The 72089-nt window shown below is 39.9% G+C and overlaps 1 protein-coding gene across 1 annotated transcript; it reads right to left on the bottom strand.

The window, feature by feature from the left end:
- Positions 1–13960: 13960 nt before the first annotated feature.
- CBLN4 (cerebellin 4 precursor) lies at positions 13961–42866 on the bottom strand (the record flags this gene model as incomplete). The annotated part of the gene is made up of 3 exons (XM_083357451.1): positions 13961–14158; positions 34033–34149; positions 42576–42866. 3 exons carry the CDS (start codon positions 42864–42866, stop codon positions 13961–13963), a joined length of 606 nt encoding a protein of 201 aa, XP_083213577.1.
- Positions 42867–72089: the final 29223 nt, after the last annotated feature.

Genomic DNA, 72089 nt, shown 5'->3' with positions numbered 1-72089 from the left:
GCAATCTCTTTTCCCCACAGTGGGAAACCTACATGTCTACTCACCACAGAGTTCACATTGTAAGTACTGACTTAAAGATCTGATCTCTTCTTCGGTTCTATATTTTCAGTGCAAACTTGGACTAGGCAGTTTTTCAAAACCTAAATGTCTTCAGATAAAGGATTGTATTCTACTTACCCTTCAAAAAATCTCTGCTCTCTATAAAACAGCATACTTAATCACTAAATCCATGTTCTCATTCAGTGGCCTCTCTTTTGGCATTTTAACTATGTGATCCCAAGCATTTGCAGTAGGAAGCATTGCTTTCAGTTTATTTATTTATTTATTTATTTATTTATTTATTTATTTATTTATTTATTTATTTATTTATTTATTTATTTATTTATATTTAAATTTAAATTTATATACCGCCCTATTCCTGTAGGACTCAGGGCGGTTTACAGGGAAAATTAAAAGTTAAAATACATCATATACAATTAAAAACGATTAAAACTAAGATTAAATTAATCCCTGAACTTAACTAAAACCCAATTAATTAAAAATTAAAACCCCTCAGTCTGGGCCAGACAACTCAAAAAACCAAATTTTCAAGTCCCTATGAAATGAGCGAAGGTCGGGGGCGGTACTAAGCTACGTGGGAAGCTGGTTCCAAAGGGCCAGCGCACCCACAGAGAATGCACTTCCCCTGGGGATAACCCGCCGGCATTCCCTAACCGGCGGTACCCTAAGAAGGCCCTCCCTGTGGGAGCGCACAGGACGATGGGAAGTTAAAGAAAAGTGGCCACATTCATGAAATTAGTCTTGGCACTTTTAAATTCACAGGAAGCTTCCAAATTCTTTGTGAATGATCCAAAAAGTTATAAAGCACTAGAGGGAAAAAGTGGTAGAAACAAGGAAAGTAACATTATTTAAAAAATCAATAAATCGTGACACTTATTACAAAGGATTTGGGGGAAATATCTCTAATCCATAAATAGGTACAGTATTTATCTGCAACTTGGATGTCAAAACTGCAGAATATTTTGTGCAGCTTAAAGAAAATGCAAGAATTAGCCTGCACTTCAATTCCAAACAATCAATATATTTATTTTGACACATTTTCCTACAACAGGCTAGACATTTTTCAGCTTGAATTGTTTTACTTACAAACCTATTTGGAATTGTGATATCTAAGAATCTAAATTCTTTAGAATCAAAGGAAGGAAATATATATATTTAGATGTACTTCTTCATAAGTGATTGAAATGTGAAGTAAATGAAATGAGTTTCTCATTTGTAGATTTAAACTTTGCACAAGGTATGGTTTTCCATCCAATTCCTTTCACCTGTATAATAAAGCCCACTTTTTTTTAATTTGGGATGTTATATTCTATAAACCTATTCTTATAACAATAAAAAATGACATGTGTCATATTTCACTAATTTATCCTGCTTTACTTATTGTATAACCTTATGGAACTTGGTAATAAAATATGATTAGGTATAATTACAAATGTGTCATTACTATATTATAATTGGTGCTATTATTATTTTCAGAAATATGTCAATCCCTTTAAATTCAATTAGCATTATCTTTCTATGCACTAAATTTTCTAGGAAAAAATGATTGATTTCCCCAAATTTATATCTGAGATTATTCCTATTCAGAGTTCAAATATCACAAAAAAGTCACCTTGATATATTTTTCTCTTTGGCTGCCATTTTGAATAAAATGTGCAGAACTTAAATACTAGAGCAGGGTTTCCCAACACCTGAGTCATGGACCGGTATTGGTCCAAGACTTGTTAGGAACTGGGCCACGCAAGTTCTTCTGCATGTGCATGGGATCTTGGTAGCATGTGAAACCAGTGGTGGGATTCAAATATGTGAACAACTGGTTCTCTGTGTAGATGCCTCTTCCGGAAGTCCATTCTTGGTCGGGCAACAAAAAATTAGCTACCGGTTCTGCCAAAGTAGTGTGAACCAGCTGAATCCCACCACGATGTGAAACCATGGAAAGGCCCATAGGTCCATGGAAAAATTGTCTTCCACGAAACCAGTCCTGGTGCCAGAAAGATTGGGGACTGCAGTACTAGAGGTTTTGTATGATAAACAACACTCAGCCTACAAGATCAGACAGTTAAATGAATGTTAGAGGAATGAAGTATAAGAACAAAAAAGTAGCATAATGTTGACATGTTGTTTTAGGATCTTCTTTCTTTGTTATGGTCAAGTCCAAAATCAGTATGTATTATCAACAAGTACCTGCCAAAGTTTTAGTGCCATCTCAAAACTTACTGCTTTCTAACCAGCACTTTTTTCCCCAGTGTTCAAGGAACAAATAATGTATTAAATCAAGGATTAAAAGTGAAATGATGGTTCCCAACAACTCTGTGATGCTTCTGACCAATATTCCTCTGTGCTATCATCAGTAAGAACACATAAAGTTAGAAGAAATCCTTCCAGAAGGCATTTTGTTGATAGAACCCAAAGCTGACTACTAGAGTCATCTTACCAACTTATGTTATGTAAAACATTGTAATACAAACATACATTCAGTAATTTGAATGGCAAATTAAACTTGTTTCTGGATTCTTCCCCTTCATATTTTAAGAAGTCTGCCAATCAGTTCTACTTTTTCCCCAAGCACAACATATTTGTTTTTCTTGAAAACAATAGCAACACATAGATGGCTTCAAAAGAGATGTAAAATCCTGTGGTTAGAGGGAGGCAATATCCCATATATTAGCCAAGCTGCAAAATAAGACCCATACTAGGAAAGAAAAATATGTGCATGGCTGAAATATAATAAGAGTCTATAGTTGTCGGACAAGATATTTATCTAAATTACTACTAGACAGAATCATACCATGTCATTTCTTAGAAATGCTATCTGTGTTTTCCTCCAGAAATAGCAATAGCACTTAGATTTGAATACCACTCCATAGTGCTTTACAGCCCTCTCTAAGTGATTTACAGAGTCAGCATATTACCCAGAACAATCTGGGTCCTCATTTTACCCACTTCAGAAGGATGGAAGGCTGAGTCAACCTTGAGCCAGTCAGGATCGAACTCCTGGCAGTTAACAGAGTTAGCCTGCAATGCTGCATTCTAACCACTGTGCCACCATGGCTCTTAAGTCTATTGTACAAAGGTACTACCACCATAATGCCTCCCAAATGGTGATTCAGGGTTATAACCAGTATTTGCATAATCATCTTTTAGATATCAACTATTTTCATGCCCAACACCATTTACAGGTAGTCTTCAACTTACAACAGTTTGTTTAGTTGTTTGTTTGAAGTTACAATAGCACTGAAAGAAATGACAACCCTAAAATTCAAAAATCAGTTAAAAAGGTAAGAACAGGTAATATTGTCCTTTTCCTTCATGGGTACCTCATCTGGTAGACAGCAGTATTCTATTCTCATATTGAATTGTGGCTTTCCTGAATTCTCTATATAGGTATTTTTTATTTTTTTTTTATTTTAATTCCATTTATATCCCGCCCTTCTCCGAAGACTCAGGGCGGCTTACAAGCTTAGCAGTAGCCTTCATTCTATGTATATGCCTGCTTATTAGGGCTTTCACACACACCCCAAGCGGCATTATTACAAAGTCAGCTTATTGCCCCCAACAATCTGGGCCCTCATTTTACCTACCTCAGAAGGATGGAAGGCTGAGTCAACCTTGAGCCTGGTGGGATGCGAACCTGCACTAATTGCAGGCAGCTGGTGTTACTTAAGGAGGCATTAGCCCACTGCTCCACCAAGGTAGTCCTCGATTTACGACCACAATTGAGCCCAAAATTTCTGTTGCTAAGCAAGACAGTTATTGAGTTTTGCCCTATTTTATGACCTTTCTTACTACAGTTGTTAAGTGAATCACTGCCGTTGTTAAGTTGGTAACATGATTGTTAAGTGAATCTGGCTTCCCCATTGACTTTGAACATTAGAAGGTCACAAAAGGTGATCCCATGACCCCTGGACACTGCAACTATCATAAATACATGCCAGTTGCCAAGCATCCAAAATTTGATGGCGTGACGACAGGGATGCTGCAATGGTTGTGTGAAAAATGGTCAAGTCTGTTGTGCTATTGTAAATTCAAATGGTCACTAAAGGAATTGTTCTCAGTCAAGGATGACCTATAATAGAAAAACAAACTAGAATTAAAAAAATGAATAAAATAATAAGCAAACCAATCTAAATTGTAGAATAGAATAGAACTGGAAGGGATCTTGGAGGTCTTCTAGTCCAGCCTCCTGATCAAGTAGGAGAACCTATCCAGGGGTAGGCAACCTTGGCTCTTTTATGACTCGTGCTGCCTCAAGAATTCTGGGAGTTGAAGTCCACAAGTCATAAAAGAGCCAAGGTTGCCTACCCCGACCTATACCATTTCAGACAAGTGACTGTCCAGCCTCTTCTTAAAAATCTCCAGTGATGGAGCACCCACGATTTCTGGAGGCAAGCTGTTCCACTGGTTAATTGTCCTCACTGTTAGGAACTTTCTCCTTAATTCCAGGTTGCTTCTGTCTTTGGTCAGTTTCCAACCATTTTTTCTTGTCCTGCCCTCTGGTGCTTTGGAGAATAGTTAGTTGCCCTCTTCTTTGTGGCAGCCCCTCAAATACTGGAATACTGCTATTATGTCACCCGTTTCTTCTTTTCTTTAGACTAAAGGTAAAGGTAAAGGTAAAGGTTCCCCCACACATGCGTGCTAGTCGTTTCCAACTCTAGGGGCCGGTGCTCATCTCCGTTTCAAAGCCGAAGAGCCAACGCTTGTCTGAGGACGTCTCTGTGGTCATGTGGCCGGCATGACTAGACGCCAAAGGCGCACAGAATGCTTTTACCTTCCCACCGTAGTGGTCCCTATTTTTCTACTTGCATTTTTACATGCTTTCGAACTGCTAGGTTGGCAGAATTCTTTAGACTAGCTTAATGTAAAGTAAATAGGGTCAATATGATTGTTTCTTGTGCCATTTAATAATCTTCCCATAATACTGAGTGGTGCTGTTTAATACCTATGTTTGGAGTAACCCCATCCAAGGCTTTGGGAAGTCGTTACTTGCTGACTCCTGCAGTTTAAGGAAAAAGCCAGAATAAACAGAAAGAGAGAAAATGAGAGGCAACTGCAATATACCTATTGTCAGCATTGATTTCAAACCAGGGAACATTTAATCAGGACTTTCCTTCCTACTTCTAGACCTACCATATTTGGCAGACATTTGGAAGGAACATCAGAATCCATTCCAAAGTTTCATGACCTTTTGTAACTATCTGCTTGCTACAAAAGGTAGAACAGCAGTACTCACGCTTTTTGAATTGTCTTTACAAAGACAGACGCGAGACCGTAGGCAAGGTTCAAAAGTTTATTCGGTTCAGCTCCCGGCAGCTGACTGTCAAAACACTCCGGGTTTATATAGGGAACTGTCAAACGACACAACCAATCAGGTAACAGTATTTCCCCGCCGTTCGGAGAACGGCCAATCAACAAACGGTACTTTGACAGCTCGGCGGCTGTCAGGGAATTCCTCTCAGCTGAGCGCTTAGCTCAGTTCAGAGGACTGAGTTGAAGACTGCGGATTTTACAGTTCCGGGAACTGTCAAATCTGGTGCGTGCGCGTGGGCCCCCGGCCGCCCTTTTGACAGCTGTCAACGGGAATGGCGGCCAGCCGGGCGGTGCGCGTGCGTCGTTGCTTCGGGCGGCCATTTGACAGCTGTCAACTGTCAAATGTCTGCCGGCCCGGCTTTTTCTTGCGGCTTGGAAAGTCCCGGTTTCCAGATATGGTTCACCCCCTTTCCCCCCCCCTGAACAGGTATGTTATGCCTAACAACATTTGAACATTTTAAAACAGTATGGTTAACAGATTTTTTGACAGATGGGGGGTTTCCCTTCCATTCAAAGTCTGCGAGGTATGCGGGGGGTCTTCTGGCTCGGCCGGACCGTCGGGGACAGAGGGTGCTTCCTTCGGGTTGCGTAGCTGGAGGAGTTGTTTCTTGGGTGGGCTCGGCTGGTGGTTGTGGGTCCTGGGGGAGGAAGAGTTCATCAGGTCCGGGGGTGTCGGCTGGCGAAGGCTCACCCAGAGTTGGTTGTAGAGGGGGGTTGGGAAGTGACCTAGGTCGGAGCTGGTCTGTGTGTCTGCGTTGCGTGAGTCCTGTCCCAGTGTCCACTGTGTAAGATAATGGTCCTGTTTGGTCCAGGATAACCCCCTGAACCCACTTATCCCTTCCCCCATAATCTCGGGACCAAACATTTTGTCCTTTGGAGAATGTTTTTGGCTGGGTGCTTGGTGTCATTTCGGCTGCCGGTCTGTCGGGGTGGAGTCTGTCGAGCCTTGTCACCAGGCGGCGGCCCCATCGTAGTTCGGCTGGGCTTTTGCCGGTGGAGGTGCAGGGGGTAGAATGGTGGGCTAAGAGAAATTGTGTCAAGCGACGGTGCCAGTTCCCCGTGATGATTCTTTTGAGGGCGACTTTGGTGGTCCTCACCATAACCTCCGCAAGGCTGTTAGACGATGGGTGGAAGGGAGCCGATGTCGAGTGCCTAATACAATTGCTCCTCGTGAAGATCTGAAAGTCATGAGAAGCGAATTGAGGGCCGTTGTCTGATATAATTACATCGGGGAGACCGTGTGTGGCGAAGATTCCCCTGAGGGCTTGGATGGTTGCGGCAGAGGTTGTGCTGTGAACCGGGAGAACCTCCAGCCACTTGGAATAACTGTCTACAACTATGAGGAAGACCTGCCCTTGGAAAGGTCCGGCATAATCAATGTGGATGCGAGACCAGGGGTTTTTTGTGAGTTCCCATTTGTGAATTGGGGCTCTGGGTTGGAGTGGGCGAGATTCTTGGCACAAATAGCAACCTGCGATGTGTTTTTCTATGTCTTGGTCTATTCCCGGCCACCAGACGTAGCTGCGGGCCAGGGCTTTTGTTTTTTCAATGCCTGGGTGGCCCTCATATAAAGTGTGCAATACTTTTGGTCTGTGTTTAAGTGGTACGATTACCCTGCACCCCCAGAGCAAACATCCCAAGTGTGACGTTAACTCATTTTGCCTAGAGAAATACGGCTGAAATTCTGTGCCTGGACAGGAGGTTTGCCAGCCAGTGTGTACCCATGCTAACACTCTGCTAAGTGTTTTGTCTTGGGAAGTTGCGGCAGCGATATCCTTCGCTGTCAGTGGGCATTCTTGGAGTTCTTGAATAGCTAGGATGTTGCTTGCTAGGGCCGGGTCTGGTTCTGTGTGGGGTAGGGGCAACCTGCTGAGGCCATCAGCGTGACACATTTGGTGTCCTGGCTTGTATATTAGCTGGTAGGAATATGCTGTGAGGAATGTTGTCCAGCACAACATCCTGGGCGATAAGATTTGGGGGGTTTGACGGTCCCAGGTGAATAGTCCTAACAGAGGCTTGTGATCTGTGTAGATCACAAAGGGGCGGCCATAAAGGTAATCGTGAAATTTTTTTATTCCTGCCACAATTGCCAGGGCTTCCTTATCTATCTGGGCATAATTTCTTTCCGTTTTGGAAAGAGTTCTGGAATAATATGCCACTGGGGCTTGGGTGCCGTTGCTGTCTAAATGGCTTAAAACTGCTCCAATCCCGTATGGGGATGCGTCGCAGGCTAGGCAGAGGGGTTTGTCTTCTTTATAGTGGGAAATAGTGGCGTTGCTGGAAAGCATTTGTTTGAGTGTTTTAAAACTGTTTTCATGGGCTGTTGTCCACTGCCAGGCTGCCCCTTTATCGAGCAGCCTGTGGAGGGGTTCTGTGATCGTTGCCTTCCCTGGCAGGAAGGCATGGTAAAAATTTAACAGTCCAAGGAAAGCTTGGAGCTCGGTTTTATTTTTTGGGGTAGGGGCGGCTTTGATAGCAAGGATTTTTGAGTTCGTGGGGTGGATTCCCTGCGAGTCAATTTTGTAGCCTAAGAAATCTGCAGATGGGACGCCTATAGAACATTTTTCACGTTTGAGTTTTAGCCCCGCTTTCCTAAATCTCAATAATACTTCTTGTAGCCTGTCTGCTAAGTTGTTTTCTGATTCCCCTGCGATGAGTATGTCATCGAAATAGGGGCATACACCTGGGATTCCTTTTAATGTTTTTTCCATGACTTCCTGGAAGATGCCAGGAGCCACTGAGATGCCGAATTGGAGGTGGTTTACTTTGAAAGCGCCGCGGTGTGTGACAATGGTTTGTGCTTCAGCTGTCTCCCGGGTGACAGGTAGCTGAAGGAAGGCATGCGCTAGGTCGAGTTTGGCGAATATTGAGCCGGACCCTATTTCTGACAGCACGTCCCTGACAGCAGGCACTGGGTATGCATGGGGATTTAATGCGCGGTTTAGAGTCGCCTTATAGTCCGCGCATATTTTCACGTCCCCATTTGGTTTCACTGGTGTGACTATGGGAGTTTCCCAGGTTCCCCCGTCTGTTGGTTCCAGGACCCCAAGGCTGACTAAACGGTCTAATTCGGCCTCGATTTTTTGTTTCAGCGCAAAGGGGACCCTTCTTGCTTTGATGCGGATGGGGCCTACCTCAGGTTTTAATTTGAGGTCTATAGGGGTGCCTGTGTATTTGCCAAGCGTTCCATCGAAAACGTCCGCGAACGCCTGGCAAACCTGTTCTAATGTTCGGGATTGTATGCGGTTGGTGCCCTCTAGGTGGATGCCCAGAGCCTCGAACCAGTCTAACCCAATGAGGGTGGACCTGGGTGCCTCAGTGATCTGGATCGTTAAATGCCCAAGGAATTTTTTGTATTCTACTTTTACTTGTGCCTGCCCCTTTAATTGAATAGCGGCTCCCTGGAAATCTGCGAGGAGTATTTTGGAGGGCTGCAGGGGAATACGGCGTCTATTTTTAAACCCAATTTTTCTGAGAGTGTCCCAAGACATTATTGAAACTGAGGAACCGGAGTCGACCTCCATTTCGCAGGGCACCCCTTGAATTTTAACCCAAATTTTAATTTTGGGTTGTAACTGATGGATGGGCGAGATTTTTGTTTTGGCTCGAATGGACAAGACTGAGGGCTGGGGAATTTCTTTGGCGGGGGAAGGGACCTTGGTCCTACCTGCCGGAATTTCCTCATGCTCGTGGAGGGTTTCCCGGTTCAAACTGCGGCACGCTGAGCGAATGTGCCCGGTCTTCCCGCATCCGTGGCATTTGGCATTTCTGAAACGGCATGTGGCTCTGGCGTGAGCCCCGCCACAGCTGGCACACTTTGGTTTTGGCCCTGTGGCGGTGGGTCTTGGACCCGGACCGGCTGGCCTGGATGGCCTGCGGTTCTTTCCGTGGTCGGCGCTCATTTTGCTGAAGCGGGACATGATGTCGTCGACGCCGGTGTAGGTCTCTGGTTGCTCGTCGTCCGGTTCCCTGGCATGGTGGACGGAACCGGCTGGGCTGCTTCTGTACACCGGAGAGCCCTCACGGTGGCTGTCTTCGTAGGCCATGATCTCTAACGTGAGTTGAGCGAGGTCCATCGTGGGTCTGGCTACCAGCTTCCGCTGGAGCCGCTCGTTAGAGAGACCGACGATAACCTGGTCTCTGATGCGGTCTTCCAGGTCGGGAAATTGGCACCTGCGGGCGGCGTGACGTACCCCAGCGATGAAGGCTGTGGTAGTTTCGCCCGGTTGCTGGCGGCGGCGGGCAAAATGGAGGCGCCAGTACAGCTCGGACCGACGGGGCATGAAGTGCTTGCTGAGGCGGTCGGTCAGCACGGCGTACGGGACGGTCGCGATGGGGTCAGGGCTGCAAAGCCCTACGGCGATGTCATAGACGGCGGGCCCACTGAGACAGAGGAGGGCTGCAGCTTTGTGGCGGTCCTCTGTTATCTTGTTGACAACGAGGTAGCCTTCAATTTGTCCCCAGTGCGACTCCCATCCCTCGGGATGGCGGACGTCGAATTCTCTGACGTGACCTAAATTTGCCATGGTCTGGGTCCACAGTACTGTTCAAGCTGCTGAAATGGGTTCCTTTGCCCTCCAAGTGGCTTCAGCAGTGACTTGTCAGCGGGAGGGATCGGAACTCCTTTGCGGTGTGACTCGGCTCAGTAGGCAGCTCTATAGTACCGGGATCCCATCCTCGTCGCCAGGTGAATTGTCTTTACAAAGACAGACGCGAGACCGTAGGCAAGGTTCAAAAGTTTATTCGGTTCACCTCCCGGCAGCTGACTGTCAAAACACTCCGGGTTTATATAGGGAACTGTCAAACGACACAACCAATCAGGTAACAGCATTTCCCCGCCGTTCGGAGAACGGCCAATCAACAAACGGTACTTTGACAGCTCGGCGGCTGTCAGGGAATTCCTCTCAGCTGAGCGCTTAGCTCAGTTCGGAGGACTGAGTTGAAGACTGCGGATTTTACAGTTCCGGGAACTGTCAAATCTGGCGCGTGCGCGTGGGCCCCCGGCCGCCCTTTTGACAGCTGTCAACGGGAATGGCGGCCAGCCGGGCGGTGCGCATGCGTCGTTGCTTCGGGCGGCCATTTGACAGCTGTCAACTGTCAAATGTCTGCCGGCCCGGCTTTTTCTTGCGGCTTGGAAACTCCCGGTTTCCAGATATGGTTCACTTTTCAAGGTAACTTTAGAGATTACCATAACTATCCAATTCATGAAAGATGCAATTTATAGCAGCAGATCCTTTATAAGCTTGAAAAAGGCAGGGTTGAGCAGATCAATTAAAAAATATTCATTTTTATTGTCTGTGTTTGTTCTGGTCCATTGGATTTATGATTATTAATATTAATGTATTAAATATATAAGCTGCCCATATTAAATTTCTATGCTGGCCAACTTCCAGTCACTCTATTTTAGCTTGTTTAAAGCATTAAAAAAGGAACGATACAAAATAGACAAAACTCATACAGATCAAAGGTCCAGAGATGACAAAGAAAACAAACGTGGACTGGAAAAAAGGAAAGGACGAAAAGGGGTGTCGCTCATCCTTACCAAAGACCTAGGCAAAGAGCCATATCTTCAAGACCTTATGAAAGAGTAGAGTGGGGGCTGTTCACATCTTAAGAGGTACTTCATTGCAGAGGGCACTGCTATAGTGAAGGCACGTGGCTGGGGTCCCAATGGGTGGCAGTGTTTAATTGATGCAATCTGGAGCATGCCCACCTTGCCAGATCAACTACATAGACAGATAATATGGAAAAGTGGGGGTCTGTCAAGTAATCAGGACTTATGCCATGTAGGGCTTCATAAGTGGTGACCAGCACCTTAAATCTTACCTGGAAGCAAACTGGCACCAGTGCAACTCTCAAAGCAGAGGTGTTTCATGGACACACTGAGGCACATTCATCACTGCTCTGCATTCTGGACCAGCTGAAGTCTGATGACTAGGGTGTGAATGATATCTGAAGGGAACCCCAATCTAGGAAAGGGTACATCTGGGGTACAGATGAAGCCGTGTAAAGGCCTTCCGGTCCACAGCTACCTCCTACTCATTGAGCAGGAGTTATAAATAAAAAAGACCATCCCCCCAACTGTGCACCACACTTGAATGAGGAAATGCCAAGTGGTGGGGAACAGTGGCAGAAGGGCAGCAGGGTGGGGTAGCAGGGTGATGGGGGGGTCCTCAGGCACTGGCAAGGAGTGGGGTGCCAGCAGCCCTTTACAACAGTCCCAGTTTCTCATGTGGCCACTTGGAAAAATTAATCACCCACCCTTGATATAAAGGATATAGCAAATTACCCATACTGTAAAAGGAGAGGGGGTTTTCTTATCTTTTAAAATTAAAACATTGTCTGCTTTTCTTGAGGTACATAGTGTTTTCACCTCTCAATTGTTTCCCAGTCCCCCCCCCCCCAAGTAGCTGCCATATACTTCAGGAACTATAAAGCAATTACTATTTCTTTGACTCCAAGTCTGCCATATCAGCAAAAGATAAAATCAAGCCCCCAAAGGTTTTTCATTTCTCCTAATAAGTCTTCAAAACCTCTGCATCCATCACTTGAAACATTAAACACTTGGGGACATTTCTATGATTAACACAAAGACAATTCCACAACCAACAACATTTAAAAGGGAAGAGGTGGAGAAAGTCGTTAAGCCAGACTTTCTGGAAAAGTTTATCTCCTCCGAAGAAGCTATAATGGCTGGAAGCTAACTTCAGCATGGTCAACCTGTGAAAAAAATATCATGGCCATTTGTAGATAAGAAAAAGAGATATGGACACCAATAGTCTAGAAAATACACATATAAGTTCCACTTTTTTGTTTAGAGTTATTGTTCAGTTTTGGCTAAATCACAGCCATTCAGTTTCATTCCCTAATCTGTATAATGGAAATCAGAGTAACTTAATTTACAGGATTGCTGTGCATGAAGGTATAATTAGATGGATGTAAACCACTTCACAGTCTAAAGTTGCTTTGTGAATTGAAATTGGTCATTTATTTGACTTCATGCTGATTGCTTTCTGAATCTTTTTCAGTCATTGAGAACCTATGTAGACTACCTTTTACAGGGATTGTTGTTGTTGTTCTAAAGGTTTGCATAAAATAATGCTTATTAATACCTAATTTTTAAACATGTTATCATCCAGAAGCCCAGAGGTAAAACAAAATACAGTAACATAGATTGACTTTTATTATGTAACAGCAACATAATAAATAAATTTATGAAGTCATATGGCCTTTACAAAAAGACAGAAGATATTGCACCAAGCTTAGGTACTGGCTATTTGGACTGAATATTTGCTAAAGAAAAGACGGGGCACTGCACCCAGAGTTAAGCATATTTAAGTCCCTCTAATTTCAGTAGAAAAAAAATAACCTGAAGTTTGAATCTTTCTCCTTGAAATCAATGGGACATTAAGGCTGCAATCCTTTACACATATACCTGGGAGTTTCTCCCACTGAATTCAGCAGACATACTTCTGAGTATATATGCCTAGGATTACATTGGGCAGGGCTTAACTTTGCCTAGACAATGCCCCTGAGAGTTATCATCATTATATACATTTACGGAGTTAAGGCAAAACCAGATAACACTTGGAAAAGGACGGAAGGCTTGAGAAACAGATATTATTTAAAAATAAGAGGGAAGGATTTCCATCTCCACCTGATAAATTTAGCTGTATCTAAGGAATGCATTCGACTGATTTTCTTTAAGATATAGCTACTATCAATAATTGAACTAAAAGTAAGACTATGTGGTTTGAGTTTCTGTTTTTGTTTTGTTTGTTTTTTTGTTTTTAAAGGAACAAGGTTGTTTTGCAGAGGTTTGCCTAAATGATTCTGTTTAACTCTGGTAAGCAATTTTTGTTAGCATGATAAACTCTTCCTGTAACAGAAAATCCTTTCCATAGTATACAAATTCCTTTAGTATTCAGAGAACATCCAACCCTGACCAACAGATTTTCAGAGAGCTGTCCTCTTTGAGTTTAACTATTTGAAGGAAAACATATGTGCGACTCTTCCAGAAACAGAGTACACGAAAATTAATGAAGTCAAATGCTTATCAGTAACTCTTTTTTGCAACCGAACAGCATGAATTTGTGTTAATTTTTAGCATAAGGGGACGAAAGATATAATTTATATATTAATGAACAGTTCTTTGGCAGCTATGTGTTAATCTTGATGGAAGTTTTGATCCAGAAATTCTTAAATTATAAACCTGGTTGCCAGTCTTTTCAAAATGGAATTGGGGGACGGGAGGGAAGAGGCAAATATAATTATTGACTTCTCCCACAAATCCAATATGTCCAGTAAAGGAACTTGGAATGAACCTTGCAGGCAGCTTCATTCTGTAACATCAAGCATAGATACGTATTGTCTGCTTTTAAGTCTTGGTTCCAACGTCCCGTATTTAAACACACAAAATTCGTTGAAATCTCAGGATGAGTTCAAACAGGGTCAAAATGCCATACAATAGAATCCAGATTTCACCCATGAGAAACCAAGAAAAAAAATCAATCCAGAGGATGAGAAGATGGTCTTCAGAGAACAGAAGCAATGATTGGTCCACACAAAGGTGAAAGTCACAAGAAGATTGATCTTACAGGGGGAAAACCAGGAAGCCAGAAAATGTGGAATACTGCCATCCGCCAACCAGGTTACCTTTCTCCAGCTTAAGGTAAACTTTATCTTCCTTGTCTAGGTAGAGTAGGACTCCATTTGTGGCAGCTTCACGAGTGACATCTTTGTCCCCAGCAAAAGCTGAAATGACTGGTTTCCCGTTTAGCATCAAGTTCACCTGCCAAAAACCGAAAAGAAAAAGTCTAAGAAACCTCAAGTTAAGACATAGCCATCCCATACTACTAATGTTGATGGAAAAAGTCCTTAGAAGGCCAGCGCAGTCTACAGGCTATTTGCCAATTTCACATCTTTTCAGAAGAAGCAAGAATAAACAGTTAGGTAAATTGAATGTTCCCTAACCATTCTGGCTTTGCAGAACGGTGGGGGATGGAGAAGTGATGGTTCTGCACAAGAAGCCAGCAAGTATGTGCATGCTCCATTTGTGCTAGCGATGGGCATGTGCGTCTGCCGTGGAAATGGAGTATGCACACATGTGCCCACCGTGTTTGTGGCTCGGTGCTTAAAAGTCTGATGAATAGTTTGGCAGTATAGAGTTTCCCAGAGGGGAAGCAGTAAATTCCATCAGAGGAAAGCCAAAATTAAGAGACTGGGCAGACATGAGCAAGATGGGGAAAAGGGGAAGAGTAGCCATACCCTAGAATCTCTTCTGAGAGCTAGTTTGGCCGAGTGGTTCAGGCACCAGGCTAGAAAGTGAGAAACCATCAGTTCAAGTACTTTCTTATCTGTCAAAGAGAGCTGGCTGATTTTGTGCCAGTCACTCTCTCTCAGCCCAACTTACCTCACAGGGTTGTTGTGGGCCAAATAGAAGGTGGAAAGTATGCTGGATATGTTCACCATCTTGAGTTATTTGTTAAAGTAATAAAAGTGGGGTAGAAATATATAAAATAAATATTTCTAGTAGATTAGAAAGGGAATATGTTGGAACTCAATTGCCAGAATTCTCCAATCATGTGCTGGCAAGGAATTTTGGAACTACAATTTCAGCACCTCTGAAGAGATCTTCAGAGAGCATCAACCCCTCATTTTAATCCTGAGTAACAAACATTCTCCTTTATCAGTTTAAATTCTTGCTGCATGAACATTTTCCCCAAAAATTCATTCTTTCATGGGTTTTTGAAGTTTGAAAAATTGCAAAACAATCCTCTTATTAATATGTTCATGAAATGCATAGATAAATTACACACACACACACACACATACATACATACATACACACAAACACATACACACACACACACATACACACACACACATATTAGGGATGCAGTGGTTCAGTGTGTTAGGATGCTGAGCTTGTCGATCAGAAGGTCAGCAGTTTGGCGGGTTGAATCCCGAGTGCCGCATAACAGAGTGAGCGCCTGTTACTCGTCCCAGCTTCTGCCAACCTAGCAGTTTGAAAGTACGTAAAAATGCAAGTAGAAAAATAGGGACCACTACGGTGGGAAGGTAACAGCGTTCCGTGCGCCTTTGGTGTCTAGTCATGCCAGCCACATGACCACGGAGACGTCCTCGGACAAGCGCTGGCTCTTCGGCTTTGAAACGGAGATGAGCACCGGCCCCTAGAGTCGGAAATGACTAAATGACTAGCACGCGTGTGCAGGGGAATCTTTACTTACATATATATATATATGTGTGTGTGTGTGTGTGTGTGTGTGTGCAATCAGCCCAGGTTCGAATTTCAGAAGGGTATGGCTGACTGATGAGAACCAATGAGTTTGAAATGGCCATATTAGTATCCCTAATTCTTTGTTAGCAATCCAAAAAATTTACACAAATATGAGCTGTCACTGTTGTGACTACAGCCTGTGGATGGCCTTGGGTTAGGCTGAAACAGGCAATAGGATTTGTCCCATGTTTGGGGCCTAGCAAGGTATTCTAAAATACTTAACAAACACTTAACACATATCTCCCTTGCCTCTCAGCTAACAAAGCGAGAAAGAGCCTGTGGCCTAAAGGTTAGAACAATTGCCTTATGTGCAATCGGCCCAGGTTCGAATCTCAGAAGGGTGTGGCTGACTGATGAGAACAAATGAGTTTGAAATGTCCTTATTAGTCTCTTTTTAATTCTTTGCTAGCAATCCAAAAAATTTACACACACACACACACACACACACACACACACACACACACACACACACACACTTTGCTATAAATTGCATATAAAGATAATGCAGGGAAAAGTTTCCTCAGTAGAATGTAACACATACATACATACAAGTCTAAAATTAAAATATATCTATCTGTTTTATTTGTCATTTGTTTGGTTGTACATGTTTTCACACACACACACACAGTAGATATCTTTATTTAATCAAAGATCATTAATGCAGTGAAAATCAATAGAAGACAATTCATAGATAAACCATAGCAAATCTGCTTTAGGAAGCCACAAAGTCCCCCAGTTTTGGAAGAAAAAAAATAACTTCTGTCAGTGACCCATAAATAGGTTTAGCATATTCTGGAAATTCAGCCAAAATAATTTGTAAAACTTAGTCTTAGTGTATTGTGTAAGCATAGCTGACTGAATTTAATTTTACAAACTATAGCCAAGTAAACCAGAACTTAGAAAAAATTTAAATCACAGAATTATGCATGTGGCTCCTTTATTTTTAATAGCCCTTTGTCTATTATTCTTTGTTTTACTCTGGACTTTATATTTTTCATGTATTTATTCTTTTTTTTTAGATTTGTTGTACACTACCCAGAATTGCACTGGCCAGAGTTGCTTGCTTCAAAGATGGGTGGCTATATAAATTGGAGGAAAGGAAAGGAAAGGAAAGGAAAGGAAAGGAAAGGAAAGGAAAGGAAAGGAAAGGAAAGGAAAGGAAAGGAAAGGAAAGGAAAGGAAAGGAAAGGAAAGGAAAGGAAAGGAAAGGAAAGGAAAGGAAAGGGGGAAAGAGAAGAAAGAAAGATCTAATGAGATCTAACGCTGTTTAGTTTTTTAAAATTCAACCAAAACCGACCAGGCACTGCGGTTTGCCAGCAATAGTTGAACTGATAGACTTGATGTAAATCAGTTTCTTATGTTCTGAATTACCAAAGGAAAATAAACTTAAAATACCTTAAGAATCAATTACCTTAGTAAATCTTAAGCTAACTGGCCAAATACAAATTTATATCATTCCTAGAAGGTAAACAGCAGACATGCACATGCTCAACATAGAACTGGGCTCTTCCCAACTGTTGTAAATTTGATGAATTATTGTGTCTTGCTATACTAATTTTGCAAGCTTCTGTATTTATTTCCCAGAAATAAGTTTCATTTGGTTCAGTGGACCAACTGCCAAAGAAGCAAGCAGCAAGAGCAGCAGAGAAGATGATTTTTGATATAATCTTAAATTATTCCCAAATTGGGGACAAGTTGTTAGGATCACCGAATTTCCATGAAATAGTGAAATAGTAGCAAACAGAACATCCTGTTTCTGCAGGACAAAATCGCTCAGCACCGGTCTGGTTTGGACTCCGACTGGGTGGAATCCAGCGGAGTGGAAGGGGCAGGTCTCGGTTATACCATCTGGGGTGAGTTTGACCCTGTATTTTTGGATGATGTGGACAGGATTATGCACAGACTGAGCGCTACAACCTGTTTACTGGACCCATGTCCCTCCTGGCTAGTTTCAGCCGCCGGGGAGGTGACAGGGGGCTGGCTCCAGGCAGTTGTCAATGCTTCATTGACAGAGGGTGTCTTCCCCTCCACCTTAAAAGAGGCGGTGGTGAGGCCCCTCCTCAAGAAGCCTGCCTTGGACCCGGCCTCATTGAATAACTATCATCCTGTCTCCAACCTTCGCTTTGTAGCGAAGGTTGTTGAGAGTGTTGTGGCATGTCATCTTCCACAATTCCTGGATGAAGCGGACTATCTGGACCCATACCAGTCTGGTTTCAGACCCGGTTACAGCATGGAAATGGCATTGGTCACACTGGTAGATGATCTCTGGCGGGCCCGGGACAGGGGCTGTTCCTCTGTCCTGGTCCTACTTGACCTCTCAGCGGCTTTTGATACCATCGACCATGGTATCTTGCTGCAACGGCTCAAGAGGTTGGGAGTGGGAGGCACTGTTTTACAGTGGTTCTCCTCCTACCTCTCGGGCCGTTCGCAGTTTGTATTGGCAGGGGGGAAGAGATCCACCCCGAGGCCCCTTTCTTGTGGGGTGCCTCAGGGGTCGGTTCTCTCCCCCCTCCTGTTTAACATCTATATGAAGCCGCTGGGTGAGATCATTCGTGGTTTTGGGGTGAGGTATCACCAATATGCGGATGATACCCAGTTGTTCATCTCCACCCCAAACCAACCCAGTGATGCCCTTGAGGTGATGTCCCGGTGCCTGGAGGCAGTACGGGTCTGGATGGGAAGGAACAGGCTCAGGCTCAACCATTCCAAGACCGAGTGGCTGTGGATACCAGCATCTTGTATTGTCCAACATGTTCCATCTTTTTTGATGGGGGGAGGTATTGCCCCCCTCTGAAAGGGCTCGCAACTTAGGTGTCCTCCTGGATTCATAGCTTAATTTGGAAGAACATTTAACTGCTGTGACTAGGGGGGCCTTTGCACAGGTTCACCTGGTGCGCCAGTTACGCCCCTTTTTGGACTGAGATGCCCTATGCACGGTCACCCATGCCCTTGTCACCTGTCGCCTGGATTACTGTAACGCTCTCTACATGGGGCTGCCATTGAAGTACACCCAGAGGCTTCAGCTGGTGCAAAATGCGGCCGCGCGGGTATTTATGGGAGTTCCTCAATACTCCCATGTTACTCCACTCCTGCGCAAGCTTCATTGGCTTCCGGTTGTCCTCCGGGTGCAATTCAAGGTGCTAGTAATTACCTTTAAAGCCCTACATGGCTTAGGCCCGGGGTATTTGTGAGACCACCTGCTGCCATTGTCAACCTCCCATCACCTGGTTTGCTCCCACAGAGTCGGCCTCCTCAGAGTTCTGTCGGTAAAGCAATGCCAGCTGGCGACCCCTAGGGGGAGAGCCTTCTCTGTGGGCACGCTGACCCTCTGGAATGAGTTGCCTCCAGAGCTGTGGATGGCCCCTGACTTTCGATCCTTCCACCGTGTCCTGAAGACATGGATGTTCCAACAATCAGACCTGGACTGACTATGGTTTTAAATTTGGTTTTATGGGGTTAGATTACTATGTATTGAACATATCTACTGTTTAATTCTTTTTAAAATTTTGTATTTTCATGTTCTTTTTTAGTTTTTATTGTTGTGAGCTGCCCTGAGTCCTTAGGGAGAAGGGCAGCATATAAATATAATAAATCAATCAAATCAATCAATCCTAGGGAATTGGAAAACAGCCCAGAAAGTTCAAAAGAATCATATTTAATTTCAAATGGAGGCTTATTTTCATTTAAAAGGAGAAGTTTAGCTAGATGAAATATAAAAGGAACAGACAGAAATGTAAGACTGCTTCAGGGAGCTTAGAAAATATTTTAAAACAACATAACAGAAGTTCAAATGAAATACACAATACAGACTAGAAAAGACATACATCTTTTTGAAATGATGCCAATAGGTTAAAAAAAGGAAAGTATAAAAGGTGAGAAAGCTTTATTTTACAAAGTGGGAAAATGGGAAAATAAACCATTAAACAAACTGACATAACATACAGCATCAGTGGGCTATATAAAAAAGGAATTAGAGAAGCCAATGTCCATGACATGCAAACTAATAATAATGAATCTAAATTCATCAGATGACAATGAATACCTAATTCTGTCCTGCAATTTTTTCTAGTGAAAGTTACATCCATTTTTCGACTGTAGTCTTGGAATATTTGAGAATTTCTTTCCAATTTCTATATGTAGTACTTTAAGGTTTACATTACTGTGGAGGTGATAAATTCTTAATTATACAATTATATAAATAATGATAAAACTCTTAAATATAGGTAGGTCAATAAGGTTGATCCCCCTGTTTTGTACATTCTGCTATATAACAATAGCAATAGCTATAGCGCTTAGACCTATATACTGGTTCATAGTGCTTTACAGCACTCTCTAAGTCAGAGGTCCCCAACATTTGGGCACCAGGGACCGGTTCGGTGGAGAGAGGTTTTTCCACAGACCGGGGGGTGCGTGGTTTCATGTGCTGCCTGCATCCTGTGGATGGGGCTTTGCTTGTTTGTGCAGACTGGTTGCTGGCATGCCACGGCCCAGTACCGGTCCACAGACCGGGGATTATGGACCCCTGCTCTAAGTGGTTTATAGAGTCATCATATTGTCCCCAACAATCTGGGACTTCATTTTACCAACCTTGGAAGGATGGAAGGCTGAGTCAACCTTGAGGCGATTGGGATCGAACTCCTGGCAGTGGACAGAATTAGCCTGCAATACTGCATTCTAACCACTGCACTTAAAATCCACTAATTTGTGTTCTGCACTCTGGAATGACAGAGAGCACAACAAACTTTCTGTTTGACATTATTTCCTAGGCAGCAAAAGAAGCCAATGGGGCTGCAGAAAATAGTCCATCTCTTATTAAACCAGAAAGCAACCAAGGAGGTAAAAAAGGGGAAAGAATGGCACAAGTTTAACCCAGAATTGTCCTGACAGTGTCAGAGAGACCAGAGCTAAGAGTTGATAACGGATGATAGGAAAAACAGAAAGTTTTTTCTCAAATATGATCAAAGAGCCTTGGTGGAGCAGTGGGCTAATGCCTCCTTAAGTAACACCAGCTGCCTGCAATTAGTGCAGGTTCACATCCCACCAGGCTCAAGGTTGACTCAGCCTTCCATCCTTCCGAGGTAGGTAAAATGAGGACCCAGATTGTTGGGGGCAATAAGCTGACTTTGTAATAATGCCGCTTAGGGGGGGGGGTGAAAGCCCTAATAAGCAGGCATATACATAGAATGAAGGCTACTGCTAAGCTTGTAAGCCGCCCTGAGTCTTCGGAGAAGGACGGGATATAAATGGAATTAAAATTAAAAAAAATAAAACTCAAGGAAGAGAAATTAATCAATATACTAACTACTCAGCCAAAATGGAGAAATATTAAAAGATTACAAATAAGACAGAGCTACTTAATTCTTGTTGTCCCTTAAGTTGTCTTCAGCAGAAGATATGCTTTCTATCTGGGAACCAGGACAAGCAGGATGGAAAGACAGCAACAAAGTGTGAGACTAATAAAATATATATATACAGTATGGTGAGATCTGTTTACTTTGAATAAGTTTATAGACCCAAAACCAGCTGAAACTCATACTGAAAGAACTTGCTAATGGTCTCACTGAACCTCACATATTTGAGAAATCCTGATGAAAGGTGAAGTACCAAATGACAGGAGGAGGGCCAATATCTCTACTTTAATAATGCAGAAGGAAACACAAGAGTCAAGGCACTAGAAGGCACTTATCTGGGAAGACAATGAAGATGCTTATAGGGAAGAGGTGAAGGCTCTGGTGGACCGGTGCAATAAAAGTAACCTGGTTCTAAATGTTGATAAAACAAAGGAGATTTTAATTTTAATTTAATTTAATTATATTTTTATACCGCCCTTCTCCCGAAGGACTCAGGGCAGTGTACAGGGCAATAAATATGAAAAAGCGGAATACAAAAGTTAAAAAACGATTAAATATTTAGCCCAGTTTAAAACAGTATTAAAACATATTAAAACCCCAACCCTAACCCATCAGACCAGGTCAGAACTGCTCGAATAGATACGTTTTTAGATCACGCAGGAAGGAGCGGAGGTCAGGGGCCGTCCGGAGCTCAACCGGCAAGCGGTTCCATAGGTCTGGCATGCCCACAGAGAACGCCCTCCCCCTGGGGGCCACCAATCGGTATTCTTTGATCGGAATCATTGTAGATTTCAGAAAGAGCCAGCATAGTCATACTCCACTCAGTATCAAGGATGCAGCTGTAGAGGTGGTCAACAGTATTAAGCATCTGGGAGTGCAGATAACTAACAATCTGAATTGGTCTCTCCACTCATCATCCTTAGTGAAGCATGCAAACCAGCACCTGCATTTCCTGCATTGGATGAGGAGAGCACATCTTTCTCCTTCTGTTCTGGTCACTTTTTACAGAGGCATGATTGAAAGCATTTTAACAAACTGCATCACTGTCAGGTTTGGTGGTGCCTTAGAGAGAAAGTCCATACAGAGAGTGGTAAGAAGAGAAGATCATAGGAAGCTCGCTCCCGGGTATTCGGGATACTGCTTATAAGCCCTATGTGCTTAGAGCTCAAAGCATTGTTAGAGACCCCACACACCCACTTTATGGTCTGTTTCTGTTGCTCCCCTCTGGGAGGAGGTTTCGAAGTATTTCTAGCAGGACTACCCAATTCTGTAATAGCTTTTTCCCTGTGCCATCCATCTGGTAAACTCACAAGATTTGTTTTTCTCGCCATGCACATGTGTACATAACCCAAACTAGACTGTTGTTTCTCTGTGTCATATAATATAAGTGGGTATATGCATAATTCTGTATTTATTTATTTTTGTCATATTTATGTAATGTATATCAGAGGTGGTGACCCTTTGAGAGCTGAATGCAGTGAGATTTCATTTTAATGTATGCCAATCAGGGTACATTCGAAATGACAATAATGACAATTATTTTATTCTATTCTGTTATTCTAGAAACCAAACAATTTGATATCAAAATCTAAGATAATGCTGAAGAAGGTCATGAAGCATTGATTTTGAAAGCAAAACAGTAATCAAGAGAAGGTAAGATCAATTTTTTTGAAAAAAATTAAATTTAAAGAAGTGATGGAGGTAATAGTGCCCAACCATATGTGGGATCTGGAATTTACAGAGGAAGGATAACTTCCAAGCACATTTTAAGAAGAGGGAGCAGGAATGCAAGAAAGCACAGAGTTGGTCCTTTCCTAATTCGCTCAAGGAAACTGTTCACCAACTGCAGCAAACAATTGCATAGAGCACAGGTGTCAAACTCGCCATGTCACGTGACATGTTGTGACGTATCACGACTCTTTTTGCATTGCCGGCAATAGGGTGGGTGAGGCTTCAGTATGATGAAACTGGCCCAAGGGCTGGCAGTTTGACACCCCTGGAATAGAGACTTTATGTATTCTCCCAAAGTTTTGTTTCCTTTCTTCATGGATGTGTATCCCACCTTTCTGTTTATTCTAACTCTCAGAGCAATTCACTTCCATTAAAAAAAACAGACTGCAAAACCTAACCAAATTTAAAGCCAAACCACCATGAGAAATAATTGTTAGAAAAAAACAGTAGATCAAAGCTAAACAGAACATTTTACCATTTTCTTAAACATTGAGAGAAAGTGAGAGGCAATTGCTGAAAACCATACAGGAGAAGCCCCTTGTCTTCAGACTAAGCAGTCAAGCTTCTGGCAACGATGGCATATTCAAAAGAGCCTCTCACACTGTAATAACAAGGAGAAGCAAGCTCATAAATAAACATGCCCAAAGTCATTTAGAGCTTGAAAGGTCAACACCAGCATTTAAACTGGGCATTGTAATTGGTAGCCAAGAGACATTTTAGTATGCGTATTATAGGATTCCAGTATCTTGCACCAATCAACAACCAGCAGCTTGCCTGCTGCACTTTTGCACCAGTTGCAATTTCCAAACATTGGTAAATTCCCAGAAAACACCCTGCAGTAGTCAAGATAGAATATAATCAAGACATGGATAACTGTTGCTATATCCAATCAGTTCAAGAAGGACCATGCTGGCATAATTAGCAAAAATGGTGCAAAAGTGCTTCTCATCACAGCCATCACCTGCGTATCCAATGACAGTTGGACATCAAGGAGCATTTCCAGCTGTAAGCCTGCTCTTTCTGGTGTGTGATTTTCTCCTTATTAACAGAATCTCTATCTTATCTAGGTTTAATTTATTTACCCTTATTTTGCCTATTATTAAGATTAGGCAGTGATCTTGGGTTCTGATTCTTTCCATGATTCCAAGAATCTCTTTCTAAGCACATCTTTGATGGTAAGAACTGAGACTATTGTGAAACTGAGCATCGAAAGCCCAACTCTGATGGCCTGAAAAGATACCATGGTCAGTTATTTCAAAACTATCCAAGCGAACTAATAAAGCTTAATTTCTAGGACAAGTCATTTATAAGACATAAAAGCATATCCCCAAATGAAACCCTGAAATGGGTTCAGGAAAGCCTGTTTCATCCCCACATTTAATTTAATTTAATTTAATTTAATTTAATTTAATTTAATTTAATTTAATTTAATTTAATTTAATTTAATAATATTTCTATACTGCGCTTCTCCCTGAGGACTCAGGGCGGTTCACAGGGCGAAAGTAGAATACAAAATACAAACATTAAAAAGAAATTAAATAATTGCCCAGGTTTAAAACAATTACTATTCAATTATAAAACCCCAAAGATAAAATTAAGAATACAAAAAATAAAAAACCCCACCAATCCCCATCAGGCTAGGCCGGCTTGTACAAACAAAAACGTCTTGAGATCGCGACGAAAGGAGAAATAAGATCGCTTATTTAATGGAGAAGGCCACCCAACTTCAGAAGACTTTGGGTTGCATACAGCATTAAAAGTAATGGAAACCAAACAAAAATGAGAAAAGAACAATGTGCATCCTGAAATAAAACATTTGCCTGAAATCTAAAGGAGCTGGCATCCGCTTTAATGCAAAGCCTGGAGGAACAGCATATTTTTCAAAGACTTTTTAAAGATAATCAGAGAAGAGGTCATGCTACTATCTGGAGAAGTGCTTTGGGGAGATGCCAAAGGCAGCCAACATGACCAAGAAGTCATACTTCCCTGGACTTCTCAGGTCACATTGTTTGATCAACGCGCCCATTCTAGCTGATTGTACAGGATAGACATAGATAGGATCTCAGATAGTGAAATTCTATGGCAGGAAAACTTTATTGGTTGTGATCAGCATATTGATGTGTCTGGAGCTGTGAGGCGATTTTTTTTTCTCTGTCTCCTTATCCAGTCTATAAAATCATCTGCATTAAGATAGGGTCTCCAACATTTGCCATCAAACATTTGCAACCCTCCCAGGGGGCCTCTAATGAGCAAAGACCATTGGAGAAGCCAGATTTGCTTTATTGACCATGTGGTTCACTTAAGACTGCAGCAAAAGAGGCCTTAAAATCAGGTGTGATTTTCTTAACAACCACATCATTGAGCAACAGAAGTTTTCATCCCATTTGTGTCCATAAGTCAAGGACTACCTATAGATAGAATCACCCAATGGGATCTCAAGGAATTACCAATCCTTCACTAATGCTAGTTGCTCTTAATTATGCATTCTTTAGCAGATCCTTCTGAGGTTAATGAAGTTGCAATCCATCACTTCAATAAGTAGTTTCATGTAATCATTCCACTGAGGTGAAGTAGAGTAGGGAAGGCAGTATTTATAGAACCTCATTAGCCAAATTCGGCTAATGGACCATATCTCTGGGGGCCACTGCCCATGGAATATTTGTCTGCTACAGTTGTTATTACTATGTCAAATGTAATTATTTTTATAAGAAAAACACAAAATGATTCCAAAAATCAAAACATAGCAAAGCACTAAATGAATTCAATTGCATGGATCTGCCTAGGCATATAGAGAAAAGATGGCTAGACCCTCGGAATCATTATATTCCACAAATGTTATTTCCTTTGCTAAACAGCTAGGCAAATTCACTGCAGTAATTTTCCAGGTATTGCTGGAAAGAAAGATGAAGCCAATGGCATATGTAGTTTTAGGGAACTAAATATAACCCAGCATGAAGAAGTGGATGGGGCAAGAAAAAAGATGGACTGTATTCAGTAGAATTAAATACTATTCATAGGACTTTTCTCATTTTTAATTCTCATTCTCCTTTTTATTTTATTTTTTTAATTTTTAATTTCTCATTCTCCTTTTGTCACATTCAGAATTAGAATTGGTGGCAACCAACTCCAGGGTCTCTGATTGATTGATTGATTGATTGATTGATTGATTGATAAGCCTGCCCATCTCACTAACATGATTCTGGGCAGCTAGCACAAATTTAAAAACACAGTATAAAAATACATATCATATATGTATTTATACAAACAGAAAACTAAAGAATTTAGCAATCATTTTTTTTAAAAAACACACCCTTGTGAATATTTAAATATTTAAAGATTCATATGAGTTTTTATATGAGGGCTAATTTTCAGGTTGTATAAAGTCATCCTTCACTGGCTGAAGTGTGAGAATATTAATAATTGTAAGGAATTTGCTTGCATTGCTATTGCTTTCATGTTTGAAATCCTCATGTGCAAAGAACTATATACACCTCTTAGCTGTGACCAATAACAACACAATTTCAGGCACAGGGAGAGTAGTTGGAGTTGGACTGAGGGGAAACATGAGCATCTGTATGGTATGCTAATTGATCTTTTGAATACATATTTATTCAATCATCAGATAATCATCTGGAAAATTAACAAATCCCATTGCGTCCCTACATATGTTAAAATGGGTTCTATGATGATGCTGAGTCCCAGATTGGAGATTATATTCTATTAAATTTCTTGATTTGAACTAGAGTAAGGATGGGAAATGCTGTTTAACCCCTTCAGCCCCAGCTGGAAAATGCCTGCCCTGAACACTTGTTCTCTTGGCAAGGATATATATCATATTTCTGGGAGGAATTTGATCCTGTGACTCCTAAGGAAGTGGACAGGATTATGAGGAGGTTGAGCTCCTCCACATGCTTACTGGACCCGTGCCCTTCCTGGCTGGCATATGCAGCTCGAGAGGGGACACGAGGCTGGTTCCTGGCGGTCATCTCCGCTTCTCTGAGTGAGGGTCACTTCCCCACCGCCTTGAAGGAGGCGGTGGTGAGACCTCTCCTCAAGAAGCCCACCTTGGACCCATCCTCATTGAATAACTTTCGTCCAGTCTCCAATCTTCGCTTCCTTGCGAAGGTTGTTGAGAGCGTGGTGGCGCACCAACTCCCTCAGATCCTGGATGAAGCGGTTTATCTAGACCCGTACCAATCGGGCTTCAGGCCGGGCTACAGCACGGAGACGGCATTGGTCGCTCTGATAAATGATCTCTGGAGAGCCCGGGACAGGGGCCATTCCTCTGTCCTAGTGTTATTAGACCTCTCGGCGGCTTTCGATACCATCGACCATGGTATCTTGCTGCGACGCCTCAGGGGACTGGGAGTGGGAGGCACGGTTCTGCGTTGGTTCTCCTCCTTTCTCCAGGGTCGCTCGCAGTCGGTGCTGGCAGGGGGACAGAGGTCGACCCCGAGGCCTCTCGCTTGCAGAGTCCCTCAGGGGTCGGTCCTCTCGCCTCTCCTGTTCAACATCTACATGAAACCGCTGGGCGAGATCATTCGCAGCTTTGGAGTAGGGTACCATCAGTATGCTGATGACACCCAGCTTTTCATCTCAACTCCAAACAACATCAGTGATGCCCTCGACGTGATGTCCCGCTGCCTGAAAGCGGTCCGGGAATGGATGGGGAGGAACAGGCTTCAACTGAACCCGGACAAGACTGAATGGCTGTACGTACCGGCAAGCCAGGATACTCTGAACATCCCATCCCTTAACATCAGGGACAAGTTACTACGCCCTGTTGATAGGGCCCGCAACCTGGGTGTCCTCCTTGACTCGCAGCTCTCCCTGGAAGATCACATAGGAGCTGTGACCAAGGGGGCCTTCTCCCGGGTTCAGCTAGTTCGCCAATTACGGCCTTATCTGGACCTGGACGCCTTACGTACAGTCACCCATGCTCTTGTGACCTCTCGCCTAGACTACTGTAACGCTCTCTACATGGGGCTGCCCTTGAGATCCACTCGGAAGCTTCAACTGGTGCAAAGTGCAGCGGCATTATTTGATGATGAGCTGTCATAAGTTGACTAGTTCCTGTGGATAAGCCCTGAGCCGGGCCAAAACAGGAATGAAAGAGTTAATTAGCAAGGTCCATTCAAAAAGCCTTGACAAATACTTAAACATACATTTGCCTTGCCTTCCAGCTAATATAAGAGAGAAGGAACCCGTGGCTCAGGAGGTTAAAACACTGCCTGATATATAATCAGCCCGGGTTCGAATCTCAGATAAAGGGTATGACTAACTGATGAGAACATAAAGAGTTCGAAATGATCATCTTAGCCTCCCAAATTCTTTATTAGCAATTTGAATAATTTGAACAAATAATGAGCTGTCATAAGTTGACTAGTTCCTGTGGATAAGCCCTGAGCCGGGCCAAAACAGGAATGAAAGAGTTAATTAGCAAGGTCCATTCAAAAAGCCTTGACAAATACTTAAACATATATTTGCCTTGCCTTCCAGCTAATATAAGAGAGAAGGAACCCGTGGCTCAGGAGGTTAAAACACTGCCTGATATATAATCAGCCCGGGTTCGAATCTCAGATAAAGGGTATGACTAACTGATGAGAACATAAACAGTTCGAAATGATCATCTTAGCCTCCCAAATTCTTTATTAGCAATTTGAATAATTTGCACAAATAATGAGCTGTCATAAGTTGACTAGTTCCTGTGGATAAGCCCTGAGCCGGGCCAAAACAGGAATGAAAGAGTTAATTAGCAAGGTCCATTCAAAAGGCCTTGACAAATACTTAAACATACATTTGCCTTGCCTTCCAGCTAATATAAGAGAGAAGGAACCCGTAGCTCAGGAGGTTAAAACACTGCCTGATATATAATCAGCCCGGGTTCGAATCTCAGATAAAGGGTATGACTAACTGATGAGAACATAAAGAGTTCGAAATGATCATCTTAGCCTCCCAAATTCTTTATTAGCAAAGCACAAACTTCAGGAGTGAAAAAAAATAATTAAACTGGTTTACAGAATTGTATGTAGAGATTCCCAGTCATTCTAAAGGCTGTCATTTATTCTCCTAGCATTCAGTACTATAGAGTATAATAAGGACTGGGGAAGAAGGGTATTCAAAGTCCCAACTTTTTTTTTACAAGAGTTGTAAAGGAAAAAGGAGATAGAGATTTCATTGTGCTGTTTCAGCTGCTGTCTTTGAATTTATGCTGCTGATGTCTCAGGGATGCAATACCAGGGGGATGGAGGACTTCCCAGAGGTTCTATTTATTTTATTTATTTATTCAATTTTTATTCCACAGTTATTACTTTATTAGCAACTTAAGGTGTCAAAGATACTTAATACTCTTTCCTCCTCCTATTTTTCTCACAACAACAACCTTGTAAGGTGGGTTGAGCTGAGAGGATGACTGACACAAAGTCACCTATCTCACATGCATGCCTAAGATGGGACTAGAACACACAGACTTCCTAGTGATTGGTCCATTGTCACCCAGCTGTATTTACGCCTAAGGCAGGACTAGAACTTACAGCCTCCTAATGATTGGCTCCAAAGTCACACAGCAGGTTTCATGTCTAAGGCAAGACTAGATATTCAAAGTCTCCTGATTTCTAGACCAGCATCTTAACCACTACACCAAACTGGCTGTCATTTTTAAGCAATGCATTTTAAAGAATGCATGGGGGAAAGTATACAAATTCACAGTGAATCTCTATCCATGTCAGTTTACTCTAGGGGTCTTTAAACCTGGCCCTTTTATGACTTGTGGACTTCAACTCCCAGAATTCCTCAGCCAGCGTGGCTGAGGAATTCTGAGAGTTGAAGTCCACAAGTCATAAAAGGGCCAAGTTTGAAGACCCCCTGGTTTATTCTGTCCCCAACACATAGACCACCCTCTATCAATGCATGCTGCCCTTCATATTGATTCTTAATTTTGATTTTTTGAAAATGAGAAACTGGGAGTGATAAGGGCAATATATAAAAGGCCAGAGGAGAACTGTAGCCTCTGTCAATGTAGCCCTCAGATGCCTGCAAAAGCTCTTTCCAGACCCTGACACCCTCAGAGAAAAGTTAAGATTCAGCTTGAATATATAAAATATCTTTATTGCTGTCACACAAGTTTTAATGATAGAAAAGCATCATCGTCTACAAAACTAAGAGTCAAATTGTGTGTGTGTTTGTGTGTGTGTGTGTGTGTGTGTGTGTGTGCATGATTTCTAAATCCCAACTTTCTTTCTCCCATTGCAAAGGATAGAAGCCACCTTTTCCTCAAAATTGGTTGTTACAGCCACCTGCATAATATTTTCATAAAAGAATTCTCTATTCCCAGGCTTAATGCCTTGCTAACTTCAACTCTAACTGTCTCTGAGGCATAGGCTTCAGACTCATGAGCTCAGGCAATGCAGAAGCAGATTACAACGAAATTGCTCTCAAGCTATTGCAGTAATATATTCAGTGAAATGAAGATAGGCATTATAAGCCTAGAAGAGGCATGCTCTGTTGACCATTCATTTCCCCAGATGCCATTCCACCTCCTCATCTTGCTTTTTTTGTGTGTGGGAAAAAAGAGGCAGTTGGCTGCAGAAATATAAGGAGTTTAAAATTGAAGCCCACAACTAGTATTCAGTATCTCTTTCACTGTGATGTTTATCGTCTGCGAGGGTTTTGAAGTAGAAGTGAAAGAGGCTTTTAAACTTCCATCACACAAAAAAACTTCTAGCAATCCTTCAAAGTCTAATCATTGTCTTTATAACTTCATGGCTCCTGGAAAACAATGAACTACACATGAGTAACCAACAGAATAACAGAGTTGGAAGGGACCTTGGAGGTCTTCCAATCCAACTCCCTGCTGAAGCAACCAGAGGTCTTCAAACTTGGCCATTTTATGACTTGTGGAATTCTGGGAGTTGAAATCCACAAGTCATAAAAGGGCCAGGTTTGAAGACCCCTGCCCTATACCATTTCAGACAACTGTCTGTCCAGTCTCTTCTTAAACACCTTCAGTGATGGAGCACCCTCAACTTCTAGAGGCAAGTCCTTTTGGCCAAGGGCCAAAACAAACCAACTTCATGAACATGGTGTCATTCTGTGCCTTCTAAATATTCAAAAGTACATGATATCATCTTAGAAAACTGGCTTCCCATTTCAAAGAAAATGATCTGAAGTCCTAATGTTATTTTCTATAATAATTTCTGGTCCCTTGCCATAGATTTGTTATGACTCAACCCTACATATCTTTGCTTACAAATTCGTTCCTGAGAACATTTATCACAATCCAATGACATTTCATATAAAATTGTTATACCACCACAGTTATGCCAAATATGTCCTGTCCATTTCTGGCCCTAGTTCAAAGCTTTGGTGCTAACTTTAAATACTATGATTATTTAGGGCCAATAAAGCTAAAGGAATGTTCCATACATACATACATACATACATACATACATACATATATTCCCTCAAGCACTTTGGAGAAACTATTGGAATAATTCTTGTCGGTGAAACAAGGCCAATGACTACAAGCTAGAATTTCTTCTAAGCTATGGCATTTCCTGTCTTGAATACCACCCATCCCAGGAAATTTGCCTGACAGTTCACTGATCTTCCTATAATACCAGCTAAAGATCTACCTCTTTTCAATGGCATTTCAGACTCCAACACTTGCATTTTGACCTTTTAAAATCCTGTGTCATATTGAGGTGGTAGGTTTTTTTCAAATTCTGTAAGATATCTACATTGGGATGGCCTTTTTGTTATTTCATCTTTTTCTATAAAGCAGTGTTTTCTAATTGGACAAACATGTACTTCAACTCCTAAAATTCCCTACTCAGAATGGCCATTTTTAAGAATTCTGGGAGTTTCCACAGTTACCCAGGTTACTGTACACAACTACAAAAAGAAATAACATGCCTATGATGGAATGTTTTCTGATTTCCCAGGAGGCAGGAGTACATTTCAGAGGAGCAAGAAAAGTGCAGTGTGGCAGAGAGAGGAGAAAAGAGCTGCTTCTAATAGTTTCCAGAGTTTACGTTTTAAGGTGCAAATAGTCTGCTTTGGCAAGTTTGGCAAGATGTCTGTCTATAGGTGAAGAACAACAAAAGAAACAACAATCTCAACAGGTCTTTCTAAGTTTTTGGAGTCTGATGGCTTTAGATATAGACATTCTCTCTGGATAATGTTTTAAAATATATTTTTGGATGTGTATACTACTTTTCAAGATCATGTGAAGTGTTAGTACCACTTTACAATGCCTTGGTAAGGCCACACTTGGAATATTGCATCCAGTTTTGGTAACCACAATATAAAAAAGATATTGAGACTCAAGGAAGAGTACAGAGAAGAGCAACAAAGATGATTAGAGTACTGGAGGCTAAAACATATGATGAATGATTGAAGGAATTAGGTATGTGTGTGATGACTCCCCCAGATCATTCCCTGGATACCTCAAGAATGAACTGGTTCCTGGCACATCAGAAGCTGGGTTAATTGATGGCTCTGAACAGAAGGGATTTGCCTGAGGTTCCAGCTGGGAAAAGCATGTAGTTGCAGATGGTCAGTGAATAGGAAGAATTGCCTTCTGCACCTAATTTGAGAACACGTAGGGCAGAGAAAAGGCAGGAACAGAGAAGGTCAGCCAGATTACTCAAGAGGAGAAAGCTTTGCCCTTCTTGATGGGCTGCACCGGAAGCTGGCTATTTAGCATGGCAGATGAAGGGGAATGGTGCTGGTAACAATGTGTTTGGTTTCTAGCTGTGTGTATTCTGATCATTGTGATTCCTGCCTCACTTTAGATTGACACCATGTTTGGAATTGAATCATGCCTTGGAAACTCTGGACTTTTCTTTCCTCATGAGCTCTCTTGTGTATAGATTTAAGTTTGTCTGGTAGAATTATTGTTTTGGAAGAGAAGCAACTCAGAACTAAGGAGAAATTTCCTGACAGTGAGGACAATTAATCAGTGGAAGAACTTGTCTCCAGGAGCTGTGAATGCTCCAACACTGGAGGTTTTTAAGAAGAGACTGGACAGTGATTTGTCTGAAATGGTATAGGTTTTCCTGCCTGAGCAGAGGGTTGGACTAGAAGACTTCCAAGGTCCCTTCCAGCTCTGTTATTCTGTTATTCTCGAGTAGCTTAAAACAGTGCACCTGAACAGAAACCTTATGAAATGGATCAGGTGAAAGATGGTAACTAGTAGAAGATCTTCCAATGAGCTTCTATGTGTAGGTGGACTTCAATGTAGGATTTGCCAGTCTTAGTCCAACTCACTGCATCTGAGTGGGTTAAATATACCAATCATTCAGTACAAGGATTATCATGGTGATATTTCAAGTTACTATGTGCTAAAAAGTGCCAAAAATAATCATAATATCACATCTGTAAGTCCCACCAAAACATTTTACTGAGTCATACTAGGTGGAGTTGCCAATCAAAAATAGAGAATATAATTATCTATATGTAGGGCACACTTTTCCTGTTTACAATGAGCTGAACCTTATTAGGAAACATGAAAAAATGCTTGGTTGTGATACTATCTGCTAGCTGATGGAGTAAGTAGACTGAGTTAAAGATTCAAAGGAATTATTTGCATAATACAAAACAATTGTTTAAATAAATTTCTTCTGATAGATGCTTAAAAATAATACTTTCCTAATTTTATTCTCTGTACATTCAAAAGAAAAACTTGTTGCTACTCATTTTATAGGTGGGCTGTTGTCAACATTGTTCATTATAATATTTTTTTTAACATTTCTCAATACATCAGTCAGTCAGGCAGTCAAGGTAATGCATTGCCTAAAGCCAAGCACTTTTTAATTTAATTTATTTTAACTTAAATGTTTTGATTTCAAAATTAGTTAAACTGTGCCAACTTAATTTCAGCTACATTGCATTCCTGGTATTTGATGCTCTTTGATGAGTGAATTATGAAGAAATTGTGACATGAAACTCAAATCGGTCATTTTGAGCAAGCTGCCAAATCTAGAATGGGCATGTAAGACTGTAATCTGAATTCTCAGTTAAAATCTATTAGTATTGGTCTTTCTGACCAGTAGCTATCCCTATTGTTTCATTCATGTTTATACTGCATTCTTATGATATGTTGTATTTTTTTATAACCTACAACATGCTTTTAGACTAAAGCTGATATCCAATATAAATATGACAGGAAGGAAGGAAGGAAGGAAGGAAGGAAGGAAGGAAGGAAGGAAGGAAGGAAGGAAGGAAGGAAGGAAACATTAACCACACTAACCACAAAGTTTATTTTTTTTTAATTCAACCTACCTGAATTGTTTGGCTCTGGTAGACTTTAATTACATGAAAATTAAAACTGTATATTCCTTTTCTCGGTGCTACAAACACAGACTCCAATGTAAAGAAATTGCCCACATTTACTAGGATCTATAAATAAAAGAAAAGAAACCAGTAATTAATGGAAGCAATGGAAAACAATGAATGAACCCAAGTTTAATTTCAGATTTTGCACATTGTTCATCTGACAATGTATGCAAGTGTATGCAAATAATCAGATTTTACTTCCAACAAGTTCATAATAAGATGTAATGTGTGCAATTATTATTTGAATAAAACCCACTTATTTTCAATTAAAGGAATAGAAATTCCTTTCTCAAATTCTTTAATTTCTCCACATGCTTAGTTGAGAGTAGGCATTACTGAAAGCAACAGGAACCTATTTCTGAGTATACTTAGAATCATGTGACATTTTTTGCACAACTAGCTGAGAGGCTGCTTAGTTCCACTGCAGTTCCTGCTGAGTTTCAAGCAGGTGAGTCATCTCATCACATGGAATTAAATTACTTAGGTAGCTAGAAAACATTTGTAGCACAAATCTTTAAGTGGTTTAGTTATGTAAGCCTCACCAAAGTAGCCAGGCAGATATAAACAAAAGCACAATGAATGCCAACTGTTGAATAAACAGCTGCCCACAAACTTCTGTTATACAAGCAAGTAGATCAAGCTTTACAACACTTCTGAACCATCAAGATTATTTGTCCAATGAATGAAAATATTACAGTTTCCTTCAGCTGTTGATGGTGCAGTGCAAGGTATTTGCTACACTGAATTGATCTGGAACATGCTCCAATCCAAATTTATAGTTCCTAATGTGTACAGCTCCCTACAACCTTGGATATAGAGCCAACCACTCAGCATATAACAGTGCCAAGTAACAGCAACATTAGGAAGAAATAATATGAGAAGCTGGAGAAGTACCAGGGTCTGAAGGAGGAACTAGAGAGGAAGTAGTGGAATGTAAAGATCAAAGTGTTCCCAGTGGTAGTACAAGCATTTGGGCTGTGATTCCTAAGCTGGGAGGGTGTCTCCAACTGATCCCAAGAACCTCAGAGCTCTCTGTTCAGAAGAGTGCAGAGTTAGGAGCAGCTAAGGTATTGTGCAGAACCCTCAAACCCCCAGGCCACTGATAGAGGGTTCAAGATGGAGGAAGATACATGCCACCTATAGTGATAAGAAGGGAATTTTTAGATGATAGGCGATGATAGATGATAGATAGATAGATAGATAGATAGATAGATAGATAGATAGATAGATAGATAGATAGATAGATGGATGGATGGATGGATAGAGGGGTGTGTGTGTGTGTGTGTGTGTGTGTGTGTGTGTGTGTGTGTGAGAGAGAGAGAGAGAGAGAGAGAGAGAGAGAGATGATATAGATATATGTGACAACTGACAGTCACAACTAGCAGTGTGCATTCATGCCTTATTTACACCCCATTCCACAATTTTTTGCAGTCTTCTTTCAACATGCATATAGTTCCAGGATGCTCTCGTGACATAAATTATTCCTTAGGGAGCAGATTACATGTCTTGAAGTGACATGTTGAATCCCACTTAATTTGGGAATGGGTAAGATTATATGTAAAATAGGCAGAGCTGCATGTTGTTGTTGCTATTGCTGATTTGTTTCTTTGTTTTAAATTGTGTGCAGACTATTTTAGAGTTTAGGATTAGACAGCAATAGCAATAGATTTCTATACTGTTTCATAGTACTTTACATTCCTCTCTAAGTGGTTTACAGAGTCAGCATATTGCCCCCAACAATCTGGGTCCTCATTTTCCCAACCTTGGAAGGATGGAAGCCTGAGTCAACCTTGAGCCAGTCAGGATCGAACTTCTGGCAGTTAGCAGAGTTAGCCTTCAACACTGTATTCTAACCACTGTGCCACCATAGCTCTAGATAATCCACAAAGGGTTTGAAAGGCTGTCTGTAGTTCTCAGATTGTACACTGTCAACCCTATATTAAAATGAAGGTTAAGAGGCAGATAAGTTTAAACCACCCATCTCCCCCTTAAGCTTCCTAAATATTCACTGTAGTCCCACTCATTCTGGAATGCAGACTCCAATATCCCACATAAATTGAGAGTGTACATCAGATAGTCTGAAGCTGTACACATGCAGCATTTCTGTTTAAAAAACCTGCATTGATATGGGTGTTTTCTAAATAGAAAGGATAAAGTTTCTTCTCCCAGTTCTATAACTATGTCTTACTTTTTATACAAATAAGCAATGGGTAACTATCATGACTTTTTTATCAATACAAAAATTCTTGAATTAAATCTATTTTTGAGGAAAATATCTAATTTAGCAGTAGAACTATTTAGAATTCTTGTCTACATTTCCTGAGGAATATCATTTCTCTGTCTATTCCTTACAACAGGGGTGTCAAACTCGCCATGTCACGTGACGTGTTGCGCCATGTCACAACTTTTTCCTCGTTGCCAGAGCTGGGGTGGGCACGGTTTCGGCATGACACATCTGGCCTGCAGGCCGGCAGTTTGACACCCCTGCCTTACAACCTTAACCTAAACCCCACCTTTCCCACTAAGCTTGTGCTTAATCTCATAATCCTTATTGCTTACAAAAATGATAGCTGAGTTCATAAAGAAACATGCATTTCTGTTCTTTGCTGCCCTTAAGCCAATCTCTCCCCTCTAACTCTTTTATTATTGCTATTATAGTCACACAGCCACAGCCACAGACATATAGACATGATTTGGCATTTTTGTCCATCTATTAAGTCCTTACCAAAGACCTCATATAGACAGATGGTGGTGTTTGTTAAAGGTATTAGTGCAGGCTGCAAGCTGTTCCAACTAAAGCTGCCTTTTGCAATTGATTGATGATGATTTTGTCAGTGTTGATGGTGCTCAACTGGTGCTCAAGTTGTTTAGGAATTGCATCCAAGGTGACTATTGTTGTTGTTGTTGTTGTTGTTGTTGTTGTTTGTCACATAGATGTTTAGACAGATATATTTTTATCCACCTAAAGAGTCCTTCTGAAGGACCTGGGATGGACAGATGTTGCTCTTTGTTGGTGGTAAAGGTATTGTAATATTACAGGCTGTAAACTGTGCCAAGCAAATCTGTCTTTTGCATTTGACTAATGGTGATTTTGTTAATGCCAATGGTGTTCATGTGGTACTCCAGAAGTATTGGGATTGCATCCAGACCACCTATTACTATTATCTTTGTTTTCTTTTGCCATAGTTGTTCTACTTCTATTTGCAGGTTTTTATATTTTGTGATTTTTTCCCCCAGTTCTTTTTCTTCTGTTCTGCTGTCTTCAGATGTTTGCAACATCCACTATCCAGACATTTTTGTCTTTCTTATTAGTAATTTTAAACCTAGGGCTTTGTGTGACAGAAGCTTGTCTGTTTAAATTCAAAACTCCCAGAGCACTCTAGCTTCTTCGTTTTCTGTTACTTTGCCTATTCTATGGTCCTACCAATTCTTGCTTCTAGTCAAGTTGTATGCACCGTTGTTGGTACTTTATCATGTCATTGTTAGTAATTAATCTGTGTGATCTTCTTGCAGCACATAACTAGGTGGTCCACTGTTTATTAAGCTCCTTTGCTGGCTTCTCAATTCTGGCTTTATATGGATTTGTTCTTAAGCTATGGTCTTGTGCAGTCAGATTCAGCCCTTCTGTTTCTTTCTTCAACTCTCCTGCTCTTAGCTCTTTCCAGGTCTTGTTATTGCATTTTCTTGCTGTTTTTTTAATATAATTGTCTTATTTATTTATTTATTTATTTATTTATTTATTTATTTATTTATTTATTTATTTATTTATTTGATTTGTATACCACCCTTCTCCCTAAGGACTCAGGGTGATGAACAGTGACATAAATATCAAAATGCACAAATACAGAAATTGAAAACAAATTAAACCCTAATGCTCAAATGCAGAAGATAAGTTACATAAAAACAATAATTACAACAGAACCCGTCAGACCAGACCGGATTTTTTTTTTTAATTCCATTTATATCCCGCCCTTCTCCGAAGACTCAGGGCGGCTTACAAGCTTAGCAGTAGCCTTCATTCTATGTATATGCCTGCTTATTAGGGCTTTCACACAACCCCCAAGCGGCATTATTACAAAGTCAGCTTATTGCCCCCAACAATCTGGGTCCTCATTTTACCTAACCTGGGAAGGATGGAAGGCTGAGTCAACCTTGAGCCTGGTGGGACTCGAACCTGCACTAATTGCAGGCAGCTGGTGTTCCTTAAGGAGGCATTAGCCCACTGCTCCACCAAGGCTCTTGGATTGCTCAAACAGATAGGTTTTTAGGTCGCGTCGGAAGGAGCGAAGGTCGGGAGCCATCCGGAGCTCAACCGGTAAACGGTTCCATAGGTCAGGTGCACCCACAGAGAACGCCCTCCCCCTGGGAGCCACCAGACGGCATTCTCCGAACGGTGGCACCCTTAGGAGGCCTTCTCTGTGGGAGCGCACTGGACGGAGGGACTTTGACGCTGGCAGCAGGTGATTCCTAAGGTACTCCGGACCCATGCCATGTAGGGCTTTGAAAACCATTACCAGCACCTTGAATCTCATATTATAATAATATGGCATATAATTGCCTTGCCATGTCTGTTTTCTATTCTTCATTTGGTCTTTCACATGGGCCAGTTTGGTCTCTTTGGTGTTCAGTAAGCATTAATGATATCATACCTTATCTTCTACACTGTTCTTCAGATAGTCTTCCAACATCTTTTTTTCCTTCTTCAGTTGCAACATTCCATGCCCACCTATATTCCTTGGTAAGTAAATTCTGTCAACATCACTGAAGCATATAATTCATTGAGATTAATGGTGGGGGGGGGGTCTTTCTATCCAGGGCTTCCAGTTCAGTTTGAGTCAAATCCACTATTCCACCTACATATTTCATGACTGGAATTGTCTAGGTATTAACTGCCTTGATAGTATTCCCCTTGATAGTTTGGACCTTAAGGTCTTCTTCAGTTTTCTGATGTATTTATTAGTAACCTTATTCTAGACTTCAATGTGCCTAATGTTGACAGTTTTTTATTATTGTTGTTATTAACTGCCTGGCCAGTTTTGCAATCCTCTATTAACTGGGGAATGAGTCCCACTTAATTAAATCACTGTATTTAATAAAAATGTAGAATTCAGAGGCTTTCTATATAGTACAGAAATTATAAAAACCTGAACTATAGTATGGCTCATGCAGTTTTTTTATCAGAGAATCTAATATAATGTCTTTTCCAGCTTCCCCTAGCACCTTAGATGTATTAATACTGTGCTTTGGACCTTTTACAGTATCATTTGCCTTTTAATAATTTGTTGCCTTTAAAATTGCTTTATCATTTTATTCTGCTTTGTATGTGCTTCCCTCTACCTCTGCCCTGTTATCTTTTATCAGAGGGCACTGTTCGAATTAAATGTAACTTTCTGTGAAATATCTGCTTTGCATATTGCACATTTTAGTTTGCCTTTCAATTAAATTACACACAGTAGTGAATCCTTTTTATATATATAAACAGATCACCATCTGAAGTTCTCAATAAACTTTGATGGAATAACAGCCACCTAACATGTGCTTTGCATATAAGGCCTATATTCTTCAGTAGCCTTTCTCAATTTGATGCCATTGAAAGTTTTTGACCATAGCACCCATTAAACTTTGACCACTAATCGTACTGCAAGGGGCTGACGAGAAATGTAGCCCAACATACAGTATCTGAAAGACAGGGGAAGAGAAAACCCTCTCAGATCATTTGCAAAGGATGGAAAAGGATTGAGTCTTCTGAATAAATATTACAGCATAAATTTATCAACCCTCCTGTCCAAAACAGTTTCTTTAGATGACATAAAGATAACTAAAAATTAAAATAACACAAAACTGTAGCTCCAGTACTAAACTTTATATGATAAATCATTATTAATATAATAAAAACTACATATAGCATCATTTAATCAATAATGATGTATTATCATAAAAGTAATGAGGTGTAATGTTGCATTCTCTCTGACTCTACTATCTAAAAATATAATACTACCAGTAACACAAAGAATAGCTTCATATCTTCTATTGCTGTGCAGGAAAAAAAAATATTTGTAAAAGTTCTACTTGGGTCATTCTCATAAGGCAAGTTGCAATCTTTTGATGTCAGCAAAAAAGCCATATTGGTAAAAGTGGTAGATCATCCACTTTACCCATCTATTTGACTTCCTGCCTAAATACATTTCTGTGAGCTTAAAGGAAAATAAACTCCATTCAATGGGACTTTCTTCTCAATAAACATGTATAGGACTGGAGTGTACCTTAGCAACATGTTTTGGGATCAGTCAGGGTAGGGATTTACTTCAGTTGTCATGACAATTCCAGAAGCAATATCATTTGCATATAATGAGTAACATATGCTAGCTAATGTATCCAGTAATGAATGTGAAGATGTGAATGAAACATATGAAGAGAAGAAGTGGATGATATCTCCTAGGAAGACAGGAAATTCAAACTTTGCAGAAAGAGTTGGGTATTTTTAGGTGGTACACAACTATAGAGGGGAGAAGCATATACTTCAAGCATATACTTTTAAAAGTCATCATATATATATATATATATATATATATATATATATATATATATATATATATATATATATATATATATATATATATATATATATATATATATATTGTATCTGGATAGAAGTGGGAAAATACTGATCTTTTGCCTTCTATTCCTTCCCCTTAGAAACAGATAGCTGTCGTGGGGTTCCACCATCTCCATGTATCTTACACTACATATATACCTGACTTCTGATGCTTTGAAAAGGCTAATGACAATGTGACTGAGTTGGTTTCAAGATTCCTAGGACTCTGGAGAAAATTGCAGATCTGTCAGGCTGTCAGAGAATATGCCTTGAAAAACTAAAGAATAACTTGTGGGCTTAATTAAACCCTTCAGCTGATATTTGAAAGAATGTGATGTATCTATAACTCTATAGGTACACATAATGCATAAAGAGCTGATGGTAGGATATTAGATATGGTAGGTTTTAAACCAGATTTTAAACCAGAATTGGCATAATATAACTCCAATGCCTTTCTGTCTTCTCCTTCAAAGCATGGATCTTTGCCAGTCCAAAATTACATCCTGTAAGCAGCATCAGTTTCAGTAGGAAAACTGACACATTTGTTTAATTTTCCTATTAAAATTGATTGATTGTATTAAGACGCATTAGATAAAAATTGAAAATGCAATATGTTATCTTGGAAAGTAAGAGGAATAGATTTTTTTTCTATTTTTCTAAAAGATATGGGTAAAGGAAGTATTGTTGTCTATTTCAGGAATGGATTTGGAGGAAGGGAGGAGTGCAGAAAGTCTTTCCAAGGTTGCAAAATTCTGCAGTGATGCTACTAAGGTGCAGTGAATTTTCCAAAGGACAGCCTCCATATTCTACTAGTGTGACCTGAGTCAGTTTCATTAGTACATTATCTATATACATACCAAATGCATATCGATTTAACTACACCATAATAAGTCTAGTGTAGGATATTGGTTCTGTAGGGTGCAGAAACCTCATAAAAGTTTTTAAAGATTTAAGATTGAAACATTTGAATGGTTTTGAAAACTCATAAAAGATTTAAGTTGCTGGGAAATCTGGTTGCAAATCAACTGAAGTGCTTCTGGAGAATTGGAGATTTTCTTTATATATCTTCACTTTATCTCTCCTCCCTGTACTTTGAAGCTTTTAACAAATTTCCAGCTTTTCTTCAGGATATCAAAGTTAAATTAAAATACCAAAATCTTATGCCTTGCTATTTCTAAGTAAACATTCTCAAGAATAAAGTATAAGGATGCATATGTAAGTTGATTTTTACAGTCTTGATTTTACAGTCTTCCCTCAGTATTAACCTCTTTGAAGCATTAAATAATTCCTGCACTAAATGATATTACCTCATTTATTCCAGCATATCAGGAATGGTAAAACTGTTACATATGTGGTAATGTGAGACAGGCTTTTTTTTTTGTTAAGCCCTAACTGCCAGAACTTGTTTAACCATCCATGTGCCTTTAAATGTAAAGTGGAAATGTAGAAACTGAAATCAATAAGTAATAAAAAAATAACTTCATTCTCAGAGGAAAGCATGTGTGAAATTGCTATCCATCTTAAGAGGAAAAAACAAAACCTATGAACTGAACAGTGACTGAATGGACCAAAAGCTTCCGTCTCCAATTCCTAAGTTTCAGCCCACTCCTTTCAAATGAAGATTAAAGAGTTTGCAAATCAACTCCACCTGTTGATTCCCACCTACTATCCTTATCCTATCTCATCTCAGGACTGTAAGCAGCTGCCTCCCCCTCCACTTTTAACCTAGTCCCTTTCCCAGGGGTGAAATCACTTTAAAAGAAAACATTCGCGACTTAAATAAAACTCGGGCAAAACCAACTTCCCCACTCCAAACACATGCTCCTTTTCTCAGGAGGAAACCATCAGAATGTCTTTCGACTTACAGCAAGATACCCATGTGTGTTCTTTTTACCTGATCAAAATAGATTATCCTGGTTTTGTTGCTCATCTCAGAAGGCTCATGGTTGGTACTCCTGACTGCGGAGAAAGCGACCTTAGAATTAGCAGCCCGTACAGAGATCCCCAGAGGAGAAGAAGAGGATCCCTTAGAATCGGTCGCTGGGTTGGAATCGCAAACTACCAAGCATTTTCCTTCCAGGACGATGGGTTCCGTGTCATTCTGCGCCCAGACGGGGAAAACGGAGAGAGCCAGCGTTAGGATGATGGTGGGCACCATGGACAGCGCCCTGCTTAAAGCGCCCATGTTCAGCACCAGGAGCGGCGGACAGCGAAGCCTTGCGCGGATTGCCCAACGTTCCTCTCCTTCCACCTCTCTCCACGCTTACACAGACCACGCCACAAAGCCAGCTATAGCAGCCCTACCAGCAGCGGAGGGGGAAAAAAACCCGCCACTCTTACACAGACAGAGGCACACAGGCACACACGCACCGCTTGCTACCAGCACAGCAGCAGCAGAAGAAGAAGAAGAAGCTTCTTCTGAAAATTTCCAACATTTCCAGCGAACAAAGTCTGTCTTCCCTCCTGTTTGATTCTGCAGGGAGGGAGCCTTCAAAAAGCAATTGGAAATGTGCTTCCAAACACCTCCTGGACAAAATCAGCTCTTCCCGGTGCCCATTTCTTTGCCATTGAAACCCCCCGCTCCCAGAATCCAGGAGGAGAAAGCTATGGCGGGAGGGGGGGGGGGAAGCCCTAAGGTGGATTATTGACGAAAACAGCGAGAGCGAGATCAGGAAGAAATAAAAACATTTGACGTAGCAATGAGTCGTCTCATCTTGCCCCCCATTCTTGTCCTGAAGGGATTTAGCCGTTAAGCTCAACTATTGATAGCTGAGACTTGCCTTCCAAACTGGCTCAGATACTGTGGCTGAGCTCATTTGCCAGGATGCTTTGAAAAAGCGAAGTTCCCTCGCTCTTTACCACGATTCCCCCAGCGTCACGGCATACAAAAGCAAGCCCAGCCCTCGCTCGTTCGCTCTCGCTCTCTCTCGCTCCTGCTCGCTCACTACAATTGTCTTTATACGGAGCGTCTAGCACAGCACTGCCGGAAATTACATTCTCCGAGGCTACCATTCCAAGCATAACTTTGTCAATTATTTTAAGGATCATGTGTTGGAGCAAATGTTTTTCCCACTGTGTTAATTAGTGTTTGGCCTTTCCTCTCGTCTTCGCAGCTTTAACTATTGAGCAATCGTCAGTCAAATGCTTATTGCAATGCAGTATTTAGAGGACAAGCCTCAACATGATTATGAGGAAGAAAAATCCAGGGAAACAATGAGATTTGTTTCTGAGCAGAAATTTGAATAATCAGGTGGCAACTTTTTACAGATTTAGAGTTTTGAGTCTCATGTAAAATGTTTATAGGAGTTATCAACGTGTAGTATAAAAGTCAGAGAAACCAACCAACCATCAAAATTGTGAGATAAAGTAAACTGCATCCAGTCATAAGATTAGAATATTTTCAATACCTGTGCACAAAATTTTTGATTGAAAACCCTCTTAATATTCATGATATTGCTGCAGATCATTGAAGCATTTGTGAAATGCTTCAGTTTCTTGAAGAAACAGCACAACAGTGTTTAAACTGAAACAAAAGTCATAGTTTATCCCACTTTCATGTTGAGATTGCTGGGTTTGTATTCTAGGGCACTGCCTAGTGGATCTTTTTGAAAATGTTTCAGTTAATTTATTTATGCTGTACAACAGAAGGCAGGATACCTTGAAGAAAAAAATATAGCAATATAATTGTTAACAACAGCATTTCAAGACAGTTTTCTCTGTCTTACCTATGTTATTCATTCTTCCTTCCAGAAAGGGACACAAATAGAGTTCACATTTTTAAAGACTTTGGTTGAGGCAGCAGGTGGTATTCATTTACTGAATCATTTATACCTAAGAATTCTACTAAACATATTTTGAATAATATAACAAATCATAGTACTTCAATTTTCTTCTCAACAGTTAAACAAACAAATTTTAATTAAACCTCTCATTCTAAGATTTCATTATATTTTCCTTTTTTCTATAACCTATTCTTTCTAATCATCAAAACCACAAGGTCATGTTCCTTCTTATCATTCATCACCACAACGTGTAGCACACATCTGTGCTATTTCACAGTGAACCATATTCCAAAGAATCCATTTAATTTTGTGCATGCTTTACTTCCATCATGTACGACTTTATAACATGCAACAACTAATTGTCATCTTTATATTAACTGAAAACATTCCATAATTCAAGTCCATTCAAATAATAATAATAATAACAACAACAACGACGATGATGATGATGATGATGATGATGATGATGATAGAGTTGGAAGGGACCTTGGAAGTTATCTAGTCCAATCCTCTGCTCAGGCAGGAAACCCTATACAATTTTAGACAAATGGTTGTCCAGTCTCTTCTTAAAAACTTCCAGTGTTGGAGCACTCAGAAGCTTCTGGAGGAAGGTTATTCCATGGGTTAATTGTTCTAACTGTCAGGAAATTTCTCCTTAGTTCTAGATTGCTTCTCTCTTTGGTTAGTTTCCATCCATTGCTTCTTGTCTTGCCTTCAGGTGCTTTGGAGAATAGCTTGACTCCCTCTTCTTTGTGGCAGCCCCTGAGATATTGGAACACTGCTATCATGTCACCCCTCACCTTTCTCTTCATTAAACTACACATACCCAATTCCAGCAACCGTTCCTTATATGTTTTAGCCTCCGCTCCCCTGATCATCTTTGTTGCTCTTTTCTGCACTTTTTCTAGAGTCTTGACATCTTTTTTACATCGTGATGACCAAAACTGGATGCAATATTCCAAGTGTGGCCTTACCAAGGCATTATAAAGTGGTATTAACATTTCACTTAATCTTGATTCTATCCCTCTGCTAATGCAGCCTAGAACTGTGTTGGCTTTTTTTTTTTTTGGCAGCTGCAGCACACTCATCATACTTTATCATTTGCTTTTTCACTATTGCCCACGGTTTAAGTTTAAACCTGTTTATGTGCCATCACTGCCTCTGCCTAGCTTCTCCAGGGACATGTCTGTGCTTCTACAGATGTGACATAAAGCCATATTTTTTTTCAAATTTTCCTCACACTCAAATCCTGTAATGATATATGAGAATGACCATGGGAGACGGGGAAGAGCTGCAGCCAAGGGATTGGTCAGATAAGGGGCAGCTGAAGGAAGGTGGGCATGGCACATGTCTGAGAATGGACCCTTTCTAATTTCTTGGGCTGCAAATGTTTCTGTTAATGAAACCTTATAATAACTTAGAATTAGTTCATTTAAGTGTGCTTCCTGTCTGAACTACCTTGCAAGGCTGACATATTCTTTCAGATGAAATTCTGTCAAAATCTTTAACTTAACAAATTAAGCACTGCAGGTTTTACATCCACTTTTTTCTTTGTCATTAGCCACAGATGTGCTCTGCACACACTATTAAACAATTGACACACACTATGAGCAAACTACACCCACATCTACCTGTTTGTCCAAATACACTATTTACATCTGAAGTTTTTCCATTTTTCAATGTCCTTGTAGCATTTATGATTTTCTTTTCTTTTTTTCTTTTTTATATGAGACCCAATATTTATAGTTTCTTTTTCATTCTAGTTTTTGTCATCTCACTTTAATTCCCATATAAATCTTTGACATGCTCATTCCAACATTCCCATATTTCAGTTTCATCCCAAATAATTTTACCTCTTTTAATTCAATCCATTCAGCTGAAGACTCCTTGTTTAGCCTTTTTCACAGACTTTCAAAATAATTGTATTTCCCTGCTTCTATGAATCATAAGCATTTCTTGCTCTTTGACTACATTTTCATGGCTACAGGTTGTCCTTGACTTACCACCATTCATTTAGTGACTGTTCAAAATTATGATGGTACTATAAAAAAAAGTGACAACACATTTCTCAAACTTAAAATCATAGCAGAGTCTCGTGGTCCACAAGATCTGAAGCTTCTGTCAAACTGAAAGCAACATCTCAAGTGTCATGATGCAAGCTCCACTCCTTTTGTGTGTGCATACGACATCACAACACAAATACAAAAGGAGCAAAGCAATGCTGACTCTTCTTCCCACTGTCTCTAATCCCAATTACTTAAGTGGGAATTGTTTATAGGTTCATATTCATAGGAAAAAGATTGGAAAGAAAAAGGAGAATTAAAAAAAAGACAGCTTGCTAGAATAGCCCCTATTCTACTTTGGGTTCAATAAATGTGTCAGTGAATTGTAATTATTTTTTATTTTATTTTAATCCCATTTATATCCCGCCCTTCTCCAAAGACTCAGGGTGGCTTACAATTTAAGCACAAACCAATGTGCTTAGCAATAGCCTTCATTCTATGTATATGCCTGCTTATTAGGGCTTTCGCTCCCCCCCCCAGCAGCATTATTACAAAGTCAGCTTATTGCCCCCAACAATCTGGGTCCTCATTTTACCTACCTCGGAAGGATGGAAGGCTGAGTCAACCTTGAGCCTGGTGGGATGCGAACCTGCACTAATTGCAGGCAGCTGGTGTTACTTAAGGAGGCATTAGCCCACTGCTCCACCAAGGCTCTAATTATAGTGGAATGATGAAGTTACCTCTTTGGAATTAACCTACTGTACCAATAAAATGTTTTCAAACTGCCCATTATTCAATATGCAGTGTGTTTCCTATAGTTCGGAAGGAGTAAAGGACAAACAAAATAGCTATCCATATGCAGCTCAGTATCTGCAGTGCAGAATTATCAGATCGGATCAGTCTTTTTCAACGTGAAATGGGCATTGTGTTACTGACTTTATTGGCACTTAATCTCTACATTTAGGCCCTTACTTAATGTTCAGTGCTTTCTGAATTTTGTATACATTGGCTGGTTGTTCTAATCGTATCTAATCAATTCAGTTTTGGAAGCAGCTCCTTTCTCAGTGGAAGTCCAGGTTCTCACCATTTCCCATGTAAGAAGCTGATAAAGAGCTACGTTCATCTCAGTAATGAATAATTTTTTAAAAATATTTTTTAAAGACTGCAAAGAAATGTGAACCTTCCAACCCACCCACCCCCATAACTAATCCTTCCATCACCCCCATCATCTTGGCAGAACCGAAGAAGCTTCTTGGATGAGAAGCGAAGCGTCTTCTTCCTACTCAAGGAGAACAGACCAGTTGCCTTTTTTAAAAAAGCACCTTTGAGACAACTATGACCTAGATGATTGATTTAAAAAAATAAGTAAGGACTTACCTGGCCTTAAATGCAGGTAGTCCTCGACTTATGACCATAACCGAGTCTGCAATTTTGATCTTAATCATGAGAGTCATAAAATGGGTTCCCACCTGACTGTGACCAATTTTACAACCTTTTCTTTTTTGCAATGGTTGTAAAGCAAATGTCAGGGTCTTTAAGTGAACACCATGGTCTTAATAAATATCTATTTCTGACAAAAATGTCATAAATTGAAATAATGTGACTACGGTTTGCTGCAAATGGCCATAAATGCAGATCAGTTGCTCAGCATCCACAATACAGTTAAGCAGGAGAGACCTGGACATTGTAACTTCAGACAGTCACCAAGCAACCGGTCATAAGTCAAGGACTCCTTGTAATCTGTTTTCCTCTTATATACTAGGTATATCCACACAACATACTTAACCAGGCCAGGTAAACATCTCACATTTGCATTTTCCCAACACATTTAAATTCTTTGTTTGAGTTCTTTTGGTGAGATAGTGATAGTTTACAATTATATGTTAATTCATCCCACTTGGTTAACTTAGTCAACACATTGTGCAAAACCAAAAAATAAGCCAAGTCAATAGCCAGGTGAGATGTTTTGTGTGAATACAGATCAAAGTGATTTTAGTTCATTCTCCTTCCACCTTCTAATTATCCTTATTCTTTAGGTAGGTATTTGAAATACCACTGTTTATTTGCAGAGTTGAAGATCAGGCCATTATAGCTCTTTGATGCCATGGTGAAAGGCAATTTTACCAAATTGCCAAGGACCTTAGCATCCCTGATGTATAATGATGTCACTGGTGATCCTCTTTGTCACCTTGTCTTCTCTTCTCTGACGTGACATCAGTTGTCACAGCAGCTCTTCCTTTATTTTTCTCCCTGGCTCAGCACACTTCAAATAATAAAAGATGTCTGGGATGAATTTCCATGAAAGCGTGAATTCTCTATTAATTTAACATCTTATATACAATACAGTCCAATTAGCTAGCACAGCCTTTTATTCTTGAACTTTGGAGCTGAGATCATCACCATAAACAATATTTCCAGTTTAAAAATCACAGGATTGTGGATTTTAGGATGCCCCAAGCTCTATTTTTGAAAAGAAAAAGCAATGTTGTTATATTATTATATTCTAAATGTGCATTGATTCCCTCTTAAGTGTCTTGTGTCAGCAATGGCATAAAATAAATCTATCCCTTGAAATATGATGAAAAGAAAAGAAAGATTGATTTAAAAATATCAACGTGTTAACTGCACCAAGCCATTTTCTTTAATGTAGCCCTAGTGATATTTCCAAATTTTAGTACAATTCTAGCTTAGGTTTTGTTTATAATTTCCACTTCTACAGAATAAAACAATGAATGTCTCTGTGAAGGATATGTATATACTGACCTGGAAGGCAAACAGCACTAATTTATTTATTTATTTGATTTTTATCCTGCCTTTATTATTTTATAAGTAACTCTAATGACAGAATGTCAGAATGTGAGAACATTTACTTTTTTTCATTTAATTTCTACATCACCTTTCTAGTCAAAGTAGCTGAATGTATCTAAAATGCAAGTGAGAAAAAATAAGAAAATGTCTATGTAAATGCACATATATGCACCCATATTGATGTATAGAATTGCAAAGGCAAAAGCAAATGCATCAGCTATGAGAAAATCTCAATGTCTATTTGAGGCAATGTATTTATCAGCTTTAAAAAAATAACACACAAGCTTCAGACCAGAAAAGAAAAATTGTGTGAATTCAACTGCTTGATTGGAAGAATTGAATAATGATTTTGGATCAGAGAGACAACAAACTTAATCAGTTTATGTGATACATTCTGAATTTCCCATTTTCATTACACAGAAATTGTAAGATCAATAGAAGTGTGATAATGTGTTTAAATTCCTAATTATATATTTCTTTTTGCGAGCAAGTTGCAAACCAATTAAGAAACTAAATTTTACAGTTACTGTTTTCCAGTTCAATTTTTCCCTGTAGTATTTTTGTGTATAAATACCCCAAAATGGAGAAATATGCACACTGATGCAATGAGAAACTGAATCAAATGGCAATCACGTTAAACCTTTCTTAATTGCTCATCGTCTTCACAGTGTTGTTTTAAAGTGTTTTTAAAGCAGTAATCAACCCTATAAATGATCATCTAGCCTCAGCATGGCTCTGCATTATCAAAGAAGTGTGATTCAAGTGTATAAAGCTTGCCACATGGTACAACCTCACTTCCTAACTCTATTTACTGTAGTGATATTTGAATAAAGCAAATATTTTTCTGCGGTTTATTTGGACATAAAGACCAATGTGCCTGTATTTCTGAAGGAAGGCTAATTAAGGATATAGGAACATCCCTACTGGATTAGGGCAAAACTCAAGTTAGTCCAGCATTTTATTTTTCACATCAGCTGGAGTGATCACCAACAGATAGAAGATAGATAGAAGATAGAAAAGATAGAAAGATAGAAAAATGTGGGTTAGATAGCATCACCACCAGATGGATTCGTAGCTGGCTGACAGGCCGTACTCAGCTTGTGGTCCTCAATGGCACTGCATCTACATGGAAGGAAGTGTGTAGTGGGGTGCCCCAGGGCTCTGTTCTGGGCCCAGTGCTCTTCATATCTTCATTAACGACTTGGATGAGGGGATAGATGGGGAACTCATCAAATTTGCAGACAACACCAAGCTGGCAGGAATAGCCAATACTCCAGAAGACAGGCTTAAGATACAGGAGACTCTGGACAGACTTGAACATTGGGCGCTATCTAACAAAATGAAATTCAGTGGTGAAATTCAAAAGCACCTGAAAGCAGGACAAGAAGCAATGGATGGAAACTAGTCAAGGAGAGAAGCAACCTAGAACTAAGGAGAAACTTCCTGACAGTTAGAACAACTAACCAGTGGAACAACCTGCCTCCAGAAGTGGTGAATGCTCCAACACTGGAAGTTTTTAAGAAGAGACTGGACAGCCATTTGCCTGAAATGGTATAGGGTTTCCTGCCTGAGCAGGGGGTTGGACTAGATGACCTCCAAGGTCCCTTCCAACTTATTATTATTATTATTATTATTATTATTATTATTATTATTATTATTATTATTATTATTGTTGTTGTTGTTGTTGTTGTTATTGTTATTGTTATTGTTATTATTGTTATTATTATTAACAGGAGATCATATTGTTCATATTGTTGTTGTTCTCTTGCAACTTCTAGGTCAAAATAGGCCTCCCTAAAATTTTAATGGCATTCCATACCAAATTCTTAATTCTTATTTTCATTTATATATACAAATAACTAATGCCTTTAAAAAAGACAGGTCTGTTTGTACTATTTTTCCATTGTGTGCATGGCAAAAATCCATTATATAAGTTAAGTTACAAGGTTAAAATATAAATGCCTTGGGTTTCAGAGGAAAAAAAAGAGGAAAGAGAGAGAAAGACTTTAAGAGATTTACATAAACAGAGATATCCCAAGGATGCTTTTTCAAAAGACGACTGGACTTTGTTTTTCCTTGAAGATGTTTCACTTCTCATGCAAGAAGTTTCTTCAGCTTCCTGGATAAGAAGTGAAATATCTTCAAGGAAAAACAAAGTCCAGTTGCCTTTTGAAAAAGCACTTTTTGGACAACCATGATTTGGATGACTGATGATCTCTATAGATATTTAGCTATAAACAAAGATAGTTACATATTTCAACAGAAGAAATATTTGTAGCTCAGAGTTGAACTGTGGGATCCTTGGTGTTTTCTGAGTGTGGATGTTTGCAAATGTTTCATTGTCCATCTAGGTAACATCATCAGAAGATTACCCAATTACCTGACAATGTTGCTAGTTGGATAATGAAATGACTACAAGCAAACAACCACACTCAGTATCAAGGAATCCATAGTGACACATTTTTAACTAACAATGCTTGAAAGGAAGAACTGGAATTAGGTTAAAACCTCTGCTTTAAAAGACATAGAAGAGAGGAGTAATGTGAAAAGAGATTTGAAGGAAGTGAGCATGAGAGTGAAATTTGAGGTAGAGTTCCTGGAAGCGGATGTACTAAGGAGTTATGGAGGAGCTCATACCCACCCAGCAGGAATGTGGCACTCCTAAATGGCATCTGCAGATGTCTAACAATAAAAAAATACTATTTGCAAAATTAAAGAGGACCAACATTTCATCTTGTGAGATTTCAGCATTTTTGCACCTAGGCAAGAATTTGCCTAAGTGCAAAATTGCTTGAGATTTTAGATGGCCTTAGCAAAATCTTGGTATTCGTGAACAAGATCCTCAAGAACTAGAGCAGGGGTGTCAAACTCAATTTCATTGAGGGCCGCATCAGCATTGCGGTTGCCCTCAAGGGGCCGGGTGGGTATGGCCTGGGTGGGCGTGGCCTACTGGGTGGGCGTGGCTAGAGTGCGTATGGCCTACTGGGTGGGCGTGGCCAGCTCTACATCGTTCTCATCGAGGGTGCCTATGGGGGCCTGGGCAGGAGTGGGACAGATCTGAGGGTCTCTGGGCCAGGGCCAAGGCAGTGGGGGCCGTTCCCTCACTGTTTCCAGGATGGCTTCACGGGCCACATGAAACCACTTCGCGGGCCGGATCCGGCCCCCGGGCCTTGTGTTTGACATATCTGAACTAGAGCATCAAATTCCAAAATCTTGTAAAATATAATGATCTCACGGGAACTGAGGTGGTGATGAAGATAGCTGTCATCATCATCACCACTATAGATACCTGCAACAAATCAGCTGCTTAATAACTGCCTTAATTATCCAATTTTCTGTCTTTCTTTAAGATTTCCATTCTGGAAGGAGAAGAAACCCAGTCAGCTTATCAATTACTTCTCTTATGAACCACCATATGGAAACCTAATGAATTCACATGGTTTAAGATTCCTGTCAAGAGAAGGACTCAGTATGCTTTCTAATGATCTATCCTATGCAAGGAGGTATAAAACCTGCCACTTCTAAAATTGATGTCCAAGACATTGATGACAACATTAGATTCAAGAGCTAAATTATGATGTTTAATCTTTTCTATTTCACAGTTGCTGAGAACACAGAAAGAGACACACATGAGCACACTGCAAAATAATATAGTTTACAAGAGAAGGTTAAATTAATCAGAAAGAATTGGCATTGGAAAGAAGGTACTGAGAAAATAAAGTAATAAAGAACTTCCAATAGCCAATAGATACATCTTTGATTGCATGAGACATTTTTTGACGGAATCACTTCCTTGAAGGCAGTTTTCATAAGTGCCATTTTATTCCTTTCACCTTTATTTCTATTGTATTTTATTAATGTTAAATTAATTTGCATTATATACTTGTTAATATTAGGTTATTAGAATAATAATATAACAACAACAATCATAATATTTAATAAGATAGACATTTTTTCATAAGCAATGATTCAAGCACTTCTTTCAAATAAAACTTTCTTAAAATAAGGATGGTTCACCTGTGCACACATATCACTTAAGGTTGTAATATCAAGCAGTTGTTCTTGTAAATTAAAACATAGATCAATTGCAATGTTCATCTCTTGCCTGCAGAAAGTCCAAAATGGGCAAACTATAACATGTGCATGATCAAGTAATCACACATGTGTACAACTTGTGTGCCTTCATCAACATTTTAACCAAATATGCAAACGTGTGTTTTATGTCATTATGCAATTGTCATCCTTTTGCCATCACGGCAGTTTGCTGTGGCTGCTGTTGACAAGTAGAGAATCTCTACCAAAATTGACAGTAAAGGCCGAGGGCATGACACAGCAATAGACAACTTGCATTGTAGCATATATTTATTGCTGCATTTCATGCAATCAGGACAGTTCCATCTATTCATCTATTATGACAACAAATGTCAATCACTGAGGCAACTCTTCAGTCAGTTATCATTATTAAAACAATTTGCTGAAGAGTCTGATGCAGATGGGAATTCATAGTCCCATCCGGAGCTGCTGTTATGAATCAATTAATTACATCTGAGTTAATATAAAGTTTAATCCAAAGGATGGTGATTTTTTTCTTCCTTTTTGACATAATCAGCAGTCTATGCCCAATAAATGCAGAGAAACCATTTTCCTTAAGGTGCCTCAACTGCATTCAGCAGTTTAGAAAGATCAGGAAGGTGCCTTTTAGTGTACACAAAATGCTATGATAATCTTTATTTCTTATTGTTTGCAGAGATTATTTCCATCTAATATTAGTATTATAATTTTAGGTTTATGGGATAGGAAAATAACTAGAGACATGTATCAAAAAGAAAGTGGCTCATTTAGGGAAATATGGTGAAAGATTTTCAAAAATGTACTAATCCCTGGCAACCATTAAAGACTGGTATATTTCTGATGCTGAATATTAATAAAATGCCAGAGTTTTCCATGGTTAAAACACTTAATGCCAAGGAAAAAATATATACATATTTGAGTATTTCATTCATATGAATAGCATTAAAGAGCTGTTCAAAAATTCAAGAATCTGGGCGATTATAGTATGCAGGCATATTTGTGCATATTTTTTTCTTCATGTTAATGTTTTTTGCTTCCACTCTTAAGAAAGCATTAGCATGAAACAAACTAGAAAGGCATGCTATTCGTTTTCTCCCTCTTATAAAGAAATTTTAATAAAGATTACAATTTGCAACAATAAAAACTGATGTAAAGTTAAAAAAAGAAAAAAGAAAAAGAAAAAAGAATATAGTGAATAAAAAGAAAATGAATATATATAAAAGAATGACTTCCTTCTTCTTTACAACAAGTGTAAACAATTTTAGTAATGTACCATCTTGTCAAATGCAACAAATGATCTCCATTTTCTATATCTTACAGTATCTATAAACAAATCCAGAAAGCCTCATCATTTCAGTCCTGACATCAGCAAAAATCCTTCCAGGCTTAACAGAGATGACAACACATCTATTTTAAGCTTGATCAAATAAATCAACTTTTTATTTTTTTCCCAGTTACAAAATTCTTCCAATTTAGCCTCTTTTATAGATCCAATATAGGAAAATTATCCAGGTCACTCTTTTTTTTTTTTTTAAATTTTTTTTTATTAAATTTATTATTTAAAAACATTGGACACAGTACCAGCGAGCTGACAAACCTTTTTGTCTACAATGTTTAAATATATATATATATACATGTATATATGTACATCAAAAATACACTTAAATACACTTAGATTACAAATCGGTGAAATACCACAATATTTAAAACAGTGAGCTAGTCTGTAAAACCTAATAGAGACCTTTCTTTTTATCCATCCAAAGATACAATTTGTTCCAAATTCTATAATAGTCTGATTGATCTTTATTCTTTAATTCCAAAGTTAATCTGTCCATTTCAGCGCAATCCCAAATTTTCCTAATAACCTCTTTTTGTCCTGGGATCTCATTCTTTTTCCATTTTTGCGCAAATGATATTCTAGCTGCTGTGATAATATGGATCGTTAAGTATAGCACATCTTTAGGATATTTCTCTTTCGTGATTCCCAACAAGAAAAGTTCTGGACTAAACTCCAGATCTTGTTTCAATATTTCTTTCAGCCAAATCCAAATCATTCTCCAAAATTTTTGTGTTTTACTGCAAGACCACCACGTGTGGAAGTATGTGCCTATCTCTTCAGAACACTTCCAACATTTGGGAGATACTGTTGTGTACATTTTTGCTAAGCGGGCTGGGGGGAGATGCCATCGGTAAAACATTTTAAATAAATTTTCTTTATACGATGAGGCCAGTGTTATCCTTTTATTCCTATCCCAAATTGTTTGCCAAGTATCTAGGTCGATGTTATGTCCTAAATTGTTAGCCCAGATCAACATGGGGTCTTTCACTTGCTCTTCAAACAGCTTATATCCCAAAAGTAATTTATAAAAATTCCTTATTTGTTTAGAGTCCGGTCCCAATAATATTTTGTCCAATGCTGTTTCAGAGGTATATATCCCCCATTCATTTTTATCCTTCCTAAATCTCGATTGGATTTGTAAGTAGGCCCACCAATCGAGTTTTATACCTTGTAATTCTAGTTCATTCCTAAGTTTCAATTCCCCCTCCTCATTCAGAATATCCTTGTATGAGATTATGTTACCCAAATCAAACAGATTTGGGTAAACTATCGCTTCAAGGGTGGATAGCCAGACCGGTATTTTGGTGTAATTGTGAGATCTAATTTTTTTCCAAGTATTGAGTAGCGCTTGCCTGATCCGGTGTCTTTGAAAATGCGAGAAAAGACCTTGTTTCTCCGTCCATAGGAAAGCATGCCAGCCATATTGCAAATCGTGACCCTCTAAAGTTAATAGTCTTCTATTTCTCAAGATTACCCATTCTCTAATCCAGCTCAGGGCCGCGGCGTGGTAATATAATTCCCAGTCTGGCAATCCAAAACCCCCATTTTCCTTCGTGTCTTGTAAATATTTCAATTTAATTCTTGGTTTTTTCCCCTGCCAAATAAAATTTAGTGATAATTTATCCAAATTTCGAAAAAATTTAGAGTCGAGTTGAATTGGGATATTCTGAAACAGAAACAGGATTTTAGGCAGAATATTCATCTTAATGACAGCGATTCTTCCCAATAATGAGAGTTTTAGGTTTCCCCATCTTTCCAGGTCACCTTTTATTTGATTCACTACACTATCATAATTATCCTTTTTGAGTGAAGTGCATCTAGCCGTAATGTTAATCCCTAAATATTTTATTTTCTTGACTATTTCTATATCCGTGATTTCGGCCAGATTACCTTTTTGTTTATTGGTCATATTTTTAACAATCATCTTGGTCTTATTTCTATTTATTCGCAGTCCGGCAACCTCACCATATTTAGATAATTCTTCCAATAGCTTTGGTCCCGTCTGACATGGATCCTCCATAATAAAAACTAGATCGTCCGCGAAAGCTTGCAATTTAAAGGTTTCCTTTTTAATGGTTAATCCTTTTATCTTTGGGTCGTTTCTTATAGTTCTCGTTAATACTTCAAGAGTCGATATAAACAGCAACGGTGATAAGGGGCAGCCTTGCCGTGTTCCCTTTTGAATTTGAAACTTGCTAGATGCTTCCCCATTAATAATTATTTTTGCTTCCTGATTGTCATAAATTGCCCTAATTATATTTATAAATTTTTCACCCATATTCATAAAGCTAAGCTGTTGGCACAAAAAAGACCATTTAACATTGTCAAATGCCTTTTGGGCGTCTAAGAAAAGTAATGCCATCTGTTGTTCGCTATGTAATTCATAGTACTCCAATGTATCTAATATTATTCTAATGTTGTGCTTAGTGTGTCTCTTAGCGAGAAAACCATTTTGATCTGCGTGTATGAAATCATTCAGAAATCGTTTCAATCGTTCCGCTATAATTGATGTAAATATCTTGTAGTCCGAGTTAAGAAGTGATATGGGTCTGTAATTTTGGATTAATGTATGGTCTGTGTTATCTTTCGGAATAAGGGTTATGTTTGCCTCTAGCCAAGATTTAGGCGTCCTTGCGCCTTCTAATACTGCGTTAAATACCTCCACTAGGGGTTGAGCTAGGATATTTTGTAATTCTTTATAAATCTCTGATGGAAGACCGTCGGGTCCCGATGCTTTATTATTCTTTTGTGCATTAATAGCTTTTATCACCTCAGATAGTCGAATTTCCTCGTTTAACATATTTCTGGTATCTTCTGTGACCTTAGGTAGTTTGGCTCTTTGAAAATATTCCTCCATTTTCTCCACACTTGCCTGGCTATCTTCTTTATATAAACGTTCATAAAATTCCTGGGCTATAATTTTTTTTTTTTCCTCCTGGTGGAATATTCTCCCTTCCTCATCTCGTAGTTCGTGAATCCAGTTTTTCCCCTTTTGTTTTCCCAATTTGTATGCGAGCCACCGGCCCGGTTTATTTGCATTTTCAAAAAAAATTTGTTTCGTGTTTCTCAATTGTTGTGCCAATTTCTCTTTGTCTAGAATGTTAAGTTTGTGTTTAATCAGATCCATAGATTGCTTGATATTCTCTTTTTGTGGATCTTGTTGGAGTGTAACTTCTAAGCTCTTATATTCCTCTTCTAATCTTTCCCGTTGTTGTCTTTTCCCCTTATTTTTATATACCATATATGCCCTCGCTACCCCTCTCATCACAGCCTTAGCTGTATCCCAATTGTTTTGTACTGAGGTGTCTATAGCTTTATTTTCCTTAAAGAAAAAACTTAGTTCTCTCTCCATCTTAGATTTGAATTCGTCTTCTTTTAAAATTGCTCTTTGAAGCGTCCATCTGGATATTTTTTTGGAACCTTTCCAGATAAGTTTAATAGGATTGTGATCTGCCCAAGTACCTGTCGCTATATGTACCTCATCTATTTCTGAACTAATTTCTTTCGTCATCCACACCATGTCTATTCTAGACCATGAGTTATGTCGGTTGGAGTAATATGTATATTGTCTAGCCTTACGATTTCTTTCCCTCCAGACATCTTGGATATTTAGTTCCTCAGCCAAGTTAAGAAAAGATCTCGGTAGAGTTCTTCTCTTCTTTTTCCTAAGCGTCTTTCCCATATAATCCAAATTTATATCTAGGATAGCATTAAAATCTCCTATTAAACAAATCTCCTCATAATCAATGCTACATATCTTATTGTGAAGTGTTTTGAAAAATTGTTCTTGGTTATGGTTTGGGGCATATATCTCTACCATCATGACCTTCCTGTGATTTATTATAACCTCGACTATCAGTATTCTACCCTCTTTATCGTTATAAATTAGTTTTGCAGTCAATTTTGGGTTTACATATAGTGCCACTCCTCTCTTTTTCTTGTGTCGGTCTAAGGAAACGAATAGGTTCCCTATTCTTGGTTGTACTAACAAATATTTTTGTTGTTCCTTTATATGGACTTCTTGTATTGCCACGATATCCAATTGTTGGTGAATAAGCCTATTAAAAAATTTCCGCCTTTTCACTGGCGAATTCAATCCATTAATATTCACAGACATAATACTACACTCACCTCCCTTCATCTTACTTATTTCTGGTTTTTGTGGATCTCGTGATTCGGGGCTCTCTCTCTTCCTTGTCTCTAGTTCCATGTTTCTCTGTTAACTCACCGGATTTGTTCCTTCTATCCTCTGTAGCTAAGATCTTCCCATCCATTGCCACACGTATTGTATCTCTTTCTCTTACCTCCCTTCCATCTTGATCTTCTAAATCTACTTCCTCTTGGCTATGGAAGTGGCGTTTGTAAAAATCTTCTGCCTTCTCTATCGTGTCCAGTCTATGCCTTCTATCCTGCCACGTAACAAGAATACCCTCTGGAGTTAGCCATCTAAAGTTTACATTTTCTCTTATTAGTTTGGATGTTAAGAATTGATAGCCGCGTCTCAGATCCCTCATCCTTTTAGGTATCTGTTTAAGGATGGTGATTGGTTGGCCCCGAAATTCTAATGGTTCCTCTCTAGATCTATGCAGAAGCTCATCCCGAATTGATTTTTTAACTAACCTTACATGTACTTCTTTTGGGAGGTTGTGCCTTCTCGCATAATTAGTTTGGACCCTGTATGTTTCATCAATTTCCGCCAGCATTTCCTCCTTCCCTACACCGAGTGCCTTTGCCATCAGTTCTGCCATCATGACCAACAGATCTTCCCCTCTTTTTTCTTGAACGTTCTGGAAGCGTAGATAATGAGCAGCCTTTTCTGCTTCCAGAAAAATGACTGTTGTTTCTAATTCCTTATTAGCCTGAAGGAGTGTTTCATTTAAATCATCTACTCTCTTTTCCTCTTTTTCCATTCTAGCTTCCATATCTTGAAGTCTTTGTTCATTTTTGACTAATTGCTGTTGAATCCCTTCAAATTTATCATCTATCGCTTGGATTTTCCCCTTTAATTCACCAGTGTCGTTTCTTATTTGGCCTATTTCTCTCTTCATCTCCTCGTGGTTTTTGGCCATTGCCTCGTGTAGGTTTTGCAAAAGGGCATGTAAATCTTTAAAGGAATTCGAGTTAGATCTTTCCCTTTGCAGCATATCCTCTATAGATTTCTAATTGGAGGGACTTGAGGCCATCCCCTGTCCCTGTGCTGCTGCCTTTTTGCCAGCGCTAGGCTTAGTTGCTCCCGAGATACTTGTCATGTTTCCCCAATTTTAACAGCGTTTTATCAATGTATAATACCCTGAGTCTTATATAAACCTTTTAACTCTATGACAAAAGATATATAAAACAGTTACCACCAGATACTTATTACCAACTAAGCAATTTATATAATAAAATTCTATAGTATGAATATAATCAAAGTCACATTCTTCTTCTTTCCCCCCCCCCCCGTTTCCGGCGCAGAAATTGGCACCTTTTCCGTCTTCCTCTGCTGTCAAAGACCAGTAGGTGTCCCACTAAACAAACCTCCAGTTACTAAATTGCTATATCAAATGGCCGCCCGTGACAAGTAGAGTAGAATTTCAAAAGTTTCAAAAGTTCACAAATTCAAAATTTACCAGGATAGACCAGACTAGACCAAGCTGATCGCTTTCCACGCCCGACAATCCAGAGTTCAGTCTCTAAGGCTCCAAAGCTCAGACTTTGACTTGTTGTAGCTTTTTTCCAGCTAGAATACAGTCATATAGTCTTCGGCTTTCTTTCCCTTGCTGTTTTTGCCAAACGCCTCCCTCAAGACTTCTATCGCCGCTTATTCCCTCTCCGTGAGGCTCCCACTTCGAACCAGTACCTCTTTCACAAGCGCTTCCTATTTAATATTCGGATACACTCTCCGTCAGCTCCGCTCTACCGTTGTCCCGCTGCTTACGTGCTAGCTCCGTCCCTCTGTCAGATCTTCATGTCGGCCATTACTGGCCTCCTTCTCCCCGGTTCGCTCGCATCAGACTTTCTCCGGATCTTCAACACGAACTGCCGCTCATGAAGGTTCTCCGGGCTGCCTGCAACTTCGGATGTCCCTACAGGACCTCCTGAAGCTCCGAAAAGCCCCCGCGAACACTGGGTGAGAGGTTGTGCGAGGAGAGAGCTCCGTTCACACAGCCGCCCGCTCTGACAGTTGGCTCCGCCCCCCCCAGGTCACTCTTTTTAATTATTAAAATATGAATTGGTTTCTTTGGTATGTCCGATGTAACATCTTTTTCCATATCATTCTTGTAGCCTGTCATTTTTAAATCCACTTTTAAATCAATATCATTCATGTAAGGTAAAATATTCTGCTTCATTTTAGTAAGTCAAATTTGAGTTTTTAATTTTAATTGCAATCTTTAAAATTGTAATAAATTTTTGAAGTCTAATCTTATTTTTTTTAAAAAAAATAATGCTAAACAAAAGCAATATGTCCCATGTGACATATTCTTTATAGCTAATTCTAAAATTTTATTTCAAATTAATCTAGAATCATAGTCTATTTGTAACTTTATAAAATCAACTTTTTGCTCTTTATTCCAGAAAAAAAAAAGTTTTTGAACTTGTGCTTAAAACTTCTTTCACTAAGGATTAAATAAAACTCATTTGATACTGTAAAGTTGACAATCCAGAATTTCTAATAGCTGGAAAATAGTTGACAATTTTCCAAATGTGATTAGAAACAGAAGTATGCAAACTCAGTGTCCTTTTGAAGGCACCAACTGTGTTTTGATTTGAGTCTGTAGGCACATCCTACTTATTGCCATACCAATGATACTTTAACCCTTAGCTATCTTTCCCATGATTGAATATTATCTTACAAAACATACTATGTTGTTTGCATTACCAAGCTATAAATTGCAATCTGAAATGTGTTTGGAAAATAATTCCTATTGAAAAAGACTGAATCTTCTTTCAAAGCAAGGATGCTCAGGACCTTAGCTGTAATGCCTCTAGGAGCTTTTTAGATAACTTCAAGGATAAAATTCCTGGTTTAAAATTCCTGTTGCTTTGCAACTCCCTTCTAGCTGCAGAGTATTTCAGTCCCATGGACAAGAAGCAAATTGGATACACTCGAAGTAATGAAGGTGCATTGTTATGTTACTGCAATAGATTAATTGCTATTTCCTCCAGGCTTCATTAGAAGGTTTGCTTTCTGGTTTGCTTTTTCAGCATTAATCCCCCTACTAAAAGTACCCAGGGAAGCTTGTAAGTTTAAAACTTTATTAAAGCCTAACCAAAACGGAATATTTAGCCAATATTTAGCTAAAGCACCTTCCTGTGCCTGGCCCTGGGTTGGTGATGTTGAGAACAGCTGGAGGGAGATCACCACCAGAGAATTGGAGAGCCAAGATTGGGGGACAGTGTTGACTTTAAGGAGATGGGGATATACTAAAGTGTTATGGTGATTACAGGTATGTGGAGATAGAGTGGGAGACAGGAAGTGGGCCATTCTCAAACAATGCAAGGCTGATGTCTTGTACCAGTTTAATAATAATAATAATAATAATAATAATAATAATAATAATAATAATAATAATAATAATAATAATAATAATAATAATGTTGGAAGGGACTTTGGAGGTCATCTATTCCAACCCCCTGCTCAGGCAGGAAACCCTATACCATTTCAGACAAATGGCTGTCCAGTCTCTTCTTAAAAACTTCCAGTGTTGGAGCATTCACAGCTTCTGGAGGCAGGTTGTTCCACTGATTAATTGTTCTAACTGTCGGGAAATTTCTTCTTACTTCTAGATTGCTTCTCTCCTTGACTAGTTTCCATCTGTTGCTTCTTCTCCTGCCTTCAGGCACTTTGGAAAATAGCTTGACTCCCTCCTCTTTGTGGCAGCCCCTGAGATATTGGAACACCGCTATCATGTCACACCTCGTCCTTTTTTTCATTAAACTAGACATACCCAATTCCAGCAACCGTTCCTTATATGTTTTAGCCTCCAGTCCCCTAATCATCTTTGTTGCTCTTCTCTGTCCCTCTATCTCTTCTTATGCTCCAGGTCAGTCTCAGTCCCAGTCTCAGCCCCGTAGCCCAGTCAGCAGGACTTCAGAGGGCCTAGCTTTCAGCTGTTGCTCCTAAATGCCAGGTCAGCCTCAATCATTTGTTATTTAATCGACAGCGAGGGGGCTGAGCTGCAAGTGGTCCTTCTCTGTCTGTCCATGATTCGAAGGCATCCAATAACACAGTCTATCCCACATTTCAGACCACGGTTCCCTGATATGAGTCTAAACTCTGAATGCAAGTTGTGCCACCTGTTTCCAGCTCTGTGGCCTTCATTTCTGATCATTCCCAAATCAACAATGCCATCGTTAAAAAATAAATAAATCTGGGGTTGAAATCTGGTGTTTTTCCTAACTGGTGTATGCTGCTCTACCATACACACAGCACATGTTCAAAAATCTCCCTCCTCCCTCCAGGCTTTCTTAGGATTCTGAGAGTTGCAGCTTGAACACATTGCGAGGGAGCCAGCTGGAAGAAACCTCGCCCAGCAAATAGATCAACAAAGCACTCTTTCTTGCAATAAGAATAGACCAGGATCCCCCAGCCTGTCACGCAGTCTTAAATGCTTATAGCTTAACATTTCAAAGAGGGCCAGATTAATGCTGCATGGATAGCCAGAAGAAAATAGGACCAATTGATCATCTCTAGCACGGATAGGGCTAGTGCAGGATGCTATTTCTCCTCTCCTAATCAGTGGGAGAAGCTTTAATATGCTCTGGGCACAACTCAGGCATATTCTAATGGTATGCATCTTTAAAATCTTTTTTTTAAAGAAAAAGATAGGAGCGCTTATAATAGATTGGAGACTGAGAATCTGATAATAACACAGTCTTGATTACATTCCCAATGGAATGCTTTTTTTTTCTATCTCTCTCCCCTTTTGTTTCTCCTAGATAAATGAATGATCGCTTTGTGTGGCATCCTTTCTGGAAGAAAAGGTAGCAAACAATGAAAAAGCAATCCTTTTATTTTTCAGAATGGTCCTTCAGTTCCTCCAGATACTGGATGCGTTGTTTTCCCTCCTCCTGATTCTGCCCCCCTTCCCTTTCTCCCTCCTTCTTTCTCTCTGCTGTTGACATCCATTTTTAATTTGTGAGCTGCGTTGGGGAGCTTCTGGTTGACCCTCAACTGCCTCCTGAGAAGTAGAAACACTCGCATGTCATAGCTGAAATGACACACCTTAAACTGCGGGAAACCTCACAAGCAGCATTGATGTTTGCGACATGTGGCTTTCTTGGGGACTTTGAGGAAAGTTGGCGACCTGGTGCTGCGTGAGCTGCATTGCTCTAGCTGCTTGGAGAGGGAGTGATGAATTCTTTGGCAGGCAGGAAAAAGGAAACTTTGAGCTGAGCTGTGCTATCTGGTTTTGCTTTATGTCCTTTTGCAAATTCTTATTGCTATAGCACAATATGTTTATAGAAGCACATATATTTTACTTATTCTGTCTCTTAGAATGAAATATATACACTGGCTGGGAGGGGAGGGAGGGAGGGAGGGAGGGAGGGAGGGAGGAAGGAAGGAAGGAAGGAAGGAAGGAAGGAAGGAAGGAAGGAAGGAAGGAAGGAAGGAAGGAAGGAAGGGCTATAGCATTAGGGTTCTGATATCATAGAAATATCACTTGGGTTCATTGTTGTTTTATACAATTCACATAAAAATGAGGAGTCGTTTACCATGAAGAACTTAACAGGAATAAGAAAAAATAGCTTTCATCTAAATCAGCTTAACTTTGGTTATTGGCCCTATCTAGCCCTAGGTAGAGCAATGAAACCAAGAAAGAATGTTGAAAAATGAAAATACCTAGTCTTGGGAAGATGAGGCAAGGTAATCATTGAAATGTATACTCGCTTGTGAGGGATTACAACTACAAAGGAGCATCTTACATGCTAAATAAAATTACATGGCTCTTCTGATGCTCTCTAAGCAGTAGGAAATGGCTGGATATGTCAACTTGCTTCTCTAAGTAGGCTCCCCATTGCCCTTCAATAGCATTAGGTGCCACTAGTGGGGGGAAAATAGAATGTGCTGAAAAGAAACACATATACACAATGGGGCTTTGCAAAATTTCAAATGGGTGATTGAGTTCAGGGAATTTTCATCGTATCGTCACTTTAAGGCAGATTCATGGACTGAAGCAGGAATCATTTTGAAAGAACAAATCAGATGTGAATCCCATTAAAGTGTTTTGGAGGTGCTTAATCAATTTAGTGGGTTCTCTTCAGTGGTGGGATTCAAAGATGTGAACAACCAGTTCTCTGTGTGGATGCCACTTCCAGAAGTTCATTCTGGGCCTGGGCAACAAAAAATTAGCTACCCGTTCTACCGAACTGGTGAGAACTGGCTGAATGCCACCACTGGTTCTCTTCATGTTTTAGATGTGTTAACACTAACAAGTGACATGTTGGAACTTCATTTCTGTATATGGGGAAATGGAGAGATTGGTTGAGTGGTGCAATCAGCTGTGTGACTTTGACATGACCTACCAGCCAATGAGATTTATCACCACATTAAACTCTGTCTATCAGAGCTCTTTTGGGGTGGCAAGGCTAGCAACACTTTAGGATTCATTCACTTTTCTAGCTCTCAGCTTCTTTAATGTGGCCAGTCAGAGGCACTTACTTTATTATCTCTTGCACTAATGAAAATTACACCCTCATGTTGGTTTATTTCAATACATCTGAAAATTTAATTCAGCTCTCAATATTCCACATAGGGGTTCAGTATTAACCTAACTTCAGAATTCTGCACAAGTGGAACAGCTTTACATTACTTGAATACGAGGACAATGGATGCTAAGCTAAGCTTACACATACCAGCCAAAAGTATTACTACTGCAAAAACAAGAATAAGTTGCCAAAGTTGTAAGTGTGTTTCCTATTTTTGTCTGTGGCTTGTGTGTCTTTCTGGCAGTGAATGTCAATAGGCCATCCTGCCCTCTGGACTATTGCCAATTTCTGCTATTTGGGAGGTGATCTTTTCCAAGTGGGCATGATCTTGTCGATCACTCTTACCAGCCTCCATTAGCATCCCAATGAACCCCTTCTTTTCCAAGGATGTTGTTGGTTAGATGAGGAGAGAAGCTAGATTAGAAATTAGGGAGCTGGTTAGGGATTAGGTAGACAGAGTATGGAGTTAGAGTCAGGACTTTGGTCCATGCTGACTAAAGCAGCTTCAAGCATTCCAATAGAAGAGAATATCTGTAGCTCCAGGGGCTTCAACAACTCGCTAAAAGAATGCTGTCTACACGGAGTATAAATCCTGCCATTCCCCACCATCCAGTCAGAATTGAAGAAGCTTCTTGGATGAGAAGTGAAATGTCTTCAAAGAAAGACAAGGAAGTCCAGTTGCCTCGTGAAAAAAGCACCTTTGGGACAACCATGACCTGGTTGACTGAGAATCTCCATAGACATTTAAGAGATTTTGCTTCACTCCCCAACCTAGTCTCAGGCCTGAAACTTCCTTGTAATATCTCTAACATTTTGAGATCAAGAGTAAATCTTTAGATCTTGGAAGAGTAAATCACTGGTCCTAGTGACCAACCTGGATTTGATTTCAAGATCAGTCCCAGATGCATAACAGAGTAATGTATTTCTCACATCCAGCTTTCTTTTCATTTTATGGTCATGTCCTCATAGTTTTCTGCCAGTGATATAAAATGATTTGCTGTTTATGTTTTTTTTTTAAAAAAAATCCCAGTCTAGCCTATAGATGAGGAATATTGCCATAGTCTTCTGTCCTAATACTAACCAAAGATTGGCTAAGTGTTTTTACCTAAATACTTTCAAATTGCTAAAAAATTAAAATTACTAAAGCTGTTTTCCTTCATTCCCTGGATAGTAGGTAGATGGTGTTGTTGTTGTTAGCTGCGAAGTCGTGTCCAACCCATCGCGACCCTATGGACAACGTTCCTCCAGGCCTTCCTGTCCTCTACCATCTTCTGGAGTCCACTTAAGCTCACGCCTACTGCTTCAGTGACTCCATCCAGCCACCTCATTCTCTGTCGTCCCCTTCTTCTTCTCTTGCCCTCAACCTTTCCCATCATTAGGCTCTTCTCCAGTGAGTCCTTCCTTCTCATTAGGTGGCCAAAGGATTTGAGTTTTAGCTTCAGGATCTGGCCTTCTAAAAAGCAGTCAGGGTTGATCTCCTCTAGGACTAACCGGTTTGATCACCTTGCAGTCCAAGGGACTCGCAGGAGTCTTCTCCAGCACCACAGTTCAAAGGCCTCAATTCTTTGGAGCTTAGCCTTTTTTATGGTCCAACTTTCACTGCCATACATTGCAACTGGGAAGACCATAGCTTTGACTATAGACACTTTTGCTGACAGGGTGATGTCTCTGCTATTTAGTGTGCTGTCTAGATTTGCCATGGCTTTCCTCCCCAGGAGCAAGCGTCTTTTAATTTCTTGGCTACAGTCCCCATCTGCAGTGATCTTGGAGCCCAGGAAAGTAAAATCTGTCACTACCTCCATTTCTTCCCCATCTATTTGCCAGGAATTGAGAGGGCCGGATGCCATGATCTTGGTTTTCTTAATGTTAAGTTTCAACCCAAGTTTTGCACTCTCCTTCTTCCTCTGCAACAAGAGGCTCTTTAGTTTTTCTTCACTTTCTGCCATTAGAGTGGTATCATCTAAGGTAGATGGTACATATTAGCTATTAAACAATAACAGTCATTTGATCATGTGCTATTCATTTTTATCCGTGAAATAAGATTCTATTCAGATGCTGTGAGACTATTCTAATCCATATTTTTTAACCATAGTTCATTGAACAAAACAAGCAGAAATAGAGATTCATTCAGACATAATGTTATGCCATAAGATATGGATGTAAGCCAAATGTAAACAATGACATTATATATAAGCATTATATTTGAACCCTATCTAAATAATCTTGGATACTAGTTTTGGTTGCTGATTGTAGCAATATACTGACAATATTTTCCTCTTTTTTGTTATCTCAGTTAGAGCAATTCATTGTAAGTTCCCACATACACTACATTCCCCATTTCTTTTTTTATTTTATCAGTCCCCCAAATGGAAGTATTTTAATAAGTATATATTCTGAACTTATTTCAAGATGTAGGCTATTATATATTGCATTAAAGCTGAACACAAAGTTGAAATCTTTAATACTCTGGTGTGTTTATAAATGTGTGTCTACTCATCTCTTTTGTGTATGAAATAGCATTTTACAAGATGTGCCTGTAAGATAGAAAACTGAGATATCTTTGTATCTAACAAAGTTTTTAATTAACTCTCAAATGTAATGAAGATTTGTATTGAACTTAGGTATATGATTTTGCATTTCATACTCATTTTAGGCTTCTTTTAATTAGCTTGTATGAAACAGATTGTTCCCCCAAATGCATAACATTAAAGCCAACAACAGTTTTACTTAGCTGAGATTTATTTACTTTGCTGTCCTTGGGGCTCAAGCAAGATTACTTTAATTGAAAATTACAGCTGAATAGAAACTATTCACTTCACATTTCTGCTGCATTTGTTCATAGTTCAAGACCTCCTTACATTTTCGACAATGTTTCAAGTTGTTTGTGAACTTCTTTGGGTTCTTTTGATGGTATTAACACTTTTGTTCTTCCTCCTCTTGCTTTATCTTAATATCTTCTTTGTCATCATTGTTCCAGAAATTATGTGCCTTTGTTGTTGCTTAATCAACCTGTCCATCTTTTATGATGAACAGGAGAGGCTCTTCTTCAAGTACATTTGATAAACAAAGGCAAAATCTTAGTATATTCTTGCTCCTGAGTAAAACTGGTGCTTGCCTGCCATTATATTGTAAAATGGAATATTCTCTTTCAGGAACAATATGCCAATTAATCCCAGTTCCAATGCCTTCATGTTCTGTCATGGGCATTTTAATATTAGTATTTCCTACAAATTGGAAAGTGGGAAGTAGGATGTGTGGTTGAATGACTGTACTGAGCTGAATTTATAAATTCTGGGGTATTTTAAAAAGCCCAATTACAAGAATAGAATAGAATAGAATAGAATAGAATAGAATAGAATAGAATAGAATAGAATAGAATAGAATAGAATAGAATAGAATAGAATAGAATGGAATGGAATGGAATGGAATGGAATAGAATAGAATAGAATAGAATAGAATAGAATAGAGTAGGGTAGGGTAGGGTAGGGTAGGGTAGGGTAGAGTAGAATAGAATAGAATAGAATAGAATAGAATAGAATAGAATAGAATCTGGAAGGGACCTTGGAGGTCTTCTAGTCCAGTCCCCTGCTCAAGCAGGACAACCTATACCATTTCAGACAAGTGGCTGTCTAGTCTCTAGTCTCTTCTTAAAGACCTCCAGTGATGGAATGCCAACAATTTCTGAAGGCAAGTTGTTTCACTGGTTAATTGTCCTCACTGTTAGAAAGTTTCTTCTTAATTTCAGGTTGCTTCTCTCTTTGGTCAGTTTCCAACCATCTTTCTTGTCCTGTCCTCTGGTGCTTTGGAGAATAATTTGACCCCCTCTTCTTTGTGGCAGCCCCTCAAATACTGGAATACTGCTATCATGTTGCCCCTATTTCTTCTTTTCTTTAGACTAGCCAAACCCAAGTCCTGCATGCTCAGTTCCAGCCTACGACCATCCTTGTTTGCGTGTCAAGGACAACCCCTTTTCTTTTAATCAATAGGCTGGAAAAACCCAACCCTTTTATTTATAGGTAAAGGTAAAGGTTCCCCCACACATGCGTGCTAGTCGTTTCCAACTCTAGGGGCTGGTGCTCATCCAGTTTTGGTCACCACGATGTAAAAAAGATGTCAAGACTCTAGAAAGGGTACAGAGAAGTGCAACAAAGATGATTGGGGGACTGGAGGCTAAAACATATAGAGAATGGTGGCTGGAATTAGGTATGTGTAGTTTAACGAAGAGAAGAGTGAGGGGTGACATGATAGCAGTGTTCCAATATATCAGGGGCTGCCACAAAGAAGAGGTAGTCAAGCTATTCTCCAAAGCACCTGAAAGCAGGACAAGAAGCAATGGATGGAAACTAACCAAAGAGAGAAGCAATCTAGAACTAAGGAGAAATTTCCTGACAGTTAGAACAATTAACCAGTGGAACAACCTGCCTCCAGAAGTGGTGAATGCTCCAACACTGGAAGTTTTTAAGAAGAAACTGACCATCCATTTGCCTGAAATGGTATAGGGTTTCCTGCCTGAGCAGGGGGTTGGACTAGATAACCTCCAAAGTCCCTTCCAACTACTACTACTTCTTCTTCTTCTTCTTCTTCTTCTTCTTCTTCTTCTTCTTCTTCTTCTTCTTCTTCTTCTTCTTCTTCTTCTTCTTCTTTTTCTTTTTCTTCTTCTTCTTCTTCCTTCCTCCTCCTCCTCCTCTTCTTCTTCTTCTTCTTCTTCTTCTTCTTCTTCTTATTATTATTATTATTATTATTATTATTATTATTATTATTATTATTATCTCCTTTTCAAAGCCAAAGAGCCAGCGCTTGTCCGAGGACGTCTCCGTGGTCATGTGGCTGGCATGACTAGATGCCAAAGTCACACGGAAAGCTCTTACCTTCCCACAGTAGTGGTCCCTATTTTTCTACTTGCATTTTTACGTGCTTTAGAACTGCTAGGTTGGCAGAAGCTGGGACGAGTAACAGGCGATCACTCTGTTACGCGGCACTTGGGATTCAACCCTCCAAACTGCCGACCTTCTGATCGACAAGCTCAGCGTCCTAACCCACTGAGCCACCACGACCCTCTTTTATTTATATAAAGTTCAAATACTTAAGTCCAAAAAAACAACAGAATACTTTCCCTAGCAAATAAATGGTTGAAACAGCAAAAACAAGAGTTAAACAAGAAGTTCAGCAAGAACACAAACAGACCAGGATTTCCTTTGGAGTTCTACAAACTGTTGTCTTCAGCAACCAGCACTGCCCACACCTTCCCCTTTTATTAGCAGCCCCAAGGCGTGGCTTCTCAATGCCTTTTTCTCCTTTCACTGAGTTGCCGCATAGTCTTTCTCTGATGTGCTCTGCTAAGCTGCCTTTTACTTTGAGCATCTATAAATACATTCATCTGTGAAGCCTCAGTCCGAGTCACCCTCCCCATGCAGCTGAGCCTCATACAGAACACGATTGGAGGGGCCCCGCTTTTCCTCTGACTGTGAGCCCTGTAATGCCTCAGAGCATCCCTCTGACCCCAAAGGCTCTCCAAACCCCCCCTCCTCCTCCTCCTCCTTCTCAGATCCCTCGGACTCATCTGTTGGGAGCACAGCTGGCATGGAATCACAACACTGCAGCAGTTATTCATATGTTTTAGTTTCCAGGCCTTAGATCATTTTAGTTGCCTTTCTCTGAACTTTTTCCAAAGTCTCAACATCTTTCCTATAGTATGGGGACCAAAATTGGTTGCAGTATATTCCAGGTGTGGTCTTACTACAGTTTTATAAAGCAGTACTAATACTTCAAGTGATCTTGATTCTATGCCTCTGTTTATACAAGTCAGGATTGTTATTAGCTTTTTTGGCTGCTGCTGCACACTGCTGGCTCATAGTCAAGTGATCATCCACTAGGACTCCAAGGCCACTCTCACAGTTACTGTTTTTGAACCAAGTCTATTTGAATGGGAGAGAAGGAAAAAAGAAAACCAGAATTTCTTATTTTCCCTTGCCTATAAATATATGTGATACTGTTTTCTATTTTTAAGATCAGGTGATGGAAAAAAAAATCTGTCTTCAAATGAATGTTCATTTCCCCCCATCTCTTATAAGTAATTTGTTTTCCTTCTATCACTTATATCAAACAATAGTAACTTAGGATATGGATGAAGAAATATAGTTAGTTAGCTGAGAAATGCTTTTACCGTATTTTCCGGCATATAAGACGACCCGGCGTATAAGACGACCCCCCAACTTTTGAGAAGATTTTCATGGGTTAAAAAGTCGTCTTATACACCGGAAAATATGGTATTAGGATTCTATGCAACTCATTAATTTTTCCCACTCTCTCTTTGGTATCTGTTCCTGACAGTTAACTTTTCCACCAACACCAGAAGAGGAATGTCTATGGAGATTCCCAGTCATCCAGGTCATGGTTGTCCCAAAAGTGCTCTTTCAAAAAGCAACTGGACTTAGTTTTTCCTTGGAGACATTTCATTTCTTATCCAAGAAGCTTCTTCAGTTCAGTTCAGTTCTCTAGTCAGAAATGAAGAAGCTTCTTAGATGAGAAGTGAAATGTCTTCAAGGAAAAACAAAGTCCAGTTGCCTTTTGAAAAAAGCAACTTTGGGCCAGAAGAAGAGTGCTTTGCCTTAAAATTTGAAGCAACCAGGTAAAAAAAGTATTACATCATGATATTGTTTCACTCATGAAAGTGAAATGACATGCAATAATTTGTATAGCCCACAAATAAAAAAATA

Source organism: Vipera ursinii (genome assembly GCF_947247035.1).
Source record: "Vipera ursinii genome assembly, chromosome: 3".
Classification (NCBI taxonomy): Eukaryota; Metazoa; Chordata; class Lepidosauria; order Squamata; family Viperidae; genus Vipera; species Vipera ursinii.
The sequence above is the reverse complement of the archived record's forward strand: the minus strand, read 5'-3'. Positions and strand labels throughout refer to the sequence as shown.